We start from the raw sequence: 62,735 nt of genomic DNA, 5'->3' as shown, positions 1-62,735 counted from the left end.
TATACTTTAGATAGAAAATTTCTATTTATATTTAAATAATATATTTCAATAAAACTCTTGAGTTAGCTATTTTAGAATGTTTTCATTTTTTCCATTCTCAATTAGTTATTACAATATTGAGAATTGCTTATTAATTAATAATTTCACAAGTTTCGTTTAATACGATTCTGAAAAATTATATATAGTTACTACATTTTTTATGTTAAAAATGTGAATAAATACTTTGTCAAACATTAGATTAAAAGCGTTGAATTAACTAATTAGACTTAAAAGCATATAAATTGAATGAGATGATCAGAGAGAATGAAAAAAATTGTGTTTCAGTATAAAATGAATTTGCTGTTAATATAATTGAATATTATTATCTAAATAATGATAAAATTAAGTTAAACGAAATTAAGTTAATTGTAAAGAATTCAAATTCGAATCTCATGTTAAATGTTAATTTGCCAAATTTTACAAATAATTAGGATAATGAAAGAAAATTCGAACACTGAGAATACAAGATTATTACAAAGATGAAATATAGAGATATTTCATGAGGTTTTATTTGCATAATCTATATACGAGTAGGCTATATAAAATAGAATGTTTGTCAGTTCTCTATACATTTCTAAACCCTTTGACCAATCTGCACCAAATTTTTCGTAGTTACTCTAAGATCGTACAGAAAATATAGGCTACCATGAAATCTAGATACCCACTTCTGATTTCATCCTCTTGATACTCCGTGATAAACGTAATAATGGTTGGCTAAAATAACCAAACTTTTCGTAAGATTTTTAATTTAATGATTACCTTTATTACTTTTCTTCCGGGCAATCTGCTAATTCTCTATATGAAAGCATTTTAACATAATACGATTGACATTTCATTACAGTTTTCTCTTAAATCTACTGTTATGAAAATAGTATTTCGGAAAGGAAGGAGATTATTAGAAATAAAAAATGAAAATACATCAAACACAGAATTTGCATTTGATATAATGATTTAGATATCTTACAAGTATTCGTATCATTTGATAGCTTTCGACGAGCGAGTCAAAATTGATATACAGTAATTGACTTATGAGGCGTTTGTTCCTCATGGCTTATATATATATATATATATATATATATATATATATATATATTTGGATATTTATTTATATATTGGTTATTATTTACACATTTAAAAAATAATACATTAAAAAAATTTAAGAATAGTTTTTGAAATTCAAACTTCTTTAACTCAAAAATAAAATTGAAAAGTTTTAGATTAATGGAACAAGACGACGAACACGGCGATCTCCCAAAGGGGAGGACTCTTATGGAAACTGTTTCCTATTTAGGAGTTAGAAACGTGGAAAAAAATTCGGGAAACTTTACCTGGATAGTCTGTTGGTGAGGCGCGAACCCGCGACTATTGGTTCGGCGGTTTTATCCTGCCAGGCTTTCCTTAATTTGGAATTTTGGCTTGCACTGTATAATCTTTGCAATAATTATTGCTTTTTCTGAAGAGTATTATCTAGTTTAACTTATTATTCATCTTTTTTCCCAAAAGAATCATTTTGTTTTATTTTATTCAAAATTTTATATGAACGATATATCCTATTGGCAAGATTTTCAAGTATCATATCGGTTTGAATTTACTTTTCATTTTTATAAAATAAAGTAAGAATCAATTTAAGTCTGCAACTGTCTAAAACCATTTTAAAATCTTCTGTTAATTAGAAATCTTTATTTAAAAGATAATGCTATACATAATAATTAGTTACATCAGATATTCTGTATTTCATTTAAAAACATCTAAGTGAAATGAATATCTCGCATACAAGTCAAAGAAGTATATTATTTAATCATTCATATTAATATCCTTTAAAATAAATAATTTATTCAAATTAAAAATTTTACTTAGTTATAATTAATTTTTATAGAAATTAACTGAATTTTCAAAAGCGCATTTATCATATCAAAATAAATGATTTGGCCTAATAGTTAATATCATCACGTAAATTGAAAGTAATGATAAAACATATAAAATATTCTAATATTGTTTCATTATATTAAAACCTGCTAAATTGGAATGGATCATTGTGAAGGAGCGTAATACTAAGCCCGACTAGTACTACCTATACATATTAAATTACGGGACGTTGAATGAGATTCTAATTCGGATTCTCATAACGCTAGACCATACTATAGTATTTTTCAACCATTTTCTAATAATGGCACCTCCAATTTGGTACTTTTTTCTTTCTGCATCTTTATTTCTTTATGTACAGTACATTAATACGTAGTAGGACTACGTTTTATAAATATATGTACGATTAGTTTACATTGTATACAGTATTTTTAGTAAAATGATTATGAAGATATTAAATACTTTATAATTCAAATTATATTTGAACAATACGTGTAAAAAGCGTTATGGTGCTGCTCATCTTACGTTTCGCGGCACACCTGAAGTGCAATTGCGGAACCACAGTGTACTGTACCTTATTATCTCGTTGAAAATCCCTGCCATAGAGTTATCCGAGTTCCATCCGTAGGGACTATCTGACTCTTTAAATCCATCTTTTTATTTTTACTCAAAGATGCTCGTCTTGTACAAAGATAAAGTAATATTATCGGCTGAACCTCTAATCCGGCACGTTTTGATTTTATCGCCACTACTTTGAATCTGCTGTCTGTTTATTTCATTCAAAAAAATTAATTAATGAAAAGCCAAAGTACCAAAAGCAAACTACATTGCAACATTGGATGAGTGCCAAGACTCATCCCAATCTAATAAATATATTTTTCACACCTCCTCTGATGTACACACATCTGATGATTGTGATACCTCGAAGACACTACCGAGCATGAAGACCTTGTTGATTTTTATACTGAACTACAGGTATTACATGTTTTATTTTCGGTTTCGGACTTTATACTACATGAACAATAAAAGTCGTGTTTAGAAGTATTAATGGTTGTGCCATCTCGTGTTTTAAACTTGGTTCTTCCGTTGATAACACTACAACACTTCCAAATACGGATGTTATATATACCTTATGTATGGAGTGATTTCCTTAGAGGTCTTAAAAGTCAATTTCTGTAGTTCTATAATGGCCAGGTCCCGAAGTTGCCAAATTAAGGTGATTCTACTTGTATCAGATATTAGCCAGGTTGCGGCCGAAGTTTTCAACGCGAAGACGTGTAAGTCGGACGTTCAGCGCCGCCATCCTGTAAGCCTATAGGTTTGACAATGGTGTTTGGAACGTCAGTGGAATCATGCTCGATGTTCCAAACGCCATTGTCAAATTTCTGAGATTACAGGATGGCGGCGCTGAACGTCCGACGTACACGTTTTCGCGTTGAAAACTTCGGCCGCAACCTCGCTATTATTTATAATAACTTTATACAGTATTTTTATTTTTATTATTTACATGAACATAATGTTTATTCTATGAACTTGTTTATAAATAAACTTAATAGAAGAACAAAGAAAAACTTCACTTATTATTAATTTAATAATAAATTTTATTTAATTCATAGATAACAATTACCATTATAGCATAATGTGAATCAGAAGGTTTAATTAGTGGCTTTTAATTTTTTAGAACTGAGCGGAATTAATTAAGTACAATATTTTTTGATGAAATTATTTTTTAAAATGATTCATTAAATAAATTTTCGTTTTAGTTTGCAATAAAATTGCGAATCGAAAATTCTTACGTCAGAAAACATACATTAATGTATTACTATTCTCATCATTAAGTATTATCGACTCATTAACTTTATGAAAAGAATTCATGGTTTTCGTTATGCTAAAATTAACTAATTGCATTCAGATGTCAACCACCAAATCTATATTCAATTTTAATATAGTACATTTTGTATTTGCATCACGACCTTGGGTTAATTTAATTGCATTGCTTAATGGTATAACTTAAATTAATTGTTTTTAGTTTTCCATGAACGAAATGAGACTCTTATTTAGTAAATAAAATAAATACAAATCAGAAGTGTTTATTTAAACAAAAATTATTGGGCACGTCGCTCAATAAAGCAGATTTAATACAGTTGGATAGGCAAACCAATGGCATAGCTTGTTTTATTTGAAAAGGACTACATCATTGGTTAAAATTTGTATTAGTTGCCAGATAAAGCGGTTTATCCAGCCGCTTTATCTGGCAATGTGTTCATCCATTATTTAATAATTTTTTTTTATAAATTATAAATTTATTTATTATTTACAGTTTAATTAGATAATTAAATCTGTTTGAATTTAAATTCTTTTATTTTATATTTTATGTTATTTATAATTAAATAAAACATTTTAAACATACGAATTTTGAAAGTTTGTAGAAGTTTGTCTGAATAAATTAAAATACGTACAAGTCTATAAAAATGTTATTTAATCAATATAATAAAATCCTCTTTTTATTATTTTATAATAAATTATTTAAATCGCAACAAAGTAATGTTTTATTAACTTATTTAAAAATTTTTTCAATAATATTTTTACACAAATAACATGGCATAAATAATTTAAAATCATATATATTTTTAAAGAAAACTATCGATTATTTAGAATTTTCCACTCTCCGCCTGTAGGCAGTAAGATGGCGATTTTCAGGTTTAGCATGGATTCAGTCAGACCCACAATGAGGGCAACTAGATGATAAAGGATTAAACAGTGGCGTAACGTGGGTGTCAGCCGCCCGGGGCGGAGGAAAATTTCGCCGCCCCCTTATTTAGGTATTATTATTATTTATTGTGAAATTTTGCCGCTCCCTTAAAGTGCCGCCCGGGGCGGGCCGTCCCTGCCGCCCCCACCACGCTACGCCACTGGGATGAAACCGATATATACGTGACCGCCCACGAAAAAATTTCTAGCGGTTTTCTAACTGGATTCAAACCCGGACTCCTCCAGAGAGGCAAACTGGTGTCTTGGCCCTCAGACTATCTGAAAAATGGTAATTGAAATTATTAAGATTAGTGCTTGTTTCGTAACTTAAATATTGTAGTTTACCATTAATGCTAGTACATTTTAAAACTCTTTTCGCCTTGTGGGCGCTAAATGATCCTTTTAAAATCATATCTAATCGTTGTGGGTTCAGCCAGGCCAACAATAGGGCTACCAACTAGCGGAGCCTGACATCCGAAATAGCTCTATGAAAATATTTGCCAGGATTCGATTCTGGATCCCCAGGACGGTAAGCTGATTACTTAACAAAATGACGTATAGTTTATTATAAATATTGATAATTTTCTTTAAATAGATTTAGAGAAAGATATAAGTCTAAGTTTAATATATGCAAAAATAGTCAAATGCATAGAAAATTTTAAGCATTTGACATTTTGTTTCATCATAATGAAACAATTCGTTGTATATAAAATACTACATAATAAATTCAATACCTTAAACAAATATTTATATAAATTCATTCAAAACTTGGATTTGTATCAAAAATATTGTTACATTTATGATGAAATGATATACTGTATTGGTTGAACAGAAAGTTTTTGCGTATTTTTAAAAGGTCTCATTATTAAAACGTAGACGTGTGATTTAATTATAATAGTCGTAAAATTTAATACATTATTGCTAATTAGAAATTGTGTTCTTTGTTTAGAGGCTTATTTTATCCTTCGAGCGCATTTTTTTTCACTGTGTACGCACTTCGAAATTTGAAGCATCGTTCGAACTCCGAAGCGAACTTTTACGGAATTTGTCGTTCGAAGTTATACAAGGGTTGAGACCCTAGCGTGATGTTTTTGTAAGCATCCTTTGTAACGCATTGTAATGATTATTGCATATCTGCGTCGTGTAGTTTATACGTAACCACTCAGTAGAGGGTCTAGTTGGATGCAAGAGCTGCAATTTACATGGGCCATTGGAGGGCCCATGTAAATTATTTTTTTGTAAGAAACTTTGCGTTTATTTTATAGTATAAAAAGAAAACTTCATTGTAAAATTAATTCTCAATTTTTATAACGTTTGTAGATTTCTCATCAAAAACAAAATATAAATAAAATTCATTTATTTATATTTTGTTATGATTTCTTCTAAAATATTTACAATTTTTAATATAATACAGTATTTATTAATTTTTTATTATTCACTGTTCTTCCGCAAATTTTATGTTGAAGCAACAATACTACGTGTTCATTTATTTGAATTGAAAGTAATGATTTAGATAAATCAGTTTAATTCATAGTTAACGATAATTTTATCAAAAATTCAAGAGATAAAAAAAATTAATTTTCAAAATGTAAAATTATAAAAAAACAAAGTATTTCCGTATGCCATGGAAATTGTAATATAAATCGAAAATAATTTCATCCAGATGAGAAACTTATTTCTTAAGCTGTATCAAATTAACGGAAGTTGTTACAGAATGTGAAAAAATTGAAAGAACTGATTTAAAAAAATATAATCTTGTGATATAAACAATCTTTAGTCATTATTTTACTTCTATAAATAAATTCGAAAATAGCTATTTTTGATAAAAACACTCACATATTGTATTCACAAAGTCATTCCTGATCACAGCAAATTTCAATTCATAATAAATGATGAACAGATGGACTTGCTAAGACTACATTTGCTAATTTAAATAAAAGAATACTTTATTATCACACGAATAAAAAGAACGTCATAAAATGATAAATATAATCAGATATAAAAATTACAATGTAATATAATAAGATTTGAATGAAATGAAGATTTTACGTATACATACGATTGATTATCGAAGCGTCTAAAGCTTACGAAAAAAGTAATGACATATAAAACTAATAACATATATTCGAGGAGTAAATGAAAAATTATAGTAATATAATCTCATAAATTAAAAATCAAGTCAAAAAACGTCAAAAGTGTAAGGGACAAGGAGACAAAATTTATTTTTTTATTAAAATAACTCGTGTCCCTGAATGATATTGTACAATTATTTAATAAAATATCAACAATATATAACTTCCAGGTTTTCTTTTTATTAGAAAAAAATTCAATTTTATTTTACTTGCACTTATTGCTACTACAAAAGTGGAAACATTTCATAATTTAAGCCTGTAGTTTTGTTTCACTTAAGGTTAATACATCATATTTTAATAATTTAATTTTCAGTAATAAAATTGTACTTTATTTTTGACGTTAAAATCGATTTACTTCACACGATTTTTAAAAGGAAAATATTTTTTAGAGAAAAGATTGCATTTTATAAGCAAGTCGTAAGCATGACCAGAAAATAGCTTTCTACAATGTCGTTATTTTTAAACCTAGGGCTTTTTTTCTTTGTCCATAGAGGAGTGTATTGCTATTCACTTTTACTCAGAAGAGAAGAAAGATCGCAAGGTGACGGAAGAGCTGGCCTTATAGAAGACGGCCGGAAGAGACACGAAAGGAGAATGCCTTCCGGGAGGACTATTTAGGCCTCATCTGCAAGGAGAAAACCGGGAAATTTTAAGCTGCCAGCCTGTCCACTCGTTGATCATACCAACATTCTATTCTATTCCTCTCTGGTTCATATGGAGGTTATAGCCTTATATTCGCTTTTCCTCCGAAGAGTGGCGTTATGATCGCTACGCGACCGAAGAGCCGGCCGTTTATCTCACGGCCTAAACGTACGCGCGGGAAACCGTGCCTTCCGGGAGGACTTTTATGTGGAACTGGCCTCCTATTCAGTCGTTATTGGCTAGGAGAAAACCCGGAAAACTCCTAGCAGCCAGCCTGTCCGAGTCGCGGCGCTAACCCACGACCGAACTTCCCAGTGTTTAGGGTCCGGTCACCACCGCTATGAGCGGCAACGGAGACCACTCGCCCACTGGTGGATCATACCAACATACTTATACTCAAGGTCCTTGTTTATACTTGCTACCAGAGGCGCTTCTGGTGGCAAGTATAAGTATATAGCCTCAGCGGAAAGAGGCCTAGGTGCCTCTCAGAACTGTATCCAGAAAATAATAAAAGTATACGCAGTTTTTCAATTGCGTATACTTTTGTTATTGCCATCTGTCGTCGTACATGGCAATAATCGAATTCGCTACTGTAAATTCAGATTGATTGCATTAAAAAATTTTATTTATCTTTCGAATGCGGCAAGACAATACTTTTGTTTTTAACTCATTCCATTCTGCCCCTTTTCATGCTTATCAGATTAAGTTAGCCTACAATCAGGGAAAGGTGAGGGACAAGTCTTGCATATCCGAATCAAACCACCCATGAAAATTTATGAAGTTCCGACCCAGACAAGAAAATTAATTCTCTATACTTGAAGAAGCGCTTTGTAACAGCGTGCTAAATTAATAAAAGGGCGCGTTGTTTTGTAAAGCGGCTTTTATACAGCTGAATAAGTAAATGCGAATAAATGACGTAGGCCGTTTCTTTTGAAATAAACAAACCAAAGACGTAGTCCGTTTCCAGTGGCGTAGCGTGGGTGTCAGCCGCCCCGGGTCGGAGGAAAATTTCGCCGCCCCCTTATTTAGGTATTATTATTATTTATTGTGAAATTTTGCCGACCCCTTAAAGTGCCGCCCGGGGCGGGCCGCCCCTGCCGCCCCCACTACGCTACGCCACTGTCCGTTTCAAATGAAACAGACTATGTCATTGGTTTGCTTATTTCGCTGTATTAAAGCCGCTTTACAAGGCAACGCGTCCAAAGTAATGCAAAAATCGTAATTTATTATAATATTAAAATATTAAATTTTGCTTAAACATAAATAAGCTTTATTACCACTTTTCCTCATAACAGATTTCTATTAGATTTTAAAATATCCTTTAAGCATCATACTATTTTTTTTAACGGAAAACCCTTTAATTTATTATATAATATTAGATCTTCTGAAATATTTATTTTTAATTTTACAAAATACAAATTTGTCAAAAAAACTGATCTCTTAAAAAAAAAAAAAAATGTTATCAGGAAATGTAATCTAGTAGAGGGTATATGTGCGATGACGTCACGTACAGATGACGTTTCGTCAAGTGTAATGGCGTCGGAACCTTCTTGACAATTATGTAAGTGAAAGTTTGTTATGAATATTCTTAAGTTATTGGCTTTCTGAATTTATTTGTGGTTCGTTATAGCTTAGTACGTTAGTTATGTAATCATCTCGTTTATTCTGGAAGTTAAGTTTTTCGATATTTCTTCTTGTAAGTGAAACTGGAGTGAAGACTGACGTCATTACTTTCCTCCGAAAATTTTGAAATTTCCTTCATTATTTATAGTTAGTTAAGGATAAACCTGTAAAAATTCTTAAGTATATTTATTGCTTAAATGCACATTTCTATCGTCATTTTTATTCTCAATGCTGATGTTAATGGTTAATTGGATTTGTATGGAGGATTAAACGTAAGGAGGTAGAATCAGCTGACGAATCTTTTTTTTACAGATTTAATTACTTAAATTAAGTAATTCTGAACATTTTAATTGAAAATTTCTGTATTGATATCCACAAATGTTAGTAGTAATGTACATACCTAATTGCTGAAGGTTAAAATCTCTGATTTTTATGTTTTATGAGAATTTTAGCTCTTGACAAGTATTGAAATTTTAACCTTGACATCATTTATTTTGTGTGTATGTCATAGTTTCCAGCATTTTATGAAAATGTGGAAAACTATGACACCCACACAATAGATAATGTTTTATATAGGGTAACATTATGACAAAAAATAATTTAATCACGGGCTGTTCACTTGGTGGTTGACTGGCAAGTTGCATGATTGTTTGTGATGGTCAACGACTAGGTTTTTCCTTCATTGACGGCCTTGTGAGTGTGGTGACTGAAAGGATGAGCGAGCTCAATAATAGGCTTTTTGTAGAAAATGCACACCTGAAATGCTGACTTGACAATGCCTCACTGTGTGGTCAACTGTCAAAAGTGGTGTCGTGCACTAATTTTTCCCATTGCCGTGAGTGAGACAATCTGTTGTTCTTGCAGGTCATTGAGAATGGGATTGTCTTAAGATGCTTCCTGTGAAGATGGCTTATCTAAACCTGCTCCAATGGACTAATTATGTGCAAATTTTTGCTTATGCTGTCAACTACTGGAAGTGATTGATTGACTGGAAGTGATTGGAAGTGGCAATAAGAGCCCACTCCAGGTCTCTATAAAAAAAATAGAAAAAATATTCCATGTACATATTGTAAATAAATATCAATTAATATGATCTTTAAGATTAATTAACATCACACACCCAACAGCCGTAAGTGAACGGGTTAATTTAACCAGTTCACTTACAGTTCGATAATATAACAACACACTCAACAGCCGTAAGGCTGTTGAGTGTGTTGTTATATTATCGGGTTCGTTGGTGTTTATTTGTTAATTAACATTAATCAATTGCTGGAATATATTAGGCTATATTAATTACCAAATGTATAAAAATTTTGCTTGCACTTTGTTAATATGACCACTTAAGTCCTAGTCACTTCTTATGTTGTAATTATGACTTCAGATGTATGCCATAATATTTTGCCTAATATAAGAGATATTCAATGTGCGAAAATGCTTTTTTATCTGGCTAAATGGCATAAAATTTCATTTTGAAAAAAAAAATTACTAGATTAGTCTGCCAATCACCTGGTGCATGATCTGTATTTGGTCTATGTCCAATTATTGGTCCATGGATCATACTTTGAGAACCCCAGTACACTGGAGTTTGTATGTTGTCTGGTAAAGCTGTTTAAAGTGGCTTTGTTAAAAGACAGTTTAGTGATTTCCATGTTAAGTTAGCTTCTGTGGTGATAGTGCAGCAAAGTTTGGAATGCTGAAGGCAAAATTCAAGATAATTGCCATGAAAGAAAAATATTTGTAAAATTGTCTAAATAAAAAGGGAAGCTAGGGAAATAAAACTGGGAAAATAAGCCTTCAGTGGCTTATCTTTTGATATAATTATTATGACATCAGCTACAATTTTATGTCATTTCTGAGTAAGCAAACAGCTCAACTAATGCTGCAGTTTGTAAACATTATTTTTTGTTTTAAGTAAATGTTTAAAGTGTAAATCACTTAAAACAATCTCCAGCAGCTATATCAAAACGACATTATGAATCAATGCATTCATAAGTTATAGTTTCTAAAGCAAAGGCTTATCTAGATTTTACTACTATTTTGTTTGTTGACATTATCAGTAACTTTAATAATATATACACATATGACTAAACATTTTTAAGATAAAGTTTTACTGGAATAGAATTTTTTTTCCTTTTATGATTATTCAATTCATAAATTAATGTCTGAGGTTTACACCTCTCTTTTAGTCTTTTTGATATTATAAAAGGTTGATCAAGTGAATTAAGTTGTTTTAAATATAGAAGTGAAAAATGTTTACTTTTCTATTTAATGACCTCTATCAAAAACATTTTGAATTTCAATAGCATTTGCAGTAACAAGAATATTTAGTTGTTAATATCTGTAAAAAATGGATGATGTGTGTGTACATATATCTGCATACACATACCATTTATTTTCATAAAATACCATAATGCAATACAATAGAGCATCATTTATCCAAAACGTCGGTTAACCAAAAACGTTCCAGTCGGACTGTGTCGTGCTGAATCAAATGTTTTTGATACTAGATTAACTTCCAAAATATAATTTTTTTGCTTTTATATTTTTCAATATATTTATTTTGTTTGTACAAAATAAAGAAATAATTTTTAATGATACAATAGCCTCGATTATTATTTTAAAAAATTTATGTTAGGCTTAACATTGACAAAAATTCAACGCAAAGCGACATGCAACAGAGAAAATTTTCAACATGGGATAGGTTAATATATTTTTTCATACTTAATCGGTTATCTGAAAAATAAGTTATCCAAACAACCCTAATCCCCAATTGATTTGGATAAACAACACTCTACTGTATTTGAAATAATCTTTATGAACACTGATACATGTAACATAGTTTATCCTGATTGTTGTAAGCATTTAAAAATAATGTTTAGATTGTTTAGCCATCCCCAATTATGTAAAGAGAACATATCATATTCTGAATATATTTTATACTAGAATATTGAAAACAAGTAGAGTCCAGAAACTTGACTGTTAATAACTACATTCTGTAAAACTTGTCATGTTCAAAAAAAGTGTAATCTAATTTAAACCTAATTTAACACTAGGATAAAATAAGTTATTTGCTCGCAACACTTGATAATAGCATCAATCCCACATATCAACAAAGAATATAACTTTTTTCCTGAAGTGATACTGCAAAATGCCACTAACTCAAAAGTAGCTACTGAATAGTGAATATTTTTAAAATTAAAATTTAACTATAAATAGAAGTAGTCATTATTTTTACATAGTTATTAAGTATATGGTTTTATACATAATATCTTGTAATACACATGTGATAACACATTGTCTGCAGGTAAATTTTATCTTTTGTAGTATAGTAATTATCTTACAGTGTATTAGATTGTAGATTTTCTTTTACTCTGAATGTGTTAAAATATTTTTTAATAGATTAATATATAGTAATGTATTATGAGTAACCCACTCCTAAATCCATAAAACTTGTCATTTTTTGGTAACTTGCTGCCTCTTCAGTCCACATTAAGTTGAGTTTGAGGGACTGCTCACTTAATTCTCATTTATTCTCACTTAATTTATTTTGAGTAAGTTATGTGAAGAATAAAAACATTCCATTATTTTGATAATACTGTTCTAAATAAATTACTCCTCATTGTGAATGAGTCCAGTGCCCATTGTAATCCAATGTTTCTTTTATCTGTCATCTTCTGTTAAAGGTGCTTTGGATGGACTTGTATAATCCTTCATTACACTATTCTTTAATGTCAAATGAACACCCACACTGCCATAAATAATTGGGCTATAATTTGGAAATAATAATTATGAATTATAAAATGATATTATTTTACGATTATAATCATAAAATAATATCGATAAATGATTATAAATATTATTTCCAAATTACAGACCAATTATTTATGGCAGTGTGGGTGTTCATTTGCTATGCATTGGATTTCTGCTGGTGTTTATATTTCTTTAATGTCATCAAACCACACACTGATGTTTCCTCTTTTTATCATTCTGCTGCTGGTCCAAGGGTAGTGCTGAAATTTAGAGGACATTGAGTCTTTCCAAGTTGTCAACAGACCTGACAAGTTTCAGCATAAATGACATGCTCTACATGACATTACTAATGCCAAGCAGTGGTATTCAGTAGATAGAAAAGTGGCATCAAAACAAACCAAGATGAACATGTTTTTTAATGAATTGTGAAAACAAGTGGAATGCTAATGAGCATATATAATTTGCCTCTTTTTGTGCTTACAGTATATAGTTTTTTAGTTTTGTCATACACACACACACACGACATTATATACAATCTTCTAACATATATGTTTCTATAGAATAGAGATCTCAAGAAACTTAATAATTTCAAGTACTGGTATTTCTTATATATAGGAGTTAAGGAATCAAAACAAAAATACTTTTTGAAGCTAAACTTATTTTCAGAGTTATAGAGAAGTAAAAAATTTTAGACAACTTATATTCTTATTGTCAAATTGATAGTCAAAATATTAATTTTCAATATCAGCATGTTTAAAAAAATTCTTGTTCTTCTCAATGCATTCATAATTATGATGTAAAAAAGAAAATTTAATGGTTGGCTTTCCATTAGTCATTATGATTGTATGTTAAGAGTCTGAAAGGACAAATTAATTGGCAAAACAAAACAAGGTAATTATTCAATTATAAATGGAAATTCATTTTTATTGATAAAATGTCCATGAGATTTATAAAGTTTGAGAAAATTCTAATTTAAAAATATTTAAAACTAGAAACTTTTATTAGAAAAAATATGCTTTGTTTTATTTTTTGAGCTGGTCTTTTTATGATGAATTAACATCTAACCATTAAAAATTAACAAAAAATCATTTACCAGATTTTTTTCTTTTAGAGAAGATATCAAGGTTAAAGCAGATACTAGCTCATCCAATAATTAGTCTAATTCACAAAATAACACCTTTTACTTATAGCTGAGATAATTTTATTGAGAAAACTAACGTTTTCGGCTTACTCAACAAGCCATCTTCAGGTTTTAACTTTCGAAAAAAGGAACATTATCGTTCCATTAAAGGAATACAATTGTTTGAAAAAATTCAAATCATTAGTAACGGACAAAAAATAAAAACAAAAAGGAAGAACATGGTAATATAAATAAATATACAAAATAAATAAAAACAAAAAAGAAGAACATGGTAATATAAATAAAAAATACAAAAATAAATAAAAAAAAGGAAGAACATGGTAATATAAATAAATAAATATACATAATAATAAAAAAGGAAGAACATGGTAATATAAATAAATAAATATACAAAAATAAATAAAAACAAAAAAGGAAGAACATGGTAATATAAATAAATAATATACAAAAATAAAAAAAAAAAGAAAACTGGTAATATAAATAAATATACAATAAATCGTTGTAGTGGGAATAAGAAGTATAAAATGAAAAATAAAAAATGAAAATAAAAATGATTCCACTGGTGATACTTTTTTAAAAGGAATGGCAGATTATCGAGGAATGATGCCAAAACAAGCTAAGACAAGCCTACGAGCATTATCAATATTTTGGCATCATTCCTCGATAATCTGCCATTCCTTTCAAAAAAGTATCACCAGTGGAATCATTTTTATTTTCATTTTTTATTTTTCATTTTATATTTCTTATTCCCACTACAACGATTTTATTGTATATTTATTTATTTATATTACCATGTTCTTCCTTTTTGTTTTTATTTTTTGTCCGTTACTAATGATTTGAATTTTTTCAAACAATTGTATTCCTTTAATGGAACGATAATGTTCCTTTTTTCGAAAGTTAAAACCTGAAGATGGCTTATTGAGTAAGCCGAAAACGTTAGTTTTCTCAATAAAATTATCTCAGCTATAAGTAAAAGGTGTTATTTTGTGAATTAGATATCAAGGTTTATACATAAATGTCTTCCTATCCCCCCCCCCAATATTATAGCAAAGTTCTAAAAGCTGCTCAAATATCAAGTGTATCTATAGAAGAGTGTACTATTATTAATTCAGACAGATTTTTTTTGTTATAAACAAACTATATACAATGTATATAGAGTGTACTATTATTAATTCAGAGATATGGTTTTTTATTTTTAATTTAAATACAGTTTTATATTAACATTATCAATAGCAAGTGTGAGATGACAACAGAGAATTATGTTTACAGTTAAATTTTTTAACTGCTTTTTTAGAATTTATATCACTTTCTATTACAGTTTATTATTATTATTATTTCCATTATATTAAGTTCTAGAATTTTGAAGGTCGATTGATTCACTTCATATAGTATCTCAAAACTTTTTCCTTTGATATTTTAATTTATATATTAATAATTAAAAATGAAGAGTTACCAGTAAATGTATAAATTTAATTGATAATTCTTTAATATATAAGCTATATGCAAAATTAAAAATGATAGTGATATATTAAAAGTTTACAAGTTTCGAGTAATGAAAGTAAAGTGTAACATTTAGTCTTGCAAAGAAAATATAAAAGTGATCAGATTTGTTCAAAGTGATTACTCTAATCAGCTGCAACTGATTTATTTTGATTGATTATAAATTGTTGTGATGCTTAATATTATAATAATGGTTAACAATGATTTTTTTTTTCTTATTAGTTTTTTTTTCTTAATTACATTGTGTGTGTGTGTGTAAATTTTGTACCTGACAATGATTAGAAAGTTTAATCTTGTAAACAGAATGATGACTAATAGAAGTGAAAAGACTTCCTAAACAGAAACTCAGCAGTTTTTGTACTGAATAATCCATAATAAATCAAAGAAACATTTTCCATTAAATATAATCCATTTGAGTTTATATCAAATTGCAGACATTGACAAAATAACTTTTTGCTCTAAATTAGCAGATTAATTACTAAATGAAAAAAAAGAAAACATATTTGATTGGACAAACTTTTAAATATTAAGTTTATATAGTTAGTTAATATACTGGAACTTTGCAATAGAGACTGACACAAGCAAAAAACATCTTCCTTACTTGTTCCAGCAACATTTATTTTGAATTACAGATGTTTTTGGTTGCATATAGATAGGATGACCATCCCGTTCCCGATTTCCAGGGACAGTTCCCATTTTTAAACCTCTGTCCCAGCAAGGAAATGTCCTTGAAATGGAGTCTTGTCCCTGTTTTTTCATTTCCATGTGGTTACTATAATATTGTTGCTACCAGAGCACGTGTCCAATGTCTTCAGTGTTTCCATGTAATTTTTTTTAATGTAGTAACCAATTTTTTGAGGAAATGCCAAAACTGAGCTAAATTTTAAAACAAGAATGAGAAATATCGTCAGTGTTTTCAATTCTTTTAGTAGTGTCTTGCCCTCTACATCATATTTTTCATTACCAGTAGCGTTGTTCCAGTTATCTATTTAACTCCTTTCAGGAGAAAAGTTTTGAATTGAAATAACATGACTTCTGGGGAAAACTGAAAGTTCATATATAGTTAAACGAGGCCTCCTGCCACTAAGCTTTTCATCTCCAATCTCAACTTTCATCTATCTAACTCTGTTTTTGAGATTAAGGATGGATGGAGAAAGAGCTGATGATGGTGGGAATTTATAGATTAACAATTTTTTCAAATTGCAGCCCAACAAAAAATATAACTAAAATGCACCAAAAGTAATTAGCTATAAACCTTATTGGCAGAGAGCTATTTGATTGAAGCAGATGAGCTCAATTAAAATGTTCAGATCTGTCATGCATATGTACTGTACAGTACCCAATTTGACAGTACTTATACATTACGCTGCTACTGTGTAACCTAAAAAGTGATGATTAACATATGTCTCCTGATTTGCCAAAAAAATCTGGTCACTCTAATATAGAGGCCTTCAAGTAAAAAGCCTGTTTGAAGAAGGCCACTGTATGCAACTGAAAACATTTTAAATTCAAAATAAATGTTGTTGGAGTAAGTAAGGAAAGTGTTTTTGCATGTATCAGTGTCTGTTAAATTTGTTGTTATATTGTTATTTTTTCACCAAGTGATAAATTTCAGTTCAGTCTGAAATTTTGTTAAAACACCTGGATAAATTGGTATCCTATATTTTACACAAGAAAAATACTCATTATGGATTTGGCTGGGTGGTGAGGGATGGTCCTTACATATCGAGACAGACTACTCTCTGAAAAATTCCTAATTCCTGAGGTTTCTTGCAGTCCAGATTTGATCTCAGGTCCCCATATTGTTAGGCTGCCACCTTAATTGCTCAGCCACATAGCTTTCACTAGTCCTAGCTTGTGAATAAGCAGATTAATAACATAATCTATTTACAAATAAACACTCATCAAACCCGATAATACTAATCCATTACATCATCAACTGCCGTAAATAATCGGGCTATAAATGATTAAAGATTATAAATAAATTTGGCACTTGAGGTAGGCGTTAGGCGCCGTCTCTTATTAAAATTAAGAATTATAATAATTTAGATAAATTTAGATTAAACTGGAAGAAAAGAATCTGCTTGAAGCGGGACTCTAACCCGCAACTTCCGCTTACCGTGCGGTCGCGTTGCCAATTTATAGCCCGATTATTTACAGCAGTTGATGTAATGAATTAGTATTATCGGGTTTGATGAGTGTTTATTTGTATATATACCTTGCCGGGATTGCGATGGCCGACTGAGTGCCTTGAGTTGATGTTGCTGGCCGTGGGCACAGAGTTGTCCCCAGTTGGTGCCGTAATAGCTGTCGATGGTTATGTCTTTGGCTTATATATACTGGAAGAGGAGATCGGACCAAAGGTCCGGGTAGCGTAACTGGCAACACGATTGCACGGTAAGCAGGAGTTGTGGGTTCGAGTCCTGCTTCGGGCCGATTCTTTTCTTCCAGTTTAATCTAAATTTATTTAAATTATTATAATTATTAATTTTAATAAGAGACGGCGTCTAACGTCTACCTCAATTGCCAAATTTATGTATAATCTTTAATCTTTATAGCCCGATTATTTACGGCAAGTGATGATGTAATGGATAATCTATTTATTATTTAGTATAATATAAACAAAAAATATTAGTTTCATTTTTGTAATATTTATTAATAAACTAAACTGTATTGCTCTTGTATGCTAAAGTTGTATTTGAAATTTTAATAAATGATTAAAACATTTTTAACTTTTATTTTTAATATGTGCATTATATGTTGTATCTTTGTTGTTAAATGTGAATTGTTTTTTGCACCTTTAAATAAATGCTTATAACTCCCTTTCTGCATTTTTCATTCTATTATAGTACATTTTCATACTTCTAATTTAACATGCTTTCATTTGTAATATTTTTTCCTTATAAATCAATCTAAAATACAGTTAACATCAAAAAATTTTTATCTATAGAATATGCTGTATCTTTTTGAATGCTGTTTTTCCAATAACAGAAGAACTTCAGCTCATGCTCAATTTAGGTATGTTTCTTCACTTGATAAAAATACCAGATAATTATTTAATTTTTAAAAAAATAGTTTTTAATAAATCTGTTTGATTAAAATTTCGTATATAGTTTAACTCATTATAATAATCAAATGATAATGTCGAATTGATTATTGAGCTATAACCTGACTAATGAAATATAGATAGATAATTAAATACTTTAATTCTAATTATTAAATTTAATACTAGATGGTGACTTAATTAACTGCAGTCCAAAGTATCCCATAATATCTATATATTTAATTAGATACGTTGTAGCTTGGTTTACTATATGATTTATGGTTTAAAAATTACTGAAAAAGTTAAGAAAAAGAAAATTCTATGAAAATAACAAATAGTTTTTATTAAATTATAAGGAAAATATTGAATGGGATAGTTGTACTACTCAGAAGAATAAAACACATTAAAATGGGATATATTTAGTAGGATAACATTTTTATTATGAAGATGAGCATTGCGTGTTATAATATCTTATTTTGCAAGATATATATTACGTTGAGTTATCAATGTTATCCTTTGTAAGAAATGACACTGCAGATAAATCCAAAAACAGAAAATGCTAATAAACATTAAAGGGGGGGGTCAACTTTCTTGTTTTGCAATAAAACTGTTTTAAGACAAATTTTTGTTTGAATCCAAAAATGAAATGTAAATTGTCTGTTTTATCACAATAATAAAGAAACTTTAATTGTTTATAAGTGTTTTTTGTTTTGAATTTTGCCCTGTTATTAATAATAATTAGTTGTTTTGGCTATTTGATAACTTAGAGTAAAAAACAATTCAACCAAACTCTGTTAATCAAAGAACATTTCTCTAGTGATAAGTTATTGTAATCTGTCTATCAAATACAAAAACTGAATAAAATACAAACTCATGTAAAATCTCAGTACACATGATAATGATATAAAATTACTTATGACTTGGAAACATCGTTACTAAAAATGACTATTTTCTCATTAACATTAAAATTATAAAAATGACTATTTTCTCATTAACATTAAAATTATAAAAATGTGTTTGTTGCAACAATGCATCAGAGTATAACAATGTAAAACACTGAACTGGCACTAGATCATTTTCCGAAATTCATAAATAACTCAGTAATAGTTTATGAAGAGTAAAATATTATTTTTTGGCATATAATTTACACATTATTTGTTTATATTTACAATTATATTAAAAATATTTAGGTTACTAACAGACTGCATCATTTTGGGATTTTTTAGTCAAAATTCATATTTCATTTTTTATGAAATTATATAAAACTTGGCACTAGTTTAGTAATAAATTGAGAAACAAAACTGCTTGCTTTAGGAAACCAGAAATAATTCGAGTAGGACTGAAAGTGTATAAAAATAAAGTATTTTTTGGTTTCCTTTAGCAAGCAGCTTATTTTTCAACTTATATTTTATTTTAAGAATAAGGATTAAATATTGTTTTGTTTCATTAGATAATTCACAGTATAAAAGATTATAGAATAATTACCACACTCAAATAGTAATTGCAGAGAAAAATATGCAGTTTAAAATAGTGGCCATATTTTATATGACAGCAGTTTCTTGCTGATAAAAATGTAACAGCATAAAAATCATTGAATTGACTTTAAATTTTTCTTTTAGATCATATGCTCTTTTTTAATTAATAATGAATTTTACCATACCATTGATAATATGGTTGAATTTAATCTTCATGTAAAAAAGCACTTTTAACATGAATGTATAAATATTATAAATTTTTTATTTCATGTAGCATTATATAAAGTATCTTCATTTGTTTTAAATCATAGACTATTTTGGGAAACATTTTTCAAATATTGCAAATCTAATTTTATTTTCATAACTTTATTTAGTTTATATATAGTACTTATAAATAATAGCCAAGTCCAAATTTATTAATAAAAAATTATAATTTTTAAAATTTTACATAAAAGTATTTAATTATCCAAGAGCTTAAAATATCTATTAGGATAAAATGATTTAAAAAGATGATAAAACAGTTTACTTTTACTTGAAATACACCAGAAATATATAATTTGATAAAATTATGTACAGTACTTTTCTCTTGTTTATTCATAGCATTTTTAAAATAGTATTGTTGTTAAAATTTATTTAGTTGTAATATTTTTACAACTAGATAAAAGCCATTATTGAAAGCTTTTTCATTTGATGATACGATGATTAATCAGCTGCTTCAGTTGTTTATCAAAGCTGCTAATAAATAAATTTCTTAAATTTTCAGATGCTCTTTATTTCATAATTAATTTATCTTTGTTTTTCTATGACATTTTTCCCAGTTCAAAAATTTCTTAGAGAATCTTCTTAAGTAAATCTCCAGTAAGTTATCACCTTTAGAATGACTAACATTTTCAATCCTTTGTCTAAATCTTCATCAGGTCAACTGTTCTAAAATTGGAATGCTTTGAACATTTTTCCTTTTTTATAATAAATTAGTACAGAAAAATGTAGTCTAGCTATTGACTCTTTTGACTACTATGTAATATAACTACTCTTTACTCTTGTGTCTAAATGTAGTTTAGATACAAGAGAAGAGTGGTAATAAGAATTTAGAAAAAGACAAACATTTTGATTGAAAAAAGAAAAATATTCTTGCATACAAGTATTTGAAGTTATATGATTCTTTTTATAATAGCCATAGAAGAATATACTTGCATTTAGTGAGGTAAAATCCATAAAAGTAGTTATTCTAGTAAGTATTCTACAGTTATTGGTTATTACCATTGCATGTGGATTCTATACTAATGAGAAAGTTACTAGTGCAAAGTTAACTAGTGAAAGATATTGGAAATTTGTAATTCCATAAAATTTATTCTTCTGAAGTTCATTAAAGTTTGATAAGGAAATTTGATAAATTGTTTATCTGAGTGGCAGTTTTGTTTTGTCATATATAAGGAAGCAGAATAACAACATAAAACAAAAACTGAACAGGATTAACAAAAAACTAAAGCATATTTTTATTTTTTAATCTAGATAAAAAAAACTTATTCTGTTTTACCAAAATATTACTAGAATAATACTTCACTCATCTAAAGTGAAGCAGTTTTGTTACTGATATCATGGTGTAATATAAAACTTTCAAAGGCCAGTATAAAATATTTATTATAGAAATTATATTCTGCAAGAATTTTATTTAAAATTGTTTTGAGAGAGATTTAAATAGCAAATATCAGATGATGATGACCTTCCAATATCTGGTAATAAAATGTGTAAAGGAAAAAAATGAGTGTGTCTTTTTTTAAAGAGGAAAAATTTGCAATTTTTACATATCTAGTTAGAACACTATTTTATAAATTTTATTCTATTGAAAAAGCACCAATCAGTCAGTAGATAAAATGGACATAAGCAATAACAGATTTAATTTTGAAAGATTTGGGGAAAAATTTCTTTCTCTATTTCACTTGCCTAGTTAAATAATACTTACTTATCTGGTTATTGGGAATTAATATTCTGTTTAGATAGATATTTTTAATACTTTCTATTTAATATGAATTCTATAAAATATTTTTACATAACAGTGTAATTTAATTGAGCTGTTGTCAGATTTTAATCTATCTCAGATCGTTATCAAATATAAAATAAACAACAGTGTTAATAAAAAAGTTTTAATAAAGAATGCAACGTATAAAAAAGGAATATAAAGAAACTCATTAAAAAAATACAAATAGCTGCATACATTCGATACTGTAATAAAATAAAAATAGTATGTTGTAAACAATTACAGGAAGAAAATTTTTAATTAAGTATCAGCACAGTCATAATAATTATTGGTGAGAAGTTACTGTTCATAATAATTATTGTAATTAAGTAACAAATTTATGTAAGTTAATATTAAAATATATTAATGTTGAATGTGTGCAATTTTTTTATCAAGTATATTTGAAATTGTGTATATTTTTGAAATGAGTGATTTAAAAATACTGCTGATATCTTCAAATTGCATCTTTTGTTAATATTCATTATAATTGTTTGAAAATTAAAGTTCAGTATTTATATTTTACATAACAGGAATTAAGCCCAAATTTTTGTTTTATTTTCTGGGGCCATTATATATTAAGGTTTTTTCCTTATTTAGAGTTTTTGGTAAAAGGACTGAAAATCTGCATCTTCCATTCAAAATTAATCTCTGTTTAAAAACTGAGATGTTTTCCAATGCTTAACGTTTCTTACATCAGCAGGTCCCAGTTGAAAATGGCATCTATGGTTTGATAAGTTAAAAATAATCATTAAATTATTATATCATAGGGTAACTTAGTCATCTTAATAATAGTTTGTCAATTATTATAAGGGAAAATTGTTGGTAAGAGAGAATTATAAAGCAAATGTTAGCAAATTAAGGCTGTGACACACTATGTGATTTTTGTGGGAGACATGTCATGAGGTGACAGAAAAACCTGTTGTTTTTTGTGCAGTGAGAGAGCAGTCATTGGGGAGTCAAATTGCTTTAACTTTTGGGAGACAAAAAAGTGTCTCATTGCTTGCTGTAACCAATGAGCTCACATAGATTTATCACATGAGTACAGCTCTTGTTTACAACACAAAAATAAAAATGGAGGACAGTCACTCGTCAATGGTTGATAGGATACAATGTTTACTTTTATTAATTCAATTGTAAAAACCAATTTATGGTATAACCACACTATTAAAGAATATCACGACGAAGTACTCAGATACATGCTTTTGTACTGTTAGCAAAATTTTAAGATTACCAGGTAGAATTGTGAATTGTATTGCTCCAGCATCTTGTCTTCTTTGTGTGTGTGTGTGTGTGAGCATCGCTGAGTGTAAACAGGTTTTTGTCGTCGTTCAGAGACACGTCTCCTGGGTGAGGAATTGTCTAGTGTGTTACAGCCTTAAGTATGTAGATGAGCATGCAGTGACATTAGACATGTGACATCACATTTGGTGCATAAGATTGCTAAACTGCAATTTCCAGCAGACACTGAATGTGATAAATAAATGATTAGTTTGAGAAAAACTGCATTTATATGGTAGATTGGCTAATTAAATATATAAAGTAGTTTAAATTAAAAGAAGTTGATTAAGTTTCCATCTAGTATTTGAATTAATTCTTATTATTAAATGTAATAAAAGATGGCAACTTAATTGCCTATCTTTAATCTAAATTATTTATATATAATTAGCCAAGTTATAGTGTGATAAACCAGTGTTATCATTTGATTTTTAAATAGTTTTTATTGTAATTATATTATTTGTATAAATATATAAAAATATATAACAGCTTTAATGTTGTTTCATAATTCCTGTTTGATAACAAAATTCAAACAAACAGTACTATTAAATTGTCAGGTTAAACAAGAGGAAAGCTGAAATAATGTAATTCCTTTTTATTTTAACTTTGAAGAAGTTAGAAGATATCTTAACTTTTTGTTATCCACTGAAATTAATATCACAATTTTTTTACCATTTTATTTTATTGTTTCATCATTAATTATCGTACAGTTTTATTTATATTATAAGGATTCTTTTGAGATTTGGTAGCAACATCTCTGTTTAAAAACTTTTTTTCTGTTCAGAAATATCTGCATAATTAACAGTTTATATTAAATGTGTGTTCTTTCCTTAGCTGCTCTTATATTTATATCATTGAAATGGTGAAACTCTAGAAAACATTGTTTTATTTTTATAACAAATAGATTATTGATTGTTGGTTTCAAAATTCTGCTTTTTTTTTTTTCTGTACAAGTTAGAGATAATTTGTTTAATTAAAGTGATTACATTTGAAAACAGCTAGTTTTAGATTAGAAAATTTGAAAGTGTTCTTATTAAAAAGTTCTTGGCTCTTATATATGACTATTTCAGTACCGTGATTAAAATTTTTTTACTATATTTGGATGAGCTTAAATCTGTTGAAGCAGTGATATCAGTTAAGCATAGATGATTCATCAGGCAATCTTTTAGATAACAACTATAATAGTTAAGTTTGTCTTGCAGATTCTGTTTTATTATATTTTAATCTGTTTTTCTTCAAAGATTTTTTAAATATCAATAAATATAAAACAACAGGATTTAATGTAATAATGTAGAATAGTCTAAATTGGGGATTCCAAAACTATGGTCCATGGATCATAGTTTCGGAACCACTAATGGTCCTGGGGATCTGCATGTCCATTTTCTAAAATCTTTTATCTTATTACTTAGCAAATATATAAAAATATTAATTAAAGCTATATTAAATGTGATAAATTTATATTTAAAATTTTTTTTAAAAATAAAATAGTTACTACTATTTATTAAATTTTATAATGTATTAATTCTGTTGTTTTAACAAAACTTTTCAAATTAATGTAATCAAAAACCACCACCAAAAAATAACATAAGATGCTTTAGATGCTTTTTATTATTGTAGTTTATTTAATTAATGGCTAAAAGTTAACACCTGAAAATAGGAGTCTGCCAAAATATATTTTTTATTAAAGAGTCTGTGATCTTTCAAAGATTTGGAACCACTGATCTAAATCATTATTAGACAGTCAGATCTGTGAAGGAAAACTTGTTTTAGTAGTAATTTTAAATTTAAAAATGATGTTTTTTGAGTAATTTCATGATGGAAAATGTTTTTGTCATTGAATAAAAACAATTTTGTTAAGTTTTATAGCTATTGTTATGTTTTTAGTACTTTGTTAAACTATAATGTGAATATTTTTAAATGAGATTTTAGATAAAAATTGCCTAAATCTATATAAATTTAGATAAAATATATTAATCTAAAACTTCAATTAGTTTGGATGTCTAAACTATATATTTTGTTAATTTATTAAATATTATAGATGATAAGGAATGTTATTCAAATTATGAATTAAATATCTCTTATTTAATTTGTATTATTACACTTTATTCTTTGTGTGAAAGACTTAGAAGTTTTAGTAGAAGTCATTGTTTAGGATGTTACATATGAGAACATAAAACTATATTTGCCAAATCCGACTTATACTTGATTTTGGCTTTCCAACAACTTATTTTTTTACAGAAAGAGAGTTTTTTAAAAAATAAACCTTTTCCTTATATAATATATATTTATCTTATTTAAATATGTTTTGAGAATATAATGTGATACAAACAGCACATTTCCTGATTTGAAACAAAAAGATAAATTATAAAATTCAAAGTTCAAAGAACATCTCTGCTTCATCTGTTATGTATTATGAACTTGTGGGTGTTCACATGTTGAACTGAATCTGATTTCTCCAATTTTCAAGGTGTCACATGGCTTAACCAATGGAAACATTAGTTTACTGAGATAAAGAGTACATACCTTCGACTTATTTATCAAAATAGATAATGTAGTGAAAGTTATCATTTTCTTATCAGTGACTAAAATATATTTGATTATTGTCTATTGTTAATACAAGTAAAATGCTAAGCTAAATAAAAGTAATATCTGAGTCATAAAAATACATAGTTTCTACAAACTTTGTGTTGACATTAGTTTTTTGAAAGATAATGCTGTACAAAAATATTTTATCATAAAAACAAATGTGTGCAAAGATTTCAAATTTGAAGTCAAATATTACTATATTGATTTTTAGGGTTTATAGCTGTTTTATTAATAATAAAATTATTGATTTTAAAATATATTTTTGTTTGTTTTTAAATGCTGCTAACTATAGGAGTTAAATATCAAGATGTGTGTATTTAGAGTATTCAATATAACAACACTCACTCACTCATTAACACAAAATGTTTGCCTATAGGTGGACTTACAAAAAAACAAAAGGGGTATGGTTGAAAGGACATTAAATATATTACCCCAGAATAACCCCAGAATTTCAAAATAAAAACTTTAAGTACTGTGGTGTGTCAATTTTTTTCTCAATTGTCTTAGAATGCTACACCATCTGAGCAATTAATTTATTTAAGCACACTTGAATATTTTTAAAACTTGTTTTAATTTAAATTTTATTTGAAACTATTAATTAAAAAATATTTTTTTTGTCTTTCCATTGATGATTAAATTTTTTATTACTTGAAGTTATTTAATCTTTAAATATAAAACTGATATTATTTATGAGAACATACTGTAAAATGCAACATAGTTATGGAAGACATAGCAAAGCTATGAGGTTGGACATTAAAGATATTTGAGATTAGTATCAAATGATGATGATTAAGAATTTCTGTTGTATTTTATTATAGTTTTAGTTGATTAAAATTGAAATCTTAGATTGGAAAAGAAGTATCCATTATTATAATTTATTGAAATTAAACCAAATGTAATTTTTGTATTATCATCTTAATCAATGCTTACATTTGAATTGAGAAACATAAAAATGATTTCATCATCAAATAATTGTTTCTCTAGATTTTGTGTTGAAATTGGGAAATCAAGTTCATGTCTGTGATTAGTAGGAAAGTTGGCAACTTTTTATTTTCTGTTCAATATGATAGTGATAACCTTTGTATTATTATATATGAATCTTTAATAAATTAGAACTGTTACATAAAGAAGTGTTGTTTAATATAAACATTTAAATTTTATGGAATGACATTTTGTTGAGACAAATTGTTGTAATTCTATTATTTACAGTTTTATTTATAAAACTAAATGTGTTTTTATGTATTTTTAGATGTAGTTTAAATCTGTGCTGTTAAAATAATAATATATGAGAGTTATTAAAGACAAAAAGATGTAAAATTTTGATTTTTGTAATGAAATTTGGATAATATAATTATTCAGCATATTTAATATATGTGAGATCACGCTGAGGGCTAAATCATCTTGTCGTCGTGATGTTGAGGCCCACTCATGTGGTCTTAGGATAGCTTTTGATATAGCTATGTTGTTTGAATCTTTCAACTCGTTCGACCGTCAGGACTGACACCAGATAGGGATGAGGTTCGTGCCCTATCATGCATTTATGATATCTGTTTACATAGGAGAGCTTGTTCTAGCAAATGGGAGTCAACAGTTAACTGACAAATAAAAGGTTTACTAATATAAAAGATATCAACAATGAGATACAATATAATACTACAAATACAAGTTAACATGATCGAGTTTAACTCTACTTACACCTCCAATCCGAGAATATATTGATAATTCGAGAAAGAGAGAGTTTATAGATATCAAATGTATTACCTCAAATGTTGATTGATTGGTAGTCTTCTTCTGTAGCGCTGAACTCGTAGAGGAGGACGATGAATTAGCGGGAACTATCTTCTTATTTGGCAGCGCACAAAGTTAAATCTTTAGACTCTTCTATGAGGTTATGGCCCGTTTGGAATATGATGAAATGCATCTTCTATGGCATGTTCGACTTCTGATAAACTGCCTGTCATCTGTGTGGCAAATGTCGGATTTCTATTGACTGCCCTGAATGGCAGAAAAATCACACTTTTTATCGTCCTTTCTGACTAATAGTGTAAAAGAATTCACAGTTCTAACAGGATGTACGGTGACATGCAAAGGGGGTAAATATACAGATGATGGTCAAAATTGTAGATAAGGTCTCATGGGAAGGAAAGTTGATTTCCTTTTCTAGCAAAAAAGTGATACTGTATCTTTCCTTTTTGTGAACAGCTTTGAAAAACTAAATGTATTTCCCACACTAATTAATTAATTAAATCCCAATTCTCACATGTAGGACCAAACAAGAAAGAAAAATATATATCTGTAACACTTGCCACATATATCGAAGGATAGTATTGATCCTAGTTAATATAGAAACCATTGTTGCTGTAATTATTATTATTAAATCAACCAACTGGTTGTCTCTTTATAAATCTGATATGCTCTTGTTAGTTACTACTTAATATTATTTTAATAAATAGTTCTTTATTAATTTAAGGTTATTGAATATCATATTTATCTTTTGGTTTCATAATTTTTCAAGTTTTGTTTAATTTCAGATTTACACACCAACAGGAAATTTTATAAATATTAATCGATATTGAGAAAATTTTTATGATTATTACTTTTTTCTGTATTTAATTATTGTGTAAATAAACTTAATCTTTATATGAATAAACATTTTCTGCATTTCTAAATTTTCCTCTATTTAGAAATCCAGGTAGATATGCTATGTATCAAAACTTTAATAATTAGTAAATTTTGAAATAAGAAATTTTGATTTAACTGTGGGGGAAAATGTGTATGTATATATACACACATACATACAGATCATTTTTTATTTTGAAATTAAACATTTTTGGAATACTATTGCCCATCATCAGATTCCACCACTGCAGATAGGTAAGAATTCTAACAACTTTTTTGAATCTTTCTTGATTTAAAATATGTAATTCAAAAATATAACAGCTACAGTATATACTCAATCACACACAACCTTGAATAGCAGTTATTCAAAGTTGTGTATGATTTAAAATATGTAAAAGTACATGTTCAGTACATGTTAAAACCACAGGTGTGAAAATAAACATGCACATTTTAATTCTACTTGTGGCTGTGCCTGTTTAATTTTAGGTCAGATGGTGTGTTTAGCATTAGATTTTATAGAGTAAGATTTTTTGAAGAAATTATTCAGAAGTAATCAAAGGGTGAGCTAACTCAAAAATTTAAAAGTATTTGAATAATTAATAAGTACTTTTTATTAACATATTAACTACAACTCAAATTGGTCATATATATACAACAAATAATACAAAAATACAAAAAAAAAAAAATAAAAAATGAAAATATTTTGTTACAAACATTATGTACAGTGATGATCATCAGGTATTCTTGAACATAAATTGGCAGAATGTGTTTTCTAAATTGAATCAAATAGATCCAAAATTCAAAAAATAAAAAATAGACATGCACAATACCCTCAGTTCAACATCAGTTCAACCTATGCACACCAAGCTGTAGAATGTGTCATTAATTGTTGTTAATTTATTATTAAAAGTCATTACTTCTTTAAAATGAATTGTTTTGCCTTTCTTACTGCCTTGAAAATCTCAAAGGTCTTGATGTTTTGATCTGTATATAAGTTTACATGTATAATGCTATGTAAGTTTTTATGTATTTGAAATAAATTTTTAAAAATTGACATTTTCAAAATATACATAGAATAATTAAATAAAATTTTGCATTTTAACTGAATGGCTTTTAGAAATTGTTCAACAGGTAATAAAAACAATTAATGTTTGACACAGAAGTTGAATGATTCCTGTAGTTAAACTGTAAGAGTCATTTAACTGTTGCTCAGTGTGTGCAAGCCAGAATTTAAAATAACAACAAGAAGCTGTTAACGTTGTTATTTAAACACACCTAGAATTTCGTAAGACATATGAAACCAATTAGCAATTACTGTATGCGAGACTATTAAATAAACACTTTTATTTTTTCTTTTGTTGTTCAGTAAAAATTTCACAATTTTATCTTAGTTTATTATAATGTAAGCTTTAAATTTTTGGCTTTATATATATACTGCATTTATTGTAAATTTAAATCTTGGGTATATTGTTAAGATCATTGCTTCCATTAGCTTGTATGTTTAAAATGACTGTTGCATGTTTTTCTTTCAGTCTGAAAATAAGATTACAGTATATAGTTGTATTATCTTGTTTTTTAGCTAGAAACAAGCAAACTGTTTTTGTAAAATAACATATATGACATCTTATTGCTAGTAATGCTATTAGTAAAATATTCTGTGGAACCGTCGTCATTTATTATATGACAAATTCCTAATAAAAAGTTATAAGTTTGTTACTTATTATTTAATTATGTAAATTTTACTAGGAATGCAAATAAGGAATGTGATTTGATTATATTGAAGATTTAGAATAATGTGGCTCTTACGTTAGGATGATACAGGGTGATCCAGAATGTATCAACATGACTTAGGCAGCTGATTCTATGGTTTATTTGGAGAAAAATTCCACATGAATTTTTGTGTGGAATGTGAAATTTTTCTGCTTTCCTTTGTTGTTGTCCTTTTTATGGGTCATACATTCAATATTTGTATGGGATTTAAGTGCAAAAACAACATAGCACTTTATTGTTCAGAATAGACACATGGTATCTAATTATTAATTACAACAGTTTGAAAAAGCATGTCTCATTTATTGGCAATTTATCTTATTACATTTAAATGTACAGTACTCTATAGATATTGTACATTCTGAGTATACAAGCATTCTTTTCTTTCCAAAACATCTACTATATAATTTTTTCATTTGCAAAGCTACAGCTCTAAATACTGACAATAAGACCTATGTTCACCATGTTCATGTGGGATTTTTTTCTTTCAAATATACCATAGAATTGGCTCCCCTTGTCCTGTTATACATTATGAATCACACTGTAAATTAATTAAATTGTGTTTATTACATAAAAGTATTTCCTATATCTGATGATAACCGTTCACTTGCCATTATGTTTAAAACTCCAGCAAGACATTTTTATTTGCAAGTAAATATTTTTGACATTTATGGTGTATTTTATTTAATATATTTTATGTATTAAACATTTAGATATATATATAATAATTACAAATAGTTTGTAGTAGTTTTTCATTAATATCTAGGCTGTTATTATTGAAGAGAGAATATCATTTTTATCAGTGTTCTCTCAATAAATTTTTATGAAAATCTATAACAATACAGCAGTTGTTAGCAATGATTCAAAGTTTTATTTTTCAGCTTATATTTGTTTCTGTATTATAATTTAAATATGAATTGATATAATCAGAGATTTCTATTAGAGGAGGAGATATTCATTACAAAGTAATTTGGAATTTTATTGTTGCTGTTGATTCTTTAAATGTGTTAGTCTTTTGATATTTACTTTTAAATATTCTGATCATGCTCATTCAGTTGGAAAGAATTAAAATTACATTCCTTTATGTTGGCAAGTGTGTATGCCAACACATCACTTTGAATTTAACACGTAAAATAAAAATTTAAAAAATAACAAGTGCATTAATTTAGAAATCAGCTTGTGTTTATTATAGTTTAAGTGCAATATTACTACTTAAACTATTTTAAAAAATTGAAATTGTTCCACTAACAAGTAAGACAAATGATGATGATTTAGCTTTAAAAGTTTTTGATTGTATATTTTTTGTAGTAGTATCTTTTTATTGATCACTATTAAGTAATGTTTTATAAATAGTAAATTCCAGGTGTGTTTCCCTTTTAATAGAATGTCTAATGAGTAGTCTACACAGTTGAAGCAGTGAAGTTTATTTAAGGAATTAGAACCTTGAAACAAAAATAGAACTAAATCTCTATACTAATCATTTATGGTATACACATTAAATTGTAGATCTCCATGCGTGTATGTAATCAGCGTGTCAAAATTAATTTCAGAAATTTGTTCTTATCAGGTACTTAAATTTTCATTGACTTGTATAGTGTAATATTGTTATTATAATGTAATATTTATGCTATAAACTTCTTAAGTAATTTTTATATTTTTTTATTTACTTGATGTTTAAAGTTCATTTGTTGCATTTGATATTAGTAAATTAGTGTCATTGATCTGATAAGAAAAACTGGTTTTTTGATATGCTATTTGTTGTTTAGTTTAGACTCGCTGGAACTGGAATTAAATCATCTTATCTTGTAAAATTGCATATGATTGTTGTAATTTAAAATGATTGGAAAATAGAAATGGATCAACCAATAGAATTTTAAATCTGCTAATCCTTTTTTCTATTCCTTTTTAAACTATATAAAAATGCTTTTGTAAATAATAATTAACAATCATGGATTTTCAGGTAACTTAATCCAAATATCATAACATATTTATTGATATAAACTTTTTCTTAATTCTAACTTCCTTTTAATGTTTATATCAAATATTTCCCAAATTATAATTAGAAAAATAGTTTAAAATTAATTTTAAACTTTCTTAAATAAAATAAAATACTTAAATTGTGAGTAAATTTAACTTAATATTCATCAAACTAGTTCTGTGCAGAAATCTTTTTAATTCTGAATAACCAACTTATAAATTTATTTTAGATTTTTTTCTATGACAATAATTTTAAATTTAAGTATAATTTTTGTCATTCAAATTTATATTTAGTTATAATTGAATTTATTATTTTTTATTCATCTAACCTTGCCATTACTTTGTTCTAAAAATTTACTTTATTTTTTTAGTTCTATTTATAATTTTTGTGAATAGTTCTGTAACTTTAGTCATTGTCTTCAGTTATTACTAAATTATGAATTATATAAATGTTTTTAAATTACATTAGTATTTTTAGAATGTAAAAATTGTAGTCAGTCAGTCAATACAATATAATCTACCTAAAAAAAAAAGTATGATAAAAGGATCAGAACATTATCAGTGATATTGAGAAAGTAACTATATTTTAATTTATCTAGATTAAATAGAATGAATGAAAAAACTATATGTAAATAAAAATACTATAAATGAATTGTATGAATTATAGTGAAAAAATGTTACAATAAAGAAAGTTCATATTTGTGGGACTAATTTCCAATATTTATAATTAAAGTTGAATGTTCAGTTCTTTAATTTAATATTAAACAAAGGGATTACTTCTTTTGGATTAAAACTTTATCATTCTGAATCATTTTCAAACAAATATCTATATACAGATAAATTAAAATTTCTTTTATATATCAGTATTAGTGAAATTTTTATTGAACACTCAGAAATATGTTATTTTAAATTTGAAATTAAATTGGAGTTTATGAATTAGTACAGAAAATACATTTATGATACTATAATTTGATCCTCTGTTTATTTGTTGTTGTTATTTGTTCTGTTTTTAAGGTAAGTTAGTCTTGTGACTAATATATTGTAATTAACCATAAGATAGTTTTGAAGGCAGATAACAAATTTAATAGATATACAAATAAGATTATACAAAGAAGATAATTCTGTTTGATCTTTTGTATATCTAATCGTAAAGAAGAAAGTTTTGTTAGTTGTTATTTATACATTTAAATACAATTTGAGCAAATGCAATGAAACTTTTCAGGGGCTATACTCCCATCTAGGAAAAGACCAATGATTATTTTTGGTTGAGTTAATTTCAACCCCTTCCTGCAGCAGGATGATTGCATTTGAATAGGAAAATTACTAAATAACAAAGTTGCCAACAAGCACAAAATGTGTTTTTAGGTGCAGAGTTTAAATATTTGGTTAAAACATTATTTGTGAAGTTTGATTAGTTGGCCAATTACCATTTCATATTTTTGGATGTGAATGGTATGTTAGAGTTAACAATAGAAAAAAAATTTGACGTCTTCAATTATTTTCTCTTGCAAGTCAACAACTGTTTTTTGTTGAAAAACATCAATTCCTGTCTATCATTGTCAACTAATGTTGTGCCATTCCATACCTTCTGAGTATTGCATTCTTAGCAAGTATATACTTTAGTTTTTCAGAGTGCCAAGCAGGAATCTTTGTTCCATTTGCCTCAATCTGATAGTTCGTTTGTTTTTATTTTTGTTGGGCAACTTAAAAATATTGTAGACCTATAAATTCCCACTATTGTCCATTCGTCTTTATCTTTCCTTAATCTCGAGAATGGTGTTAGATAAATTTGTTATATGAATTTAAATAAGATCAATTTTCTTCTTCTTCTTCAAAGTAGATTTTTGTGGTTTTGTTTTGTTACATTGTTTTTTCTTATTTATTGAATACCTTGAGATAAACATGGTAATAATTGGCTAAATAACCAAACACTTAATATAATTTTTTTTTAATGTTCTTCTTTTTCCCAAACAATGCTGGGCATATCTGCTAGTTATATGTAATTGAAATAAAATTCTGTCTGTTCTTTTATGATTGGGCTATGATTAGCACATTATGTGCTGAAGATGCCTTTGAACATCATATACTGTCTCACCCAATGTGCTGAGGATACTCATGTTACTCCAGGGTTTTTGCTTGGAAAATTTTTTTCTTGTTTATAAGAAAGTAAGTTATTTTTATTATTTATTGTACACTTTAAAGAATACATTTTATTCATTGGTTTTGTATTAGTATTCTTTATATCAATTTTTTTTATTGGTACAGACTGAGCCATCATGCCTTACTTTTTTGGAGAAAGACCGTAAAAATTCTTTTGATGCTGTTAACATGCATATTATGATTAAAAGGAAAAAAAAACATTTTCAGCATATTGATAGGAAAATTGGTTTTTGAACATGTTAAACCATTATTATAAAATTTAAAGTTTGTATTTATTATCTTTTCTGACATTTAATTTTTTATAGTGATTGTGTTCAATTGAAAATCATGATAATTGTAAAATTGATATTCCTTATTTACAGTTTATATAAATATATAAAAAACAATTCAAATAATTTTGTTAGGAACTTTAAAAACCAAAATGTTTGTTTGCACTTGCATAAAATTAATTTGACATTTATGATTGAGTTGTATATAAAATATTATTTTAAAATATTTTTGTTTTGGTATATTTATATTACTAACTGGAAAGCTATTTACTTAATTCGGTTTAGTTGCTTTAAGCTGAAGCTGTGTGTGTTTTAGTATGCAAGATTTTTATTTTACCAAAATACCAGTCACTCATACTATATTGAATTATTTTTTATTATTTACTTGTTTTATGAGGAATAATAATTTTAATATTTATTCATTGGTACTTACAAATTATTTGTGGAATAAATTAATTATTTTTACAATATTTAAACATTTATTTTTGTAATTTAATAGCAAATTAATGTTGTCTCTGGGTCAGAGATCAATCTTATTTTATTTCATTTATTTTCAGAACAAAGAGAAGATATTAAAAAAAATATAGATAATTGTAATCTAATACAAAAACAAATTAAAAAATATATATGACAGATTTTTTTTAATCAACCAAAGACCTGAACTACCAGATTATTAATGGGCTATGACCCTATTAATGGCTTGGTTTTAGCTTCTTGATGATCCAGCAGTTCAAGTTTTTGGTTGATTGAACATATTGGGCTACAGTTTATTTTATATCAAATTTTTGTTTATTTTCTTACATACAATATGTAAGTCATATTAAAAGGCTTTTGTTTGATTACTGGTTCTGTTGTATTGGGGCATTGTAAAAAGGTCATTAGACTAAATATAATCCTTAAATAAATATTACAAATCATCTTTTAGTAAATTTTAATATTATCTGGTACTATTTTTCATATAATAATAAAAATGATATTGAAATGCTTTTATTGACCATTGCAATTGAATTTCTGTTAGATAATATATATTATTGATATAAAAGATTATTTTATAAAACATTAACCTTCTATTTAATAAAGCTTGTAATTATTTTTTTTTAAAAATTACAACAGAAAAACTTTTTAGAAAACAGGTTAAATTTTCTTCAAAAAGTTCAGAATTTTGTATTAACTTCTATAATCCAAAATTTTTGTTTTGAATGTTTTAAGTTTTTGTTTTATCATTATGTAATAAATTCAATATTTATTGCAGGAATTTAATGTATGTATATATATAGGGTGTGTGTGTTATTTTACTTTATTTTTTAATTTATATTATAGAATTTTATTAGAATTTTTTAAAAGTATTCTTGACATGTTAATAAAACAAATTTTGTTTTTCGTTTCAGATTAAGTAGTAAAAAATTGGAATTATCTCAACTATTTCATGCATGAGATTTAATTACAGAATTAGAACATTTAAACAGTGGTATTTCATCATGATTGTCAGCTTTGCTTCTTTCCTATGTGTTCTGTTGTACTTCTTGACAATATCAGTACCTGTGGTAGGTCCATTTTCTGAGTTATCTTCCGCAGATCCATCCAACAACATATATGCCATCATATTTGATGGTGGCAGCACAGGAACGAGAATTCATGTATTTAATTTCTTAAATAACACTAGTAAGTAATTTTAAATACTATTAAAAGATACTACAAAATTTTAATTTATATATATATTAATAATACAGGATGTCCCATGTAAAATCACTCATCACTTGAGTAAATTACTGTAATTTCTTATTGAGGAAAAAACAAATGAGACAAAATAGAATTAGACAAAAAAAAAGTTTTTTGAAAACTTAAGTTTTATTCACATTATGGAAACTTGCATAATGATTTAAAGTGGCTCAGTTTTATTCAGTTAGGGAGTGGGGCCAGTTTTAGCAGGACACCCTGTATAAAAAAAATATTAAATATTTTTATATAGTATAAATTCAATATAAAAGTATATTTTTTACAAAATAAATATATCTAAGATTTTTGTGTTCAACACTATTTTTGCTTATAACCATGTTAATTTATTATATATTCTATTTTCGTCATTGTAGGATTTCTAACAAGTGTTTGAATTATAGAAAATGATATTATCTAGAAATATATAAATTTTCTATAAATGTAAAATTTAAAATTATGCAGCTCTTCTTAAAACTTCAAATTAAATTTATTTGATGGTCTCATTTAGAATTGTGCTTGGCCATTGTTGTTGTTGCTGTTTTTCATATTATAATTGCATGAATTAATGCTTCAAATCTTCAGTAGTTTTTTAGTGTAATAATGAAAAATGGTTTCAGTTAATTTTTTTTCAAACCACTAAAATTAAAACATATCAATTAAAATTCTCTTGCGAATTTTTAAATTTAGTATTAAAAAAAATGGAAAAAAAAAGCTGAATAGATGATCATAATATCAAACTGAAACAGAAAACAAAAAGCAATTACAGTAGTGGTTCAGTTTAATCTATGAAGAATTTTTGAAATGTATTTTGTATTAATAATAATTTTTATGACACAATAACATAATTTTAATTTATAGAGTTATATAGTGAGAACAAATTTAATCAATTAAAAATCAATTAAATTTGTTTCTCACTATATAATTCTAAATTAAAATTGTTTCTCACTTATTTTTTTTGTGTTTAGTTTTGCTTATATTTAATTGGTTACAAATTTTAATTCAAAATCACAGTATACAATAAAATTTGGTGAAACATAATTTATACATTTATTTTTATCTGTTGGCATTAAAACAAAGCTGAAAAAGTTCAAGTCTATCATGAATAAAGTAGATCATTAATCAATAATAATTTAAATGTTCAAGTGATGATTTGAAAATTTAAAGATTTGAACTCGAAACTTTACTTGAGTGTTGACAATGTATAGTGTGGCCCAATAGTCAGTTATAAGTCAAAATAAGTGTATTTAAAAGTCAATGTATAGTGTAACCCATCTTAACTAAGATATAAAATATATATGTTCAAAACCATTCTTAAAATAATTTTTTTAAACAGCTGCATGTTGTTATCTGCCATTGAATTACACGTAACATGCAGCTGTTTGAAACTATTCTTAGATTATTTTATTGTAATTAAAAATTAACTGACTTTTGAGCCACACCATGAATTAACAATATACAAAATATTAATTTCTGTATAATAGAAATTATATGAAGTGTTTCTTTAAATGATTTTCATTCTTCTCTGTACTTTCCGGTGGATCTTTTTCTGATATCTTTTAATATTACTGAAATAGTTTAAAATGCAATAGCTTCTAAAGTTTTTAAGAACTATTTTCAATTATAATTGGATATATAGACTCTAACACACAATTCAGAATATTTAAATAAATAACAAAAATAATTAAATAAACATTTTATATTGTAGGTTATATTTTCATTTTATTATGAAAATTTACATATTAAAACTTTTCTTGTTTTCAAACAGTTTAAGCTGATTCCTTGAGCTGTTGAGTTTTTGCATATATTATAAAGATTTTCTATAAATTTTTATTTTCTTTGTAAGTACATGATTGCTGTAGATAAATCTTGATTACAAAATTATTATTACATTCTTTTTGTTTTGATATAATAATAATATGAGAAACTTAGGATGATATGTAAATTCTGTAAATATCTTTGAATTTGCTGTGTAAATTCATTATTCTGTAGAAATTTTTCTACAGAATAATGAATTTGAATTATTTGACAGTTTATGCTCATTTAAAATTCTATTGTTTTGAGTATGATGACAAACTTCAAATAAAATAAATCACTCTTCTGTTTTTAAATACAAAATCCTTGATTCATTTCATAGAATGATATATTTCAACATTAAAGAAGAGAGTTCTGCTTTATTCAGTGTGGACATAATATTAAATTTATTTGAAATAATTATGATTTGAACTTAGTGTATGTAACAGAATTTACATATTTAGCTATGAAATTCAAATGAAAATGATTGACTTAATTTTTTATAAGTAAACAATGTTTTTAAATGAAAGCGCACAAACAACTTTTTAGTTTATTACGTTAAACCTTTTGTAGAAAATAATTCGAGTATATTTTCTTATATTCATATTTGATATCTATTAATTATATTCTATTTTAGTAAGTGTCAAGTTTGCATTCTGGTTTAATTATGTAACTCAGAACAAAAAACAAAATTTTGCTGAGAATTATGTTAAATATTTTACTTTAATGTATTGAAATTATTTGTTGTGATTAAAAGCCAAAAAAAACATTCAAAAATCAAATTTTTCAATAATTCTTGGGTAATGATATGATATACTGTTACACTTTTATAATTTAAAAAATTTACTGTCTAGATATTTCATTTTCAGTTAGAGACTTTATCGACATATTATCATTATCAAAATTTTAGAATGAAGTAGAATTAGAAGATTTGGAAAAGACTGAAAATTAAAGATTTTATTTCATTTATTTATTAATTTTTTTACTTTCAGATAACAAAACAAGAACTCTTTCTCAACGTAAGTTAGTTTTTTTTGTTTAGTTTGTATTCATCTAAATTATTATTTTGTTTTACTTATTAGAGGTGTATGTATATAATCATTTATAATTTGAATTTTTGTTATGACTGTTTTTTTTTTGTTGTTGTTGTTGTTGTTGTTGTTGTTGTTGTTGCTTGAGGGGGAGAGAGAGAGGATCAGAAAGTAAGGTTACAAACTCAGTTTCATATACAATATTTTTTTATACACTTTTTATTAACTTTGTCTGTCTGTCCAGATAAAGTAACTCAATTTCCACATACTCCCCAATTTCTGCTTTGTTTGAAACTTTGCATACATATGTATTTCCAATGATGATATTTTTTGGAGTTTGCAAACAATTTTAGTAATTAGCAAAAAATTAAAATTTGTTAAAATCTGATAATCGATGGCACTACACCTAGTACAAATCATTGCCCCATTTTAATTGTACTATCTACATAAAATCTTGTAACTCAATTCTTCACCCAATTCCCAATTAAATGCTAAAACAAGAATAATTTTGATAATTCAGTGTTAAAAACACAAAACTAAAAGACAGAAAATAAAAATATAAGTTTTAAAGAAATGCTTTTTATTTACATAAATGCAGTAAAAGTATAAAAATAAATTTTTTCAGTTTTCACAGTATTCTTGGTATAATGTAACCAAAAATAAAAATTTGGGATACTTGTGGAAAGCTCATAAAAATTGATAGAAAGTGTAATTAAGAATATTTCTAAACATGAATTACAGAAAATAATTCTAATTTTTTTGACTTTAAAAAAAAAGATTGTCTAAAAAAATTTTTGGTGAAGTAAAATTGATTTAGAACATTTTTACCACATTTTATGAAAAAATATTTCAATAAATATAAAATCACTAGTTACATTTAAAAATATTGACTATTTTCATGTGATAATTTTCTGTCAGATAATTAATGAATTTTAATTTTTATTGCAGGTGAACATCTAATTTTGTCTGATGAATATTTCCAAGAAGTTAGACCAGGATTATCTAGTTACTCTGAGAATCCACACAAGGTAATTGATATTTCTGCAATTAAGGCATTTTTCAATTTTTATTAACTCAATGTGAGTTGGCAGATTTTGTTGTGTAATAAAATTATGTGGGATCTAAGTATATTTTCAAAACTAAATTTTTAGCCCTAGAACAGAAATTTCAAGGACATTTTGCTTAAAACTGTATTCAAAGCAAGTCTGTAAAGTGATACTAAAGAACAATTAAACATCTAACATAACACACACATTATTTAGCTTAATATATTAACAAAAATTCATTCTATACTTAATTTAGCAAGTAAAGATATTTTATTACTTTAATTAAATATCATCTACTTTTTAAAATAAAAGGATTGATTTATATTTTGAATATGATATATTCAAATTTTCAAATGATATATAAGTAATAACAACAATATTATTTGACAGGCTGCTGAAAGTATTGTACCATTGTTGGAAAGAGCTACACAAATTGTTCCATCTGATAAGTGGCATAAAACTCCTGTTCTGTTAAAAGCTACTGCTGGCTTAAGGTTACTTCCATCTGATTCAGCAGACAAAATTTTAAATGAGGTATATTATTTTATTATAATTAATGCTTTATATAATGTATCTATTGTTTTCTGTAGACATGTACGTAGAGTAACTATATATAGACAAATATATAAACACTAGATGCATCTTTTCAAAACTAATAGGATATTTTCATATGATATGGATATTTTTCTTACTTTTATATCCACAAGTTTCCAGAGAAGGTTCATACATTTTCTCATACTGTGGCACCATTGTCAAGCTGCCATTAAGATACTGCAAGAACTATGTAACTGCAGACCTACAGAATTGAGGATATAATTGATTTTGAAATTACTAATAGAAATTCATTTATAACACCTACTTTGTTTTTATATATTAAATTATAGAGAGTATTTTTACTAGTTTTCACCAGATGCTTTAACCACTTGGGAAATGTTAGTTTTTTAGTGAAATGTGTCAAGAAAATTGTCGCTAAATCTAAATTCTTGTAGCATTTTAGCAAAAAAAAAAAAAAAACTAGCAACAGCTTAAACCTTGTGCAAGTAACCATTCTGTGTGTTCTTGTGTCTAATGATGGCAAAGTTATTTATCTAGCTAGATGTACTATACATGCATGGCTGGTTAACCATTCTCTTACATTCATTTTCACGCCATGAAAATTTAAGTGGAACGGTTGAATATGTGGACAATATCAATGCATTATGTTTTCATATACATTGCATACAGCTTCAAACCACTTATAGAGAATTCTCTGGCTATTATGGCTGCCAATCACTGCACAATGTCTACTTGAACTAGTTTTATAAGGCATGTTGCCAACGAAAAATAAAAAACTGCAGACCTACACAGTATCTTAATGGCTGCCAAGACACACACCCTTGTGTGGCAGAATTCAAAAAACATTCTGGAAACTTGTGGATTTAATAAATTATAAAAAATGAGCAATTATTTACTGTGACATTGTCATAATACTAGGCTGTAATTTTGAATCATATTTTGTTTAAATTTATTTAATTTAAAGTATATGCTCCTCACTTCAAATTAGTAGCGCCTTATCCCTGTATATACAGTAGAGCATCGATTATCCGAACACCAATCAACCGAAACATCGGTTAACCGAAAGTATTTCAGCAAATTCAAATTTCCACTAGTGATGTGGTGCGGCAATATTTGGCTATCTTTTGGGTTACTCCAATATTTTTGTTGTTGTTTGTGTTTTAGCTGGCAGCACTGGCGCACCATGCGAGGGTACTTAAAGATGCACCAGTATTTGAATAAGGTGCTTTTTCCCATCGTGAGTGGTGAGCTTTGCTGGTTTTGTGTAGTGTTTTTCTGAGGACTGTGTGTCATACTGAATCAGAACATTTTTAATACTAGATTAACTTCCAAAATGTAATTGTTTTTGTTTTGTATTTTTCAATATATTTATTTTGTTTGTGCAAAATAAAGAAATAATTTTTGACAATACTATAGCCTAACGAAAATTTGTTAAAAATAATCATGGCTAACATTAATGAAAATTCAATGCAAAGTGACATGCAACAGAAAAATTTTAACATGGGATAGGTTAATATATTTTTTCGTACATGATCAGTTATCCAAACAACCCCAGTCTCAAATTGTTTCAGATAATCGATGCTCTATTGTAATACTTTTTCCCGTAAGAAGGAAAACTATCTCACAGTGTGAAATAAATGATATTTGTACAAATATATGCATATGAGTACACACAGAAAAAACTGATCATTACATTTTAAATCAGATGCTGTTCAGAATGCTTATCATAAAGTTATCAGAATGCTTATCATAAAACCCTGTACATCATACTTTTCCTGTTAGCAACAGAGTCATGCCGTCATCTAACTAAGTCCTTACAGAGGAAGATTTTTGAATTGAAATAACATGATTTCCTGTTTGCATTAGAAGTTCATATATAGTTAATCAGGGCCTATTGCTCCTAAGCTTTCTATATCTGGTCTTGAATTTAACTTATTTAACACTGTTTTCTAGATTAAGGAAAGATGGACAGACAGGTGATAGTGGAATTTATAGGTCTACAATTTTCAAATTTCAGCCTAAAAATATATTTTTTTGATAGATTGTGCCACATAGCAAAGTAATAAGAATTTAAACACTGCAAAATTTAGAAATAATTGCAAATATTTACTTATTTTACACTTGATAGAAAATGTCAAAAGACAATTGATTTCCACTTCCTTTTAGAATTTAAACTCTGAAAGGTTCATAATGGTATTAAATTTTGTTAGGCTTCTGACTTTCTAACTCAGGCTGCACTGAATGATCACTGTATGTGTTAGTAATAACAATATTAATAATTAAGAAAATGTTGCAAAATTTGAAAATGAAACAAAATGGAAAAATTTTTAAATAGTTTTGTTTAAATTATTAAATTTCACCAAAAAAAACTTATTAATAATTTGACTATTTTATAAGCAATAACTATTAATCAAAATTGATTAACAAACAAATTATGTTACTACTATCCACAAACCAACAAAAAGAAAAACTAAAAAAGTATAAACATTTTGTAATCACTGAGAACTTTCATAACCTATCATTACTGTCAAGAAAAACATCACCTCAAACTGTCAATGTTATTGTCTATTTATATTATTGGGCACAGTGGCTTATCTCATTTACATTCACTTGTTAGATTTTGGTGCCAAAACTTTACTGCTACCTGCAGTAATCTCTCAACATTGAGGCTAATTGCTTAATACTTTATACAATGGTTATTTAACAATTTTATATTCCAAATTATCACCCCAAATGAATAATAGTGTTACTCTCAAAGATATCTGGTCAGGTAAACAAATTTAGGATTTTGATGGTTGGGAGTATCCCAAAATTTCCCAAACAAGCATTAACTAAAAAGAATATAACAAACAAAAATAGTAAAGCTCACTCTCCATTTCTCTATATTCAAAAAAACTGATGATAGAAGTTATTTTGGAAAGACAGCATCATATTAAACATTAAAACAATTTATTATTGATAAATTGTTTTAATGTTTTAATCATAATTAATAGATCTGAATTTGTAATTCACTTGTATATAAGCTATTTAGAAAATATAAAATCTTATAAATGAAATTTCAAATGCTGTTGACTTGCAAATAACCAAATGGAAGATAAAATATGAAATAAGCAATTATTTATTGTGACATCATCACAATGCAGGCTGAAATTTTTAATCATATTCTTAATTTATTCAATTTAAAATGTTCTTCATCTAAAATTAGTAGTCTTGCCTCTATATGTCATACTTTTTCTGATAACAAGAGTGTCATGCCAGTAATGTATGTAACTCCATTCAGGGGGAAATTTTTGAACTGAATTCATATGATTTTCAGTCTAGATCAAAGCTTGTATATAGTTAATTTGGGCCTCCTGTCCATAAGTTTTCCATATCTGGTCTTGACATTCATCTATCTAGCATTGTTCTCGAGATTAAGGAAGAACAGGCAGGCAGATGGATGACATTGGGAATTTATAGGTTTACAGTTTTTCAAATTGCAGCCCAATAATAATAAAATATTACTGAATTTATTATATTGTATTAGTGAACATTTATTGCACGTTTTGAAGGAGAGAAAAAATATGAAAATTTTCTTTGCAACAATTGAAAAAGCTTTTGTCAACAATTCCAGATATATTTATAGAATTTTTAAGGAATATATGCATTTTTGTATAGAAAACAATTATTTAATGTTCAATTTATAATTATTGCTTCCTACACAAAAATATTACTTCATAAGCATATATTCTATTGTATTTATTTGAATTTCTTAGCTTCAGTCTGTTTTGAAACACACTATCACATGCAAAACTGTCCTGAATAAATTACTTTTCCATATACTGTAATTCAGTAGTACACAAACTGGCTTTCTTGTCTGATGATTACTATAATTTTTCGGATACAACAGAGAGGGCCATGAAGCTCTTGAAAATGAATTGTTCTGGCCATCCATAAAATCTGTGAAACTCCCAGAAACTATATTAAAAATGTTCAGGAATTCTGTACATTTGATTTATGAAATGAGCAAAGAACAAACCATAAGATTTTGAAAGAATGTGTGCTAGATCTTTCTCTGTAATGTCAGCTTCATTTTGCAGTAATGATTAAGATTTTTTTACCAGAGTTTGGGATTGTGAAACTAAACTGTTTCTAATTCTATTGATTTATCCCTGCAGGGTGTTTTTTTTTTAATCATAAATTTTGTTCAACATGAAAAAGAAAAAGCTTGTTTAGGAATACAAAAAATATATTATTTATACTCTTAAATTAATATGAAAATAAATGAGGAGTAAACTTGACTTTTAAAAATATTTTGAACAGCTTTATGGCTAACAGTGTGTGTAGCTTCTTAAGGAGATTAGATCGATTATTAAGTTTATTTTTATTCTAATATATTATCTTTTAAATTTACCTATTCCTGAAATGTAATTGTTAAATCTTGTAATAATAAACTGAATTATCACAGCATTGTGTAGTTTTTGAATATTCATAATATCCAATTGGAATTGAATGTGTGATTATTTATATTTGGTTAAATCAATTAGCTTTCAGTTGTTCTAGCTTGACTGCACATAAAACAGTGATCTTGCACATAATCACTTTTTCATGGGAGATAAGCCACCTATATTCTGTTTATGTACCTTTGCTTTAACAATTAAAAATATTTTAGTTATTTGTCATATTTTTTGGTCTGCCTGTATAAAGCATTTAACAGTCAACCTTTTATCCTTTTATATATATACTTGAAAAACTTTTAAATCAACTGTCTTTAAGTGCTATTAACATTTTACAGTTGCTCTGATTTTAATCCTTTTTGACTTTCTACTGTTATATTTCTTGTATATTTTTCCTTGTTGCTCTGCAATTTGAAAACAAATTGTAGACCTAAAAATTCCTACTGTTGTCTGTCTGTGTTAGATAGATGAAAGTTGAGACCAGATATGGAAAGCTTGGGCAGGAGGCACCAATTAACTATATACAAAATTCTGGTCTAGACTGGAAGTCACATGAAATCAATTAAAAAATTTCTCTCTGAATGGAGTTACGTAGATGATTGTCATGACTATTATCAGAAAAAGTATGATGTACAGGGGCAAGACACCACAAATTTGAGATTGGAGAACATTTTAAATTCAATAAATTAAGAATATGATTAAAAATTGCAGCCCAGCATTGTGATGATGCCACAATAAATAATTGTTCATTGTAATTGACTTAACTAGGTCCTATATAAAGAGTGCAAACTTGTTATTGGTTTTTACAATTATGGTTACCTACTGTACAGGATCATGGTCTAGTTTGGGTTAGGTGGCCCTTGTGACAGAAAATAGCAGTAACATCAACAACAAAAAATGGATTTAACTTTCTTTACATTTTACAATGTACATCAAAATTTACTATCAAGTTAATTCTTCACACTGCATTATTTGACTTGTGGAGATATATTTAAATTTAAATGATTTTTGATAATCATCAAGAAACTAAAACGATGAGTTTATTTTAGATAAACATGTAAAATACCAAATATAATAAAGGTTGTTTTTAATTAGTAATTTTTCTAGACTAGGCCAGTGGTGTAGCTCTCATCCAGAAAAGATTGTTCAAGTAAACTTTGTAGGCTTCTGGCAGGCTGCATGTGTCTTCTCTTATTGAGTTGCAGGTTTTAAGCCTGTCAAGTACCATCATACTTAATTAATAATCACCAGTAGGCTAGGTACTAAAATAATGTATGCTAATGATATGCAGACAAGTAATAGTTTATTCTAATCATTTTACTGGATGAGTTTAGTTTTAATGTTCTTTGTGAATATCAGCTTAATTAAGATTGCATAATGATTTGAGGCAAAAAAACAAGAGAATAAGATCATGTTGCTAAACCTTGGGGACCATAGTAGGACCACATGGCCTGCAGGTCATCATTAGATTAAACTAAATATTGATATTATCACAACTGTAAATTTTATTATTTATTTCAACAGGTGAAACTTCTTTTTCACAATTTTCCATTCCAAATACGTGAAGATAGTGTATCAGTTATGGATGGAGAGGATGAAGGTATGTAATATGATTTTTATTCTTAAACTTAATTTCCATAGAAATATCAAAGGCATAATTAATGCTTATATTAATGGATAATTGATGTAATACTCCCATATAAGAGGGGAAAATAAAACAAAATTAATAATAAGCAGCCACATAATGATCTCTTAATTGTACTTAAAAATACAGTTAACACAAATAATACAAGGATTTAACCAAAAAGTTATGCAATTTATATATCTTTACCTTTGACATATTTCTATCATATAAATAATTCTTTAAAAAATTGTTAGTGAGAATCTCTCTCTAACAAATATAAATTGAGCACGATGCAAAATTACATGTTAATATACAATTGTGATTGGTAATACAATATGGACAACAATGCCTCTTAGAAATATCTATATAATGACCACTAAACATAATCTGGTATTATTAAGATGTAATTGCATTAACAAACTTTTCATTGGCAATCCAATGTTATAATTTAAGTAATTGGCAGTCTGCTAACCTGTATTTCTTTCATAAATATTATGTTGCTGAACTGAAGCATAAATTATATCTTGATTCCATAATTGATCACATCTAGTTTGTATTATATCACACAAATAAATTCGTAACTGTAGCTGTGAATGATTCAAAAATACAAAAGAATGGCCTAAATTATCAAAAATGCTTTTCATTGTTAACACCAAATTTCTCTTACTTGAATTTCCTTTCTTCTATAAAAAATCATAAACACAATAATGGAGATTGTGATGAGTAAGATCAATAAAATAAAATATTTTTTAAAATATTAAACTCAAACAGGAGTCTCCCTAATTTCGCCAGATTAATTAAGCTCAAATGTTCAGTGCCTGGTTCAGTCTTATGACAGAACCAGGCACTGAATGTTTGAGCTTAAATAATCTTTTGAAATATCTTAATTGCATCTTCTCAATAAGATCTAAACCTCAGACTGGAATCAAATATGTCAATTTAGACTTTAACATAGCAACAAAAAGTTTAAACATTGCTTTACCAGTGTTCATTCTCATTTTGTCTGTAGTGCCAAAAGACATCCTGTCTTCTGTAGTATATCTTTTTCTGTTTTATTGGAATGATAATTAAAAACTCCAGAGGAGGAAAAGTTCAATCCTAAATATTTAAAATTAGGGAAAAAAGTAATTTCTACATTTCATAAAATTAATAAAATTTTTATTAACAGTCTTCCTCCATTACAAAACACTAATCCCTTTGTTTCTGAAAAATCATATATTAATGGATAATATACTATTAGCAGCAAAGTAGAAACAACTAATAAAAAAAAACAAATGATAGTTACAGGCAGTAGGGTGGCTGGCATCCTGAGGCCTATAATCAAGGACTTATAGATGTAATCAATAAATTTCTAAAATTCATTTACTTCAGTTAGTACAAGAATATGAGAAATCAATTTTACAATTGTATTGTTAATAGTAGTTTAGTTATCTGCTGTGTTTTTATTAAATTTTTATCAACATTAAATAAATGTTGTTGATATTTACAGGTTTATTTGCCTGGTTTACAGTGAATTTCCTTCTAGGTAAGAATGTAAAATTTTTTACATTTTATCCATCTCATTAATTAGCTTACTAATTAAAAATATTTTCTATTTATTTATATCTAAATATTTTCTATTTATTATTTATTTTGATGTACTGGAGGATTTACCCACAGTCCTATTTTTGATGGCTTAATTCCAGTGTTTTGTACCATTTTAAGAATATTCTTTTGTAATTTACAATATTACTACATTAAAAAATATATCAGCATTATAATATATATATATATACAGTAGAGACTTGTTAATCGGAACCCCGGTAATCGGAATCGCCGGTAATCGGAACGATTTTCAGTCGGACTGTGTTGTGCTGAATCGAACGTTTTTGATACTAAATTTACTTCTAAAGTATAATTTTCATGTTTTTATATTCTTCAATATATTTATTTTGTTTGTACAAAATGCAGAAATAATTTTTAACGATACGATATCCTCGATTATTATTATAAAAATTTACGTTAGGCTTAAAATCAACGAAAATTCAACATGTAGCGACACGCAACGGAGAAAAATTTGAACATTGGACAGGTTAATATATTTATTCGTACATAATCGGTAATCGGAACAAATCACTAATCTGAACAACCCCAGTCCCCAATTGATTCCGATTTTCGATTCTCTACTGTATATATATATAATGCTAATATTTATACAGTGTGTATATATACATATACACACACACACTGTATAATTGAAGAATATGAGTAATGACTAAAGAGAAAATTATACTAATGTATTTCATAAGTAATACACTTGATACCTAAAACAAATTTATTTTCAGTTCAAAAAACATGAAACCTTAATATTTTCAAAAATGAACATGTTTAATGTTTTTTCCATTTCTTTCATTAATCTTGTTTTAGCTACTCCATTATCCCTTTTAGGAAACATATAAAGAATTCTATAAATGACAATCAGAATAAATTCAGCTTTGCTTTTTTAATTAGAATGAGAGGTATTTTAAATAGTATTATGGACACATTAAGTAAATATATTACCATTGGTGGCTAAACTGTGGCTCTTCTAAAAACCTTATTTTGGCTCCCATATATCAGATCCCTACCCTAATATATAGACAAAGAATTTATATGTTATATAAAAAAATACTGTTCCAATATAGAATGAAGCTTTCATGTATTTCTGATATATTGTTTCTGATATGTTCTGATATATTGCTTCTATTGTGACAAGGTCTGGCTACCCCTGATATATTGTTTGGTGTAATGTAAAGAAAGTACAGTAAGATCCTGCTTAACATGGGGGATATGTTCCTAGATGACAAAGCGCTAAATGAAACAGTGTTAAATGAGGTCATTTTAACACTGAATAAGAAAAGGGGAACACGTGGGCAAAAATAAACAGATTTTACTTTAATTTTAAGTTATTTTTATATTAATTTGCATAATAATATATGTTAAATAACACAAACATATGCACACAGAAATGTAAAGTTCATATTTTTGTGATGAAGGTCCTGGCTTTTCTGAAATTCTTGTTTTTTTGCAATAAAGTTGTGTAGTTTCATTTGTTGCTTTTTTTTCTTTCCTTAAGCAAATGTTGGTAGCAGAAGATTACATCCAAACATTTTGCTTTTGCTTTCCTTTCAAAATCTGGATCATTCGTTACAGTTTGATCAACGATTTTGGTTATCATTACCAAACTTTTACTAAGGAAATCTGTGGAGAAATTCTTTGGGGTTCTTCATTTTCAGAATCACTATTTTCGAATTCCTTGTTTTGCCAGTTCTTGAAGGTCAGTAAGGATCTCACCAGAAATCTGCAGTAACTCCTCAATATCCTGCTTGTCTACATCTAGTCCTGCTATATTGATTAGGTTGACAATTTGGTCAATGATAGGCTCTTCTCGTTGAGAATTCTTGGATACCTCCAGCTATACCTTCTTCCACACTCCGTTCATGCATTTATCAGCTAATTCTTGCCAAGCAAAGTCGATATTGCCTATGGTATCCATGATGATATATTTTTTCCAAAATTACACCAAACAAACATAGATTTAAGGAAAGTACAGCACTATGATGAATTGCCACCTTTTGCTGATTGGTTCGTGTTTGAGAATAACCATATTATATATGAATCAATGAAATGCCGCAATAATTTCAATTAACATAAATTTTGAGCTTACGAGGTCTTATTTTATAATGTTATATATAGAATTATCCAGGCTTTGAACAGATGGCGTTATATCAAATCAGTGTTAACCGAGGCAGCATTAAGCAGGGTCTTATTGTATAACAATTTTCTACTGTAAATTTAAGAAATTATAGATTTTTTTTAACTTTCAAAAAAGTATTTTATGTAAATCTCAATTTAAATATTATTGTTAATAATTTACTGTAATACTTTTAAAAGTGTACGCATTTACATTATTAAATAAGTAAATGAAAAAAAATCTTGTAAATTAATTGTGTTAAAACTTTTATTCAAATTTATGTTGTAGATGGCTTATGATTAATCTATCAAATTAAAATCACTGGATTTGATTTTTGGACTAAATATGGATTTAGTTTTAAACAATATAATTTGGCCCAACTGCTTGCTTTTAAACCACTTTGGTAATTTAGATTTGTGATTGACTATAAAATTTGCTCTTTGCTTATGATGATGTTTTTGTTTCTTTATTTTAAGCATTAATAAATTCATTATAAAATAGCTCCTGTAATTTCACTATTGTAGATCTGTTAGGTGATGAAAATTCCATAGCAACATTAGACTTGGGAGGTGGATCCACACAAGTGACGTTTGCTCCCAATGATGTGAAAACGCTTGTGTTTAGTCCAAAGGAGTACATCATAAAGAGAACAATCCAAAATGAATCCATTATTTTATATACACACAGGTACCATAGTGCTAATATTTAATTATTTTTATGATGGAATCATTATTATTTAAATTCAGTTTTTAAAACATTCAGTTACCTTGGTTTGGGACTGATGTCAGCAAGATTAGGAATTCTGCAGTCTACTACAAGTCATAAAAGTGAGATCATATAACAAGTTTTTCAATTATGCATTGATAAATGAATTATAACAATTCTAATTTTTTCAGAATTTGAAGAAGGTCATGAAATTCTTAATAGTCCTTGTATCCACCCAAGTATAAAGGAAAAATGGATCTATGGAGGAAAAAGCTACTTAGTGAAGCAAGTTTTAGAGTTTGGATCTTATCAAATAATTTTATTTGAAAATACTTGTTTTCTTATAATAATTTTTATATTTTGCAGAGGAATGAAATCTGGAAAATATAATTTTGATTCATGTTATAAACAGGCCCAAACATTTTTAAATATGACTGTTGATCATCCAGTAGAATTGCCAAAACGAATTATTTTTGCCTTATCATATTATTTTGATAGGGCAGCTGATATGGGTATTATAGGTATGTTTATTATACACAGTGGAATTAGTACTGTACATGTGCTGATTAAATTTATGTTAAAACAGCATGGATTAACATTATGGTTCATTGTATTTTGATAACTTTCAACTGTTATGTTGATGAATATTTAAAATAGATTTGTGATTGGACAGATTTCCAGTTTTACATTTCTAACTTAAATTATTTTGTTACAAAAATTTAATTTAAAAATAAAAATAAGATACTCTTATGATGAAACTGCTTTAGTGACTTTACCTGTTTATTAATTGCTATATTTTTTCAGTATATTTTTATATTTCAAACTTTGTTAGAATAAAATCTCTCTTGAAATTTACCTAATACTCTAGCAGTAAAAAAATTAACAACTGCAGCCTCAAAATTGTGTTCCATTTGCACATAAGTTATAATTTTTATAGCCATTTATATGATTTTTTTAGTGTCTAGTTGTCCTAGCCTTAGTATTGATGTACTAAAACAAATAATAGAGCTTCTGACATGGATTATGAAATATGTATGATGAAATTACAAACTAATGTTACTTTATAAGGTTGTAATTACAAATTAAATGTTACCAAACAATCTGCCATATTATCAGGCTATAATAAGGCTAATTTAATAATTAGATATAAAACAATTTGACTAGAGGTAGGTGGTTAGGTTACTATCTTGTGATTAATTTTAAATTAAAAATGACTTTATTGTAATTATTAAAAATTTTTGGAAGAAAAGTATTGCCTGGAGTTAGCCTAACTGATGGACTTGAACCTATCTTTGTTTCCAGAGCTATTAAAGCTCATTGGAAAATACATGTCATTTAAACTTTATGTGATGATGATGCTTATCCTAAGTTTGCTTGTTTAGTTATGGCAACACAACACTTGGGCAATCTGACTAGAGGGAATGCCTTCCAGGAGATCTTTTTAAGGGAAACTGGCTCCTATTTAGGCGTTACAGACGTGGAGAAAACCGGAAAACTCCAAGTGATCAGCTCATCCGAGTGAGGCGCAAACCCACAACTGAACTCCCAGTGTTCAGGGAATGAAGCCTACTTGGCCATTGGTGGGCCAAGATTTAGATATAACCATACTGGTCACTCACAGTGTCAATTGGGGACAACTTAGCATCTATGGTTCTCAGCCAGCTATCACTTTTACATTGGTATGGTATATATATAAAAACAGCAAAATCAAAAACTAGATTTTTAAATATTTCCAAATGATAATATGGCAGATCATTTGTCAGTACTTAAAAATCTAGCATATGATTTTATTATTTATATATATACTGAACATCTTAACTTGAAGTTCTGTAAGTGAATGTTGCTGTGAGAGCTACAAATTGATTAAGGCTGGTTTACAGTCCAATGGTAACATGTTTCAAGCCATTGCTGTTGATAAAAACATTGTCCAGTTTATAGTCAAATTCTGGCCAACAGATAATTCAGTGAAACACTGCATTAGCATCAAATGTCAAAGTTGAACATCATTCAACTTTGAAATTGTCTTTACACCAGAAGTGTGCATTTATGTCATTTGCTACACTAGGCATCAAATTAATGTGATAAAACTGTGAACTTTAGCAGTACCATGCTGTCATTGGACTGTAAACTAACCCTTGACTTTTATTTTGTACTCAGCAGTTTAAGATTTTGGAATTGTGTGTGTTTAGAAAAGAATTTAATGACTTTAAATACATAATTATTTAAGTATAATTATTTATGCTGTATTATCTAAATATGCTTTTAAATTGATACAAATTACAAATGTTACAGATAGGCAGAAGGGTGGAAAATTAACAATAAATGAATATAAAAAAGCAGCTAGTAAAGGTAAGATTTTTGTATATATCATATATGTCGATTTGTTTTTAATATTTAAATATTCCCTATAGCATGCAACAAGACAAATTTAAAACAAGCTTTCCTGTGCTTAGACAGTACATATATAATTGCTTTATTACATCATGGATTAGGATTAAATATGGATACAGAATTAGTGGTGAGTGTGTAAAATTAATTTCATTATGAGAAAAATATTTGAATTCTTATTATTATAAATTTATTACATGCTGCAAATATATTCCTACAGCTGGTGAAGAAAATTGATGGTGTTGAAACTAGTTGGGGTCTTGGAGCTGGATATAGTGCCTTAACACAAGGCTAAAAAGATCTGTAATCTCAGCAAACATATTTGTACATAATGTAAATTAATGTAGAATCGGGACAGGCAATTTTGCAGCATTATACAATTTTTTTTAACTATGTTGTTGTAAATGAGACCTTTAGAAAATAAGTAATTTATTTGAAATACTGCTTAGTTTAAAACTTAAATAAGCATGTTTAAGAAGAAAATTCTTATTGTCAAAACTCCATTTTACTTTTTATCCTATTGTAAATTATCTGTAGAACTAAAAAAAGAATACTTGAGTTGTTTTTATATAGGTCATAATGTAGAGAAACAATTTACTGTGATATTTATTTTATTAGAACTCTATTCCTTCCATGACAGCATTCAAAAATTAAAATACTCAAAATAATTTTTGACAATTGATTTTGTTTGATTTCTTTGTTTCAAATATTTATTTAAATAATAGATTGGTTCCACTAGCAAAGCCAAGCATTTTTTTTTTTTTAATAAACAGTATAATACACAAAGTCATCACTTAATGTTCTGTTATAATATCTTGAGAAAAAATTAGTATTCTTATTAAAAAAAAAATACTAATTTACTTTTATTAACAGTAAAATTGATTCTGAGATGGAAAAATAAATGCTGGAGGTTGCAAACATGATCCAGCTATAATTTGGTTGTTGTTGTTCTATCTTGTTTGTATTATTTGGCATATAGTAAAAATTCACTTAATGTCATTGATAGGTTCTTGGAAACTGGCCTTATGTGAAGCCTTGCTTTATATAATTACATAAAAACCTCAATATGGCTGAGATATTTATAAATTATGTAATGAATATTTTGTAAATATTATAAAAGAAAACAGAACAATATACTGATTTGAAATTCTGTAAAAACATGCAGATTCTATTTTACAAATATCTAGTATTTTCACTGTTCAGTTTACATATCTAAGTTGAATGAATGAAAAAGGATAGTTTACTACTAACTTTAATGTACTTAGCTTATGTAATGTTTATGTAGCTTGTGTTTAATTTAGCTTTCCTTGCTTGAAATTGTTACTCTCTCACCCCATTTTTCTAGCGGGCATTTATAACCAAGGATCAAGAATTAGAAATTACTTTCGGTATGTGAACATTTATTGATTAAAGTGAATGGTAATTAGTTAACTCTCGATCCTTGGTTGTGTATACAGAGTACACACATTTTCATTAAAATATATTTGCTCAGTTTTATGGTTAGTTTATGACAGATTTGGAAACTTATTGGAGGTCTGCTTTATTTAATAATTCGTATTGATTATATATGATTATTCAAAGTAAATTTTTTTCCCTTACTGGCTCATTTATTATCTAATGTAAATGTATGAAAGAAGAATATTTTAATATAAATTTTATTATAAAAAAATAACAGAACAACAATAATAATAATGTGGCACTGATTCTTAATTTATTTACATTTAATGATAAATTCACTTCATCATCATTCAAGCTTCAGTATAGCTGTTACTATGAATACATTTTGCCTAAAAGATACTTAAGCTACAGAAATTGTTTAAAGTGATTTTCAATCTTGGAAGAAAAGAATCCTTCTATTGCTTTGCTTAAAATTTTGATTTAATAAACAGTAGTGTTTATAAAAATAAAGGCACCAAATTATAGCTGATGTTGTTATTGGCTATTCTGATTTAACTTTTATCTCTCTCTCTATTTTTTTAGTCTAATGAATTTCATAAATTTTGCTGTTTGTGATAGCAACCTTAAGTTTTGTCTTTAGTGTTTTCAAACCTCACTTTGAGCCTGGAAAGTTGCTAAACTTTTTTTAACTAGACACTTTAAGCAGCTTTAACAAGCAAAGCACCCTATATTAAATAACAATTTAAGTTTTTGATGTTTCTTGTACAAAGTTGATGAGAGTTGGGGGAGTCGGTAGACCAAGCTCCAATTTCGACTCAAAAAGTCTGACTCAGAACCTGGTCTCTAAATAACGATTTAATATAAACTTCGATTCTATTAACCCAGAATGGCATTTTATCGACACAGTAGAATCCCATAAACTTATTGTGGACCAAGAAGAGGAAGAGTTACCAAAAATGATTTTTTTTTATCATAGTGACAATGCTATCCTAAATAGTGGAAATTTCATAAAGGTGTACATGTGCAAATTCATGTACAAATTAACTATGTATCAATAGCAATCATTTCTATTTATAGGTAAATTTTAATTTTAAAAAATATTGGCTACTTTTGAGTTAACGACATTCGTATTGAGGCGTTTTGCAATTTTACTATGGAAAAAGGTTGTTTTAACTATATTCTTTGTTAATACATGGAACTGATGCTATTTTTGAGTGTTGCCTGTGAAGAATGATAACTTTTTTGATCCTGGTGTTAAGTGATACACTTTTTTAAGACACAAGTTATCGAGAGTCAAGTTTTTGGGACTCTAACATACAGTGTGAATTGTCCAGTCTATTTTTTAAGGGAATCATAGGAATTCCTATCAAAACAAGGTACTTAAGTTTTTTTTTATCATTACTACTATCATCATCAACCACAATGGAGAGAGAACATTGTGTGTGTTATAGTAAAGTAATCAAAACACTAGATTTAACTTGCATTTTGTATGGGTCTTTTGACAATAAAAATTTAGAATTAGCAAACATAAAATGTATTAATATATAAATATCTGCAAAGAAATATCTTGTATTACAAGGGGTGCCTGTAATGTAGGATAGCAGGTTAATGCTCCTATAGAGAGGTTTCAAGGTCGCACGTCACGTGATAAAACATGCGTTTGCTCTGCCCATTCGCCATTTTTGTGGTAGTTTTCGCTCGCTTAGCTTGCACGTGGTCTGTTGTTCGACGTCTTTTAGTTTAAACGTACAAAAATACTGCAGTTTTATTATCATGGATTAAGTTAAAAAAGATTCTTTTCTTGCGGGCTATTCTAGCAGTCTAACAGGACGAGATGCAGCTCTGTACGAAGAGAAAATTTCGTTTTGTCAAGGCGATCCGTACGAAGCCAGTTTATCAGACTTCGTCGTAGATCAAGAGTTGTGGCCGAAAGTAGAATTTGGTGACATTATAAACTATTAGGGTGTAGAAATTTGTTGTCAAAACCAATCACAAATGAAAGCTTATAAATCTTTAGAGACCCATAACTATTTAACAAGTGACTGGGTTTCTCCTGATATAAAAGTAATGAATAACAGCGAAGTAATATTGCTTGGAAAGATGTTTTCTTTTGTTTGTTTAAACTCATGTTTTTAACATATTTCTTAACTAAGAAATTTTGTCTGAAAGTAAAAAAGTCTAATTAAAAACAATGTGGCAATTTTTTTAATTCAAATTGTTCAGTACCTTTATTTTCTAGTTGAAATTAGCATATAATAAGCCTACTTGCTTTTAATTTTAACGTGTAATGTTTATAAGTTTGCACTAGCTAAAGCCTGAAATTACATTAGTTGTTCATTTATAAATGCACTATACCTAACTAAATTAATATAAGCAAATCAGTAAACTCTTTTAGGTTTTAAAATATAACTTAGTGTTTATTAATGTAAATATTGAAATGAAATGTTTTTGACAAACTCTTGTATTGATATTCACTTTATTAGTATTGAAATTTTTCCAGTTAATTGTCGAGCGCCATGCAGTTTGCTTTCGTCGTGAAAGCTCCTCAGTTTGGGATCCTTGATGACAAATAATGCCGGGAATTTTAAAAAATGATGTTCCTTTGTTCTTGAGTGAACTACCATTATACCCAATTACACAACAAATCACCATAGTGATATTCACGACGATAAAAACAACACAAAAACTCCAGTTAAAGCGCACGTGAACACACACAAAACGTAAACAAGTCAGAAAGAGTCACAAAGATGGCGCTGGACAATTTCGCATGCTCATGACGTCACTCGTGATGTCGACATGAAACCTCTCTATAGAGTTTAATATAAAGTATATGATAAAAGAAATGGGAGTTGGAGTCGGTCCATTTTCATCCATTCCTCAAGCAACGAATTTGCTTCTAACTCCATAGCCCCGAGAAACACGTTAACCAAGGGGTTTTCAGTCGAAATAATATTGTATTACTATTATTTCCTTGATTTTTAATGGTGATGGTAGAAGCACCTGGCTTTCCAAATGTCACTTTGGTCCACATATGCCGGATTAAGGAATTTCTACCATACTAGAATCCGAGATTTCGAAAGTGAGATATTCATTTGAAATTAGCAAAACGGTCCGAGTAACGATTGGGTCTATTGTATTCATATTTTTTTTGAGAGGTAAGAGAATCTTCATGCAGTAACCCTTACATATTAATATTGATCAATTGAGATAGTACATTAAGCTCATAATGAAATAGTGCATAAGTCTGTATATCTGCTAAATTAAAGACTACTCTAGGTTTTCATTATTCTCTTGAGATATTGAAAGAAATTGAATAGTCACCACACATTTACTGTACACATCAAATCGTGTGATTCAAATAGTTTTTTTTTTTTAACTATCTGCCCTGTGGACATTAAGAAGGCCTCTTTTTGCAAGCCCCGTTATGAGTTTGGTCAGGCCCACAATAGGTCAGCTGGGCAGTGAGAAACAGGGCCTGACATATCCAGACGGACCATTCCCAAAATATTCCTGGAGATTTATCGACATTCAGATTTAACCCCGGGTCCCCCAGAGCAGTAGGCTGCCACTTTGACCACTCGGCCATCTGGCCTCATATTCAAATACAGTAGTACTGTACATAGGTACTCCACCGAACAACCACCACCCTCTAATACAAATTTTCGATTAATAACAAATGTTTTAATTTTGTCGTCGGTAAAAAAAGTTTTTAATTTAAAACTAAAATGAAACCTTAGTTCCTTGGGGCAGCTGTGTATCTAGGGTTTTCCGGGCCTGGTGCAGAACAGATTTGTGGACCTCCGAAAAAAATTTTTGTTAGGCTTAACATCGACAAAAATTCAACATGGCGGCCACATGCAACAAAGAAAAATTTCAACATGGGATAGGTTAAAATGATTGAATCGAAATGTTTGTTAATGCTTAACCTTTACATTTGCTGTGTCAAATTACTGGAAAAAAGGTAACTGATTTTGAAATTTAGATTTCGAACTGACGTTTCATTAAGCACCGTTTTTTCAAAAATTTTTAGTTGTCCGATTTACTTATTGCTCTCGTAGAATCCGCATATCAATTGAATATTGGAGAGAGAAAAACCAAAATATAAACGAACGACTATGCGTGGAAATTAGTTGTGTAGCTCTTTACTGATATGGCTGAGAAACGTTTCTTCTAACTGATCCGATGTTCCACGAATGACGCTCGCGCCGCGGATATAGGGGAAGGTGGGGCAAAATGAGAACGTTAAAGGTCGATTTACACGCAACAGCGACCGTTTGGTGCATAAACATCGATAAATATCACACACAACCAACCAGAGTTTCATCTACTACACGTGATCTGTATTCTGTCAATCACACAAGTGTCGTACATGAAATTCTGATTGGCTATGTGTGATATTTATCGATGCTTACTGCACTGTGCCGGCACGTCACTGTTGTGTGTAAATCGACCCTAAGGTTGAAAAGTCATAAATGGCAATCACTTTGATGAGAACAATAATGTTTTCTTATTTTCAGCAACTACAACAATTGATAATATATAATACAAAATTTAATTTTTGTAAAACGTTTTTAAAAAGAAGAGAATTTAATATTTTAAAATTAATGTAAATGCACCATATTGCCCCACCCATGGGGTAAGATGGGGATGATATTTTTATATACAAGAAGGATAAATTAAAATGGTTAAACTGTCGCTTTCTTCAATATTGGCGCAAGAACAGTGTGCCCATTATCAACGGCTACATTTAGCCCAACCGTAGATGCAGAGTATAACCCTCCAGAATACAGGCATTGTCATTTGTGTTTTGTTTCTTGTTAAGCCTACCCTTGCTGATGCCTGTAACTTTTGTTTACCGAAAGAAATTCCGTAAAATCAAAGACCGTTTTCCTGGGGGTGCCGAAACTGCTGTTTATTGTTTTTGTTGTTCCATCAGCTGCTGCTGGTACGGTGTATCTGTTAGGATTGTTGTTTTCCATCTGCTATTTTCGATTTTTTTTCTTGGTTCCAACATCTGGAATTGGCATTATTTCTACGTTTCTACTCAAGTCTCTCGAGTAAAAACTGAATGAGTAGGCTTACTTGTAGTGGTGTAATCAGTGACCATTTTTGCACCCAGATTAAGGCATACCTTTGCCTTCATGGTTTTTTTTTGTTCTAAAACGAGCATCTTGGTGTGTCCTGCTGCTGAAGGGGCTGTTTATCGTCTCTGCAGCAATAAAGTCTGCCTCCGAAAATACTTCTGGATTCATTGGCCATATTCATGGTCAACCTGGTGCTAGACGGGGTACCCCATCTTGCCCCAACACTTTTCATACTGACTGCAAAAACAGATTTTATTTCAAAACTAAACATTTAGTTTGTCTTAAAGGTTATTTCGAATACCGTAATATCTTCATCTAAAAGGTAATGTAAAAGTTTACAAAGATACTTTCTTTGCAGAAACTTTGTAGGAGACACAAAATTAGATGAAGTATTGCTGAAACATGAAAAACATGTCTTCCAAACAAAGAGAGCGATCCGGACGTTCTCTCGTTCCACGATTCCTTTCGGGGTTGACATTTAGTTCCCCAAATAACAGCTAGATGAAAGCACATTAACCACGAATAAACAGACGTCCCCGTCTTACCCCATGGTCCCCTCTTGCACCATCTTCCCCTAGTAGATTAGACCGACCCGACTGTTCCGAAATACGAATCGGTTGGCATCGGGTTATATCAGTTTGGAACTCGAGGCCGTATGAATCACGATAGAGTGAGCGAGATAACTTTAGTCTTGTTAAAAGGCATTGCGAAAGAAATGGGAAAACCCGCTTGTTTTGTTTGTTGTTATAGGTACTGTACTTACAGAAATTTAAAAACATCGCGTTTAGACGTTCAATTTCTTTCGTTTGATGAGTGATACGTTAGGTATTTTTTTTTTGTTTTTGTTTACGTAAACGGACAAATGTTTTTGTGTAGTGGTCGCAGTCTGACAGGACAAGAAGATGCTTTATACGAAGAAAAAGTTTCTTCATATCAAGGTGTCGATCCATACGAAGCCATCACCATCATTGTAGATCGAGAGTCGTGCCTAATGTAGAATTTGGTGACATCAAACTATTTGGTTTTGATGACAAATTACTACACTCACAAATCTTTAGAGGCCCAAAACTATCTTACAAGTGACTGTGTTTCTCCTGATTATGTGATCTTTCATAACGCTTCCGATATCCAGTTGGTTTGTGGCCACTCTCATACCCCATGTAGGTAGAAATTGCACTTAAGTAGCCCCTCTGGCGACACTTCCGGTCGCCATCTTGTTTGTGGACGTTGCGTTCACAAACAACATGGTGACCGGCGCAGCTACTTACTACACCGGCATTTAAAGAAAAAAATCTTTCACTCACCATTGACATATTCCTATTGATAGGGATACTATAGATTGCTCCCTACGGAATTCGGGACATTGAGTATATATGTGAACTCGGGAGACCGAGACGAGTTCAACGATACCCTACTTTTGGACCGGAGACCAAGAATAAGAAAGTTATGATATTTACGATTTCTTGCCTTTCACAATGCATTCTACGCCATTTTACAGTTTTCCGCTAGGGTCCTTTTTCATCGTAGAAACTTTTTTCGCTTTCTTAACACACGTCTACATTCTTCCTCATACGATTTTCGAATTTATTCTACTTACTTTAGGGGCTGAAAGTACAATATCTGGCTCTTTCCAAACTAAAACACTGGAGAAAACTTACTCCTATGCCGAACAAACAGGTTGAACCATTCTCCTAGTTTTTTCCTTTTGTTCACATCAATCTCGTCAATTTCGACAACCTTTCCAGGTCCATCCAATTTTCGTTACGGTAAAATTAGACTATGAAACAATGATGAGTCATATGAAATTCGCCCAGTCAACCGTTGTTCGACTACTCACGTCCACAGCCAAACAGGCGCCGCTCAACGTACTGTACATTCTATGCAAATTAGATGCCAAATAAACGAAAAAGTAGTTCCCCGAGAAATTTTCCCAAATCTACGTTTAAAAATTACTTCAAATGAAATGTTCGTTTTGCGTTTATGACATCTGAAAGAAACGGAATCACGATACTTTCGATAATTTAATTTACGACGACCATCACATTTCGAGCAATTGCATCTGCAGGTTGCATACCACACGTTATGGGCGATTTTAGCCATTCTGGACCCCCACCCACCTCTGTGTAAGAAACCGTAATATTTTCTTTGATCCCCCTCCCCTTCCCTATCTTACGTAATATTTAGGCATAATTTTATAGAAAGATTTTAACAAAAATAAATTTTTTAATGAAACCCTAAAAACCTTAGGTCCAAAATATATAATTATTAATTAGTTAATTAATATGTACTCGCACTATTATTTATAAAAGACTATGTGAACAAATTTAAATATATAAAAATTTAATAAATTCGAATGAACAATTTATTTTAAGAACTTTATTTTTTAATTATTAACAATCTTTTTATTATTATCATCATTAATCAACGTCATAATATTCATTTTTATATTAATTTTAATTTTCACAAAACGACGCAAAAAACATTGACGAATCGACCAGCACGTGTAAACAGAAACGTCATACAAAATAAAACAAGAGATAATAGAAACCACATTCCGTTGCCATATTGGTTACATCTCGGCTAAGGCCAAGAAAATAAACTACATGCTGATAAAATGTGC

At 28.3% G+C, this 62,735-nt stretch overlaps 1 protein-coding gene across 3 annotated transcripts; it reads left to right on the top strand.

The window, feature by feature from the left end:
* The first annotated feature begins 8,911 nt into the window (after nt 1-8,911).
* LOC136983670 (ectonucleoside triphosphate diphosphohydrolase 5-like) lies at nt 8,912-54,301 on the top strand. Of its 3 annotated transcripts, none has more exons than XM_067280479.1 (15): nt 8,912-8,988; nt 18,392-18,459; nt 36,018-36,291; nt 39,129-39,155; nt 40,116-40,195; nt 40,604-40,747; nt 46,729-46,804; nt 48,318-48,353; nt 51,065-51,227; nt 51,303-51,367; nt 51,437-51,530; nt 51,612-51,766; nt 53,538-53,594; nt 53,657-53,763; nt 53,854-54,301. In XM_067280479.1, the coding sequence occupies exons 3-15, from the start codon at nt 36,060-36,062 to the stop codon at nt 53,926-53,928; spliced, it is 1,311 nt and encodes a 436-aa protein (XP_067136580.1). In that variant the 5' UTR covers nt 8,912-8,988; nt 18,392-18,459; nt 36,018-36,059; the 3' UTR covers nt 53,929-54,301. The 3 variants fall into 3 exon arrangements, with proteins under 3 accessions (XP_067136580.1, XP_067136582.1, XP_067136581.1); XM_067280480.1 differs by lacking the exon at nt 8,912-8,988 and adding an exon at nt 9,033-9,123; XM_067280481.1 differs by lacking the exon at nt 39,129-39,155.
* Nucleotides 54,302-62,735: the final 8,434 nt, after the last annotated feature.

This window comes from Centruroides vittatus, unplaced genomic scaffold (assembly GCF_030686945.1).
Source record: "Centruroides vittatus isolate TY-2023 unplaced genomic scaffold, ASM3068694v2 contig_884, whole genome shotgun sequence".
Classification (NCBI taxonomy): Eukaryota; Metazoa; Arthropoda; class Arachnida; order Scorpiones; family Buthidae; genus Centruroides; species Centruroides vittatus.
Note: the sequence above shows the minus strand (reverse complement) of the source record. Positions and strands in the feature narration are given on the sequence as shown.

What these genes read in the sequence shown, in the direction of transcription:
- LOC136983670 (XM_067280479.1), top strand. Translation starts at nt 36,060, where the DNA reads ATGAGATTTAATTACAGAATTAGAACATTTAAACAGTGGTATTTCATC. An exon ending in TACAGTGAATTTCCTTCTAG is followed by an intron (nt 48,354 to 51,064) that starts GTAAGAATGTAA and finishes TCACTATTGTAG; the next exon opens with ATCTGTTAGGTGATGAAAAT. An exon ending in ATATGGATACAGAATTAGTG is followed by an intron (nt 53,764 to 53,853) that starts GTGAGTGTGTAA and finishes ATATTCCTACAG; the next exon opens with CTGGTGAAGAAAATTGATGG.